Here is a 72,089-nt window from a genome sequence, read left to right as displayed (position 1 = left end):
GTGCCAAGTTTGGATTAAATTGACCCAGTGATTCTGGAGAAGAAGATGAAAATGTTACTGTCAGACAAACAGATGGACAGACTAATGCCAAGAAAAAAGTGATCTGAAAAGCTCACTTGAACGTTCAGCCCAGGTGAGCTAAACATAATAATGAACCCACCATGATTTGAACAAACTTGGTTATAGTTTTCACACAAGTTTAAGATTTTCTGGCCAAATGGATTTTGAGAGGATTTGACATACTTTTAATCATCAATACCAAGCAAGATATAGCTACACAAAGAGCTGAGGTCGAGTCAAATCACTAAGCTTATGCAATATTGCTTAAAATTATTTTTGTTGAAATTATTTTCCTTAAATTTTAGACTCACTTTTGTTCCTTGAACCAGAATTCCAAAATTTCCCCTCTCTCCAAACAATGAGTAAGGTAGAGCACAAAGAATCTGTCCAACATGCTGACCTTGTAAATCTGATCCAACATGAAGTGGATTAGAAATTTTTCTTTCACATTTTCTTAGGCTGCGTACAGTTTGGTTTGAAGTTTCTTCATCTGACCAATATTTCTTAACCTGTAAAAAAAAATTATGTTCCAATATTATTATATCATAATATTATATACTTTTGTGAAATCCAGTAATCTGATTAGTCACTAAGATATCATTATTTTTTCATAATGACCGCTGAAAGCATATATTGACTCGCACGAGCTGTCTCGTTTTCACTTTCGCTTCGGTCAAATATGGCGTCGAATACAAAAGCTCGCAGGTTTGTGAGTTTTAGTGAGGAAGATTTAAAAGAAATAGTAAACAACTCTGAGGCCGGCTATAATGGAAGACTTCATCGTTGCTTGAAACGAGCTAGGCTTAGTTGATTTACTACTACTTTGACAAGCTTTCTTGCAAAAAATTAGAATACCTTACCACACATTTCTGCAAAATACTAGAGTATGCAATCTCCTACATAATCTTTTTGAAAAAACACTTGTCAATGAATTGGTGATATAAAAATAAAAAAATATACAGCACAGGAAAATTCACTATATTGGAGCTTCACCGGGGTGTGAACTCACGACCTATGAAACCTGCCCTCCTAGCCACCGCTCTAACCACTTGGCCATCTAGGCATATATCTAAATGTCAATCAAATTAAAAATGATTTTAAATAATAATAATTTTTCTGAAACTCTTTATAAAGAGGAGATACAAAAAAGATGCTCGAGGAACATGTCGTCTGACCTTAATTTTATTACTGTTATTGTTACACATAGTTATAAGTTGTTTTTATGTTGAAAAAATTGACACTTTTTATTGCCTTATTAATAAGATCAATGTAGATAAAATAATACATATATGTGATATCTATTCTTCATTTATTTGTTATTCAGGTTGTGAGAGATTTACAATTATTGTTCATTATTATGATTTATGTTGTACATTATATTATGAGGACTGATGCACAATGAAAAGAAACTCCTGTTGTTAGTTTTGGAAGTAATATTCAATAAATTCTGAAACATTTTCATTAAAATTATTTATGCTTTACAACAACAGTATATCACTATTTCTGTAAAGATTAGGAAGATATACATTGTACTAATTAATTTTGAAAATTATATAATTTGATAAATATGGACTCAATGCATGGTCAATATGCATTTATAATGACCCATGTTGACATATATTGACCTCGTATATATGGAGGATATCAACTTCGGGCTAGCGCCCTCGGTCGATATCCTCCATGTATCTTCGGTCAATACTGTCATCCTGGGTCATTATAAATGCATATTAACCTACATTGAGTCCATATTTGTATATTACATTACATTATATTATATTATTATATTAAGATTGCCATCGACGTTTTCCAGTTTTTTCCACCCTTATTTTGTCAAAAATATATTCTGGAAAGGAATCTAAATACTCCAGGGCTGTGTTATATACAATAACTAGTGACAAGAATGACAAAGTTGTAAATATTTTCAGTCTCATAAAATGATCTTTGATAAGCAAAACTTAAAATAAAACCACTCATTTACCTTTATCAAGGTCTTCCGTTTGAAGACCTTATTGTTTTCATTCAGGTTTTTTTTCCCTATTCTTTTTTTTTTTCTTCTAAATTTTGTATATGCCATTTCTCAAACATAGGTAATCACAGATTACAAATCTGTGCAACTTGAATCAATATAGTAATATAAAATATGATATTGCATCCTATGATACTATACAATATTGTGTTATATGATATATCATGTGATACAATATAATACTGTAAAATACAGTGAACAATATAATAAGGTTACATATGAAATTGTATTAAGATATGATATTGTATCATTAAATATAATGATATTGTATGTTTTAAATATTTTTGTATTTCATCACATAAACAATATGATAATATAATTATATATAGTATCATATGACATAATCACAATATTGAAAGATATGATATTATATTCTAAGATATGATACCATGATATAAAGTATGATACTGTATCATATGATAATGTTTTGTATGATATTGTATCATATATGATATATTATATGATATTGAATAATGATACAATATAATGTGATACAACAATGTATCTTGTTATATAATACAAGATCATATGATGCAATATCATATCATATGAAACAATCAGTTGTTATAATTATATATGTGATACAATTATGCAATTCATAATGCAATATCATTAACCATATTGAACAAGATATCTGTGAGCCAATGCTCACTAGTGATACCCCCGCTCTGATGTGAATATGCAAAATAAGCAAAGTCGACATTTAACTGAAAGCTGGCATCCGATTGGTACAGAAATATATCCAACAATATGGCATGCCTAAACAAATAGTGTGTTAAAATTTCAAGCCTCTGCGATAAACAGCTGCTGAGAAATCTTAGAGGAAAATTTGTTTGAAAATTTTGGCTAAAATAAACAAAGTACTCTTTTAACAGGAAGATGACGTCCAATTGGTACAAAAATATATCCCACAATATGGCATGCCTTAACAAACACTGTGTAAAAATTTCAAGCATCTCCGATAAATAGCTGCTGAGAAATCTTTGACGAAAATTTGTTTGAAAATTTTGGCAAAAAATAAACAAAGTCATTATTTAACAGGATGTTGACGTCCGATAGATACAAAAATATATCCCACGATATGGCATGCCAAAACAAATAGTGTGTTAAAATTTCAAGCATCTGCGAAAAATAGCTGCTGAGAAATCTTTGACAAAAATTTGTTTGAAAATTTTGGCTAAAAATAAACAAAGTCGTCATTTAACAGGAAGTTGACACCCGATTGGTACAGAAATATATCCCACGATATAACATGCCTATACAAATATTGTGTAAAAATTTCAAGCATCTGCGATAAATAGTTGCTGAGAAATCTTTGACGAAAATTTGTTTGAAAATTTTGGTTAAAAAATAAGCAAAGTCGTCATTTAAGAGGAAGTTGACGTCCGGTTGATACAAAAATATATCCCACAATATGGCATGCCTAAACAAATAGTGTGTTAAAATTTCAAACATCTGCGAGAAATAGCTGCTGAGAATTCTTTGACGGAAATTTGTTTGAAAATTTTGGCAAAAAATAAACTAAGTCGTCATTTAACAGGAAGTTGACGTTTGATTGGTACAAAAATACATCCCACGATATAGCATGCCTATACAAATACTGTGTAAAAATTTCAAGCATCTGCGATAAACAGTTGCTGAGAAATCTTTGACGAAAATTTGTTTGAAAATTTTGGTTAAAAAATAAGCAAAGTCGTCATTTAACAGGAAGTTGACGTCCGATTGGTACAAAAATATATCCCACGATATGGCATGCCTTAACAAACACTGTGTTAAAATTTCAAGCATCTGCGATAAATAGTTGCTGAGATAAATGCGACAGAAATTTTTGTTACGGACGGACAGACAGACGGACAGACAGACAGACAGACGGACGGACGGACGGACGGACGGACAGACAGACACACAAGGGTAAAACAGTATACCCCCTCTCCTTCGTAGCGGGGGTATAATCATATGATACAATGAAATATATAGTATAATATTGTATTATATGATACAATATCTTTTAACAATACCATTTGATAAAATACTATTTCATATAATACAATATCGTTTTATAATATACATTATCATATATAACAAAATCAGGATACAATATCATAATATACAAAAAGTTTGATACAATATCACATTGTATCATGTTATTTTTTTACAATGTAATATTATATGAAATATTATTGCATCATACAATACAATAGTGTATCATATCATACAATACTGTTTAATAAAAACATGATTGTTATATCATTTAACAACAAACACATCTATCAAGCAAGTTTGAGTAAGGTAGGAGTTTTTTTTTTTTTTTTTAGCTTTCTTGATAATGGAGATTAGGCTCTGGGTCTGAACCTAACTCTGTGATTCATATTCTGTGATGCTTATTATATACCCCATTGGAATTTTGACACTTTTTATGAGTTTCTGATTAATAAGCATTCATTAATTTGGTAGTTATTGTCAGAAGTTCTTTTGTAAAACAGAGTCCATGCTATTTTCATGAACACTTTTCCAATTTTCATGGAATATCCGTAGAATTTCATAGAAGTTTTTCAGCCGGGATAAGCAAGATGATTTCAGATTACCTCCCAAACACTGAAGGAGACACACTATTTGGTATACATGCAGACATGATTGTGTCTTCATACACAGTTAAAAATATATGACTATCTTGGTAGTTGGTAGACTACTTCTACCACAGAATACTTACTTCTACTACAGCACATAAGTTGTCCTCTTCTGTAGTTGGATGGCAGATCACAGCATCTGGTACAGCAACAAATCTACCATCATCCCCAATATCCAAAGAGTATTTTTCAACATTAGATCCAGATCTAAAATAGTTATGTAAATTGCTTACATTATGAAAATAAATAACATAGCTGAATTTGTTAATTAACACATAATCTACTGTTATATTTAGTAGTATTTTATCACTATATAACTCTATATAGATGAATAGTCTTTAATTAAAATATTAGTCCATCCAAAAAAATATTGACCAGTCAATATGTTTTCAATATTTACAGACTGGGAATAACATTGGTTGATTTGTAGAGCGGGCCCTAATAAACTTTCACGACTCAAAAACATGTATCACGGCAGATAAAGAGATGACAGGGTTTTTTTTAAAGGTAATCCCAGTGTTTTAGAAATTTGTGTCAAACCAAACTTTTTTAAAAAATTGAACAGTTAAAACAACTTATAAATAATCTTACTACAGAAGCCACATATTTATATCTTTGCATGTTTGCTTTCCTACAGTGACCTTCAGCTCACAATGTCCAACAATTCAAGAGCGAGATTTCAACACAATGAAGCAGAATCTTAATTATTAAATTATGCACCAAAATATATTGAATTAGGTTATAATTTAAGATAATCTTATGACATTCGTTATATAAAAAGTCTTACTGATTTTCTACAGTAAATATAAGAAATATATTACATTCATTCTTCACACTACCTTCCAAAAAATTCATATACCAGAGGCATAAACATAAACAGATTGGCAGCTGATCGAAATCTCGCTTAATCCAGTGGTCCCTATTGGGTATATCCCTCTAACTATTTTTAGAATCGGTAGGACAACAAAGTAGTGCCTTTAAGCAAAATAGTCCCTGTACTTGCAGAGTGACTGTATATACATTTATTGGGACATTTTAAATCAGAATGCTTGACACATATCAGAAAAGAGGATTTGCAATTTTAAAAACAAGTGTCAAAATTGAATTATCATTTGAAGAAAAGAAATGAAATTGTTTGATGTACACCCTTTCCAAAACCGAGAAATTCCCTACTTTTACTTTCATTTTCAGAGTTTTTCAATACAGACGCATTTTGCCGGAAAACGAATCTGACTTCAAACCACGAAATTTTAACAGGAAAGAGACAATTTGATGAGCTTTCATTCAAGAGGTCCCTCGTTGCTGAACGAAAATTAGGGCCGAAGCTATGAACCATAACGTTAACATTACCGCCTATGGAAAACGCATTAGTGGACTATACCCATATTGAGCTCCATGCTGGTAAGGCATATTTCTTGTTTATTTGCAATTATTATGATAAACGTGCATTTTTCTTTTGTACATCTTCTCATTTATGTGAATAAACTAGATTTCCCACAAGTTCAACAAGTTTAATCATTTTAATAGCACATTTTCTAAGAAAATATCCATCACAACAACAACCCCCCCCCCCCCCCAGGATTTTCAAAAAATTTCAATTTAAATTAAAGAAATTGTGATTATAACTTGAATGTAATTTATTTAGATTTTTTACATAAAAAAATGAAAATGTATGTGTGTTTCTAATTATGTATGAGTTTAGAAGACATTTTTATAAATTTTGAGACCAAATATCACTTCGGGTTTTTAGTGCGATCATTTCAAGCGAGCAAAAGTGAAAGTTGAAAAGCAGAAAGTTTCCGGTGAGGAAAAATACTTCATTCTAGCAGTGTCCAGCTATCTAAGATTAGTTTGCATTGTAAGGGAATTGTATTAGTGTCCGGTAGGTTCCAATTCTATATTTATGATGATAAATTTGCATTAAATTTGAGTAAATTAATTTGTCATGCATGTGACATGACTATGTACCGAAGATGTAGGTATGCACTCTTTAACATATAGAAGCCTACCATGTTGGGTAGCACTTAAATCATTTTAAGTAAATATTTACTAGTATTTATTTATTCATACTATTGAAAAAATAGATCAATATGTTGGGGTGGTGGTTGATATTGAATGTTATGGGGGGGGGGGGTGTTGTTGGTCTTCAGGCTGTATAGATGTGTTGTGCATGAAGATGTAGTTATTGTTGCCTATCTGTTCTCTCTTTCGGTATCTTTCCCCCTCTCTCTAATTCTCTCTATGTCTCTCTGTGTATGTGTGTGTGTGTCTCTCTCTCTCTCTCCTCTCTCTCTCTCTCCTCTCTCTCTCTCTCTCTCTCAAATTATGGCTGCTTTAGACATGGAATTGCAAATGTTGGGGATAGTGTTTTGATAACATGTAAATTGAAATGGAACTTCTTCAAAGAATAAAACACAACAATGAGCCACTCTTGATGTAAGTAAAATTTATTTTTGTAACTACACTCGTCCAAGTTTAAAAGAAGGAACCTGTAAAAAACTATATACCCTGGCCAGTATTATATTACATGCAGATAATTTAGAATAATTTAGATACTGGGAAACTTTACATTGATTATACATATTTCACAGACTTAGTGGGTATTACTTGTTCTTCTGGATTTTGAACTTTAAATGTAGACTCTCTTCCACAGGATATGTCTTTTGATAATTTTTGTTAAATTTGTTACCATGGTAATGATATACAAGAGTATAAGAAAAAATCCTTATTAGCAAGTTCCTTTTCCCTATGACATATATTTATTGAGTTAAGTCATGGTGCATTTGTTCAGAAATTAGGCTTAAATAAAAGTTCAGCAAATATTACACTTATACGAGTAAAAACAACTCATCACTATGACGTCATTATGACGTCATAGGTGAGGTAATCTCAAGCTAGCATCAAAATGGAGCAAAAACTGAATTGAGGGCCTCGCATTATAGAGTCATATAATTTTATTATTTATAAACCAATACCTACATGTAATACCTTGATGGATAGGGAAATTCCTATACTTTTCTATTTTACCTTTTTCGTGGTGTTTGAAAACATTTATTTTTTGTAACTAAAGAATAACTCATGATTTTTACGACAAATTTTTTATAAAATCAGACATAATTGAGTTTTTTCATAAGAATATGAACAAAATAAATTTGGTAAAATATTGAATGTTTATGTTTTACATATTGTATTTTAATCCTTGAGATTAAAGTTTCCTCAATTTATGCAATTTGAAGAGCATCGAGTGCCAATGAGCTATATGTTGTTAAGGTAATTTATGACTGGACTGTTTCATCAAATTTCATGCATTTGTATCAATGCTGCAAAATCCATAATTATGTATTGAATTTTTCCAAATTTGGAATCATGGTTCTGTATAGTGTCTAGAGTGAATATATAAGCTAAGAATTGTAAATAACCACAATGACTGTTTTATATTGGGTATATCCCTCTAACTATTTTTAGAATCGGTAGGACAACAAAGTAGTGCCTTTAAGCAAAATAGTCCCTGTACTTGCAGAGTGTATATACATTTATTGGGACATTTTAAATCAGAATGCTTGACACATGTCAGAAAAGAGGATTTGCAACTTTAAAAACAAGTGTCAAAATTGAATTATCATTTGAAGAAAAGAAATGAAATTGTTTGATGTACACCCTTTCCAAAACCGAGAAATTCCCTACTTTTACTTTCATTTTCAGAGTTTTTCAATACAGACGCATTTTGCCGGAAAACGAATCTGACTTCAAACCACGAAATTTTAACAGGAAAGAGACAATTTGATGAGCTTTCATTCAAGAGGTCCCTCGTTGCTGAAAGAAAATTAGGGCCGGAGCTATGAACCATAACGTTAACATTACCGCCTATGGAAAAAGCATTAGTGGACTATACCCTATTGTAAAGTGTTCACAGTTTAAATCAGTATATCTTTCTAATAAACAATTACATCAAAATATAAACAGCTATAACCTATTACCAAAACATTCAAAATATTATATTTTCATAAGTTTATCATATATAGATGCAGTTGGCTATCCGTCGTCCGAGGTTTCGCCGATGTTTTATAGCTGGCCAATATATTTTCTATATATTAATCTATAATATTAATTAATTTTTCAATTTTTTTGTTTCAAATGTCTAAAACCTTTACACACTTTTCATTAAAACAATATACTTTTGGTTTAAAATCATTATCTCAGTTCACTAAAATGTAGTTCTCAAAGTAAGGTTGGTCCCTTAGCATTTTTCAACAACAAAACACGCTAATTGCGGAGTTGCCAATCTCTGTTATTCATGTCTCTGATAACACATATCATTTTTATGAAACATTTATTAAGAGTTATAAATTTAGTTAGCAACAAAATATAGTTTATCTTAATTGACCAGCTAGATTTCGTTTGATAGTCTCTTGAACATCTATATCCCCATTACTGTTTGACTAGTTTTTCAAGGGTTTTTTTTTTTTGTGGCAAACATTGGAAAAACTGAAAATCTACCAAATAGACATAATCTAACAGCCACTAAAAGAATATACTCATTCAAACTGTGTAATAAATATCAAAATTTTGGTCCTAGCAGGCAAAACCATCGAAACAAGTTCAATAGTACCCCCCCCCCCTTTTGGCAAGTAACTTTCCACCAAATATTTTTAATTAACATATTTATGGCTTTCCTCTGCTTTTGACAAATATGGGAAATATATTTGTACTGAAGTCACTGATATCAAATACAAGTCATCTTAAATGACCATTCGATGTGTTCAAATATCATGCTGTGTAAAAAAAGAACCGGACACGAAAGCCACAGGGACTACCTTAATGGAAGCCCGGGTGAAATTAAAGAATTTATTGACAAAAGGGAACTGTGACTAAGTCATAAATATCTGAAATTAACTCATGAATTATCTAACACCAGTGTCAATTTATATTAGACACGACCATATACAAAGGAATAAAATTCTCTGATAGCTGGCGATTAGACATTCATTTATATATATATTACAATTAATAACAATAAATGATTCAAATTATAAATGTTTATACTCCACATTCACCCCCCCCCCCACCAATCTAACCTGGTTCTTAAGATTCAGTCTTCTTAATACATTCTTACATGTGTGCAGTAGCAAATTTTAAATCATTTCTTGATTGCTTTTTCTCTCCTGATGCACATTAACATTCTAAAATTGCTTAATTCAATTTTTAAGATTTATAAACAAAATGTTATATGCATGTGTATTCCCCTATTTGGGGCAATTGTAAAGTCTCCTAAACAAAGCAGTGACATCATTAGGCTAGGAATTACCCACATGGATCAAACACTACTGTAACATATGAATAAGATAAAATACTTTATTGGGAGTTGATTTTAATCAACTCTCCTATGCACTTACTCGGGCAAAGCGAGTTAAAGACAACACCTGGGGGTCATTAATGTACTTTACACCATTTGATCAGATGCATCATAATGACATTAGAAGATATTTTGTATTTTCCTGTTTCGTGGGGTCAGAGCAGCTGCTCCCATAAGGTCATGACCTACATTGTATTTGATGCATTATAATACATTAAGAAAGAAATACTCCTTCCTTCCCATTATAACTCATATAAAAATGATAATTATGTGTCTAGTACACTTACTTACATGTAATACACAAATTTAATAAGAAATTGTTTATACAGGGTCAAGACGGGGTCAACTCAAATAAGTCTGACAAATGAAAAAAATAACTTTTGCAATTAAAATGACAGAAACTTTACAAATGCGATAGGATAGGTAACGATGATAAGCTTATTTATAAATATTAAAAGATGATGATACAGTATGCTGTCAAAGGGAGATCACATTTAGAAAGTGAAAGTAGAACTTATGTATGCTGGCATCTCATTATATTGTGCTACTGCTACTACATGTATTATGCTTACCTATATTGGTCAGCATCATAATGATAATCCAATAAAACACAATAATGAATTCCTTTAGCTGATCTTAACTAAACCTTTTCTGCATATGGAAAACACAGACATGTATCATTGTATGTATACACGCGAACCCATCTAATCGAAGAGCTGGGTAAAACTAGTACCCGCTAATGATACCTGCAGACCTGTGTTGTGTACGTAACTTCAGACAAAGATCAGTTATTTTTATTTGTAACATGCATGTATTTTTATGACCTATTCTTCAAATCCACTTGCACCATTTTATTAGGTAAATAACAGCTTTAAGGTGGTGCAGGACACCTGCATATTGTGATGTATATTTCCTATTGAGATAAACAATAAAGTATATTAAATATTAATTACCGTAAATATTTACCCCCCATATAATGTTACCTAACATTGAAGCACAGTGGGTTAGAGCGTTTACATGTCTGTAAGAGCATTGGGGTCCAAGGTGTATTTTTGGTAATTTTACAATTGATATAAATGAATTTTCAAGGGGGGGGGGGGGGGGGGGGTTTAGACCCCTCACTCCCACCCCTTCTCTAAATCTGTGCACACGATGATGTACATATGTATGCACACAGAAGCAAATCTAACACCTGCAACCGCCACGGGAAGGGGGCATAATTTAATTTTTAATTTTGTATGTAATAATTATGTAGACCATTATACTTTCTATGACATGAAATGTTAAGATTATTGATTCACTGAAAATTCACTGCAAACAGTTCAACCCCAAATTGCACATAAAGTGCTGCTCATGTGTATTATAATATGGGAAGGGATCTCATCCTTCAGTTATGAAAATTATAATTTTTAAATGTATTATCGGACTTTGCATGTGGCCTTCATTTTTAATTAAACTGGTACAAAACAGTATTATTTAGGGGCAAACACTTGGTGCAGGTATTACTGTCTAATGACAGCATCTAGTTTTTAAATGTGAGCATAGAAATTGGAGTTCAGACATAATTGTCCATATTTCTTTTATAAATTCTGAAAATTCATTCAAAATGAGTTTCCAAAGGACAATTCAAAATGGTATATATTTTCAATACGCTTTGTATACATTGAAACTTGTAGTAGTCCACAATGCCTTGCAACTCATTCACCTGATTGGTTTGTCGATAAAAGTAAACAGTATGCAAATTTATGCCGACGTCACAAAATATAGTGGTCTCGACCTGTTCAAGGAACAATCTGCATAAAATAGTATAGTCTCTTTCACTATTGATGTTATTACTAGGTCAGGCATGGATCGAAAATTAATTCCTAAGGGGGATCTCTACTACGCATTTTAATTGTTGCAACAGCAGAAAAAACTATTTTTTGTATTGTCACATTTATTTCTAGAACACATTTTATCCACCCATTAATGAACTTAAAGTTTAAAATCAATATACGTCTAGAATTTATATTTGACAACAAGTACCTAAATTTTTTAAAATAGACTATAAACACGATCGAGGCACGATTTTTACTGTGAAACTGAAAGGGTCAAATAAAACCACGTGGTCTAAAATCTAAATGACAATAACATTCGCAGGGGTGTGTAGTGTTAAACTTTTTTAATTATTAATGCATTATACTTTAAAACTAGTCAGACCAATACCATGACTGTTCTAAGGGATAAAAATATATGTAAATCAATCTAAGAAAAAGAAAGATTGAGAATAAAATATTGAATAAGACTTATGTGAATGCAAAAGCAAATCATTTCTTGTTCAATAATCTTGTTTCATTACAGATCTTGACTTGTGTATCTGTGACTTGCCTATCCCGTTAGTATATACGTCCCTGTGCAAACGTACCTTCTGCAAAATTTCTTGTTTTGAGATCTTTCTGCAAAATTATCAATCCATTCACGACTTGTCAACATGTTTTCCATTTTTCCAAGCTCATCCAATTTGACATTTTTGAGATTTCATCACAATGCAAAGTGAAAACATTCTGCATTACATGCCTAAAACACTCAATCACCATTTGTTCATTAATAGATCCATGATTTCCGCACATTTCGTTGGGTCAGCTATAAAATGTAGACAACCTTGAAGAAATACATTGTGCATATCAGGGAAATCTTGGGCAACTTGAATTCTTAAACACGGTAGAACTTCTTCGGTCCATTTAGACGTGTACTTTGGGATATTTTTAAGAAACACTGGACTTTCTGAATCTGTCCGCGACAAAGAACTTTCCGATTGGTCGTAATGAACCCGTTTACATTGTCTATCGGAATCTGGACTATCTGTCTCTGAAGTTATGTCTGTTTCAGTGTCCGAATGGTTTCTTTTTTTCTGAGGAGATACGCAAGAGGATGTATCTGGGCTACAATCCTCGGGTGTCATCTCAGAGTCCGCCATGTTTCACCATAAGTGGCAGGGGCAGTTTCGCATGAGAGGTGGAAAAAGGGGAGACTCTGTTAATTCAGGGATATCAATTGTAAGAGTATTAATTGCATTCATTTCGTGTGATTAAAGGAGCTTTTTACGGCCATTTCATCCACATATATGACACTTTAGCATGTGTTTACTGTATCAGGTACATATAATAAAAATGCGAAACTGTGGCCATAATTTTTACTTTCGATTTTGTGCTCCAAAAGTAGGATGTGACGTCACTCAAAAAAGACCCCCCCCTCCCAAAGGGTGTCACAAAAACTAGAGCGACCGGCGTCAAGGGCGAACGCGTTTTAGAGCGAACGAACAGTCAATCGGGTGTTACAACGGCGAAAGAAAAACGGATAATCAGATATACTTTTTATATGTTTCACGGTGCTACCGTTCTGGCGAGCGCAGCAACAATTACACATAGGGCCTACCTTGCACCTTGTTTACCTTGTAAACCTAGTCTTCGAACGTCAAAGAATTTTTGAGAGAGAGTATTGCTCTACAATAAGTATGCCAAATGTACTAATTTTAATGGTTATGATACATACAACGCAACCCCCCCCCCCATTCCCAGAGAGAGAGAGAGAGAGTGCCCGGTCCCTGTTTGTAGGTGGTTTGACTATATGCAATATATACATAAATTTTTTAACTGCTACTTTTTCCATTTTATTCCTTTTTATTTATACTCTGTGCCGAGTTTTTTCTTCCACCACTTTTTGCTTGATATTTCAATAATAGTAAATACCTTTGTGCTCAAACTAAGTTCATCCACTAGTATAAAAAATGTCCAGATTATCTGTTTTGAACCGCCCCCTCTACCACTTCAGGTTCCAATACACATCCCGAAATTGAAAGTCTACAGAGAATTTGCATTGCAACAGCCATTAATAAGCCCGAATGATAACGTTAAAAAATTGCGCGATGTATTCTAAGTGTATTCCGAATGGAGAAAAGATGTAAACATTCCCCATTATAAATCACCGTACGGAATCTGTTTTCGTTCCTGTGAATTTTTCTGAGTAGAAAGGAATAATTGTTCAATGAAGATATCTACACGCATTACAGATGTTTGATCCACCTCTAAATTTATCGACGGAAACATAGCGCGAGAGCACTGTGACGTCATCCATGACTTTGTTCGTTTTTGTTTACGTATCTCAACTCAATACGAAGGTATGGAAGCATATAGGCTAACAAATCTTTTGAGTCTCACCAAAGCATATGCGGTACTCAAAACGTTTCTTCAAACTTTAAGACACCGTAAATTACGAGTTAAAAGTCGGCCATTTTTGGCATAGCACCACGGGTGAAAAAATTAGAGAGCATTATGGGACGTAGACAAAAAATTTTGTTTGATGAACTGTAGGGTTAGCTCGTTCTTTTTCCCGCGCACACTGGTTCTTAGAACTCGGTTCGCTCGCCGGCTGTGCTCGCTATTAACTTTATGAGATGAGTACTGTCAACATGCTAGAAACAATTTTTTTAAAGTAACTTTTCAATATTTTTAAAAAGAATAACATGAGTCAGGCACGTAGCATTCGGGGGTGGGGGTGGGGGTGGGGCAGTGGGGGCCTGCCCCCTACCCCCCCCCCCCCCCACTTTTTTGCGCAGCAAAGATTTTTCTTAAATTTACATACAAAGGAAGCAAAAAGCATGCGTCGATCCAGACATTTTTTTACAAGGGGTTCCGACGGTTATTTTTTTAGTTTGCCAGGATGGGGGATCTAATTAGGCATACATGTATTTTGGTTTTGTATTTTTTAAATTCCTATCTGTGAAAGAAGGACATTGTACCTCAATGCACTCAATTTTCGAATCAAAAACATTCAAAAATTCTCCATTTAGATGGTTGTCGTTTACCAGGCGTAAATTCATTTCGTAATCCGTTTCATATAAACCTTACTCACTCGACTGATGAATAAACTATAAAACTGAACAATGTTGTCACATGATAATTCTAATCAATGTATTGACAGGCATAAGTGCTAAGGCCCATCCATTATTTTCATCTTCATTAAAAAAGAACAAATGGCTACAAACAAAGATGCTGAGATCTTCCGCTGCAATATTTTTTTAAGAACAACAATAATGCTTTTATATCCTCATAATAATAATGTGTCAGAACTATGGCAACTTTTTAAAAGACTTCATTTTTATTAAAAAAAACTATCCAAATTGGTGTACAAAATATAAACTAATTTTAAATTACCATTTTAAAAGTTTTAAAAATCATCACTATAAAAGCAAATAACATCGGTTGAAATTAATGCACAGGATGGGGAAATTCTGGCGAAGTTACAGAAAGCGAATGAAGTCGCCCTTAGTTGGTCCATTATTTATGCTCAGTAATAAACAAAAATGAAGAAAAAAAGCTGTTTAAGTTGCATTTTATATACCTGGTCCACCTTTTGTGGCCCCACCCTACCCCTGAAGGTCATGATTTTCATAACTTTCAATCTACACTACCAGAGGATGCTCTCACATAAGTTTCAGCTTTCCTTGCCAAATAGTTCTTGATAAGAAGATTTTTAAAGATTTACTCTATACATGGTATATTCCTTTTATTATTATACTTCCATGTTAAATACTGAAATCTGATTGGTGAAGACACAGTTGATAATCTGTTCTATTACCCTCAGCGTTAGCAACACACTTAGCAACGGGTCATGATTTTCACAACTTTGAATCTACATGCACTACCTGACGATGCTTCAATAAAAGTTTCAGCTTTTCTTGCCAAAAGATTCTTTAGAAGAAGATTTTTAAAGATTTACTGAATATACTCCTATGTAAAAATTCGACCCCCAATTGTTGCCCCACTGTACACACACACAGCCCTGTAGTATGAACCTTTTACCACGGATGTAATTAACTGCATGGACTATATCACCAGTGCACCATGTGCCTGCGCATCCATGTGCGTCACTTTTCCTGCGTCGACTATGGGTCGTCTGTAATTGTTTTGCACCCACAGATAATTCAGCCATAAAATCATCAACCACACCTACTCTGCTTGTCACCTAAAATAGCACTCTAGGGAGTGCCGTTACTCACAAAAATAAATAAAAACTAACACTTTAATTCAACATACCGAGTATATACTAAATTGTGACAGTTATGAATGTTTGTATGTTGACATTTTCGGGAGCATGTCAGGAAATTTCCCTTCACAATAATTATTCATATTGTGTCATACAATAATCTTGGAAGTAATTGTTTTTACACATCCTCAACTTGATTTAATTAAAAAAATAAAAAATAAAATAAAAATGGATGTCTTCCACACAGGAACCAGTGGAGAGGGGCATATCTCCATTTAAATATACTAGACTTTGACCCGTGCGTGCACGGGTTGACATTGCATATCGAACATTTAGAAATAGGTACATCGATACACCTTATTATTGACATTTACATAACAAAGCTATAAGCCTACAATAATGCTATTAATTTCACTACACTTTCCTTAGTTTGAATAACCTAACTGTGTCTCGGGAAAAGCCCCTCCCTTACTTATACCCGTAAAGTAGCAGAAAATTGCAGAATCGCTCTGGAACGATTTTGGAGAAAGTTAAAATGATGTTGCCTTGAAAATAACAGTCAAATACATCACAACAAACCTTTTTGAGACTGCAAATACCTTTCAACTAAAAATTTTAATCCATAGAATGGAAGAACTCAACACCTTTTCACCAACGTACACGTAATCGTATATTCTTTGTAAAACTGGGTCTGTAGGACATTATTCATTTTTACGATAAAACATATTCTATCTTCACTCTCCTAACAAATATAATGTAACATTTTTGCATGTAATCAAATATTTTTTGTTATCACGAAGATGAAAGTAAGTGCTTAGTTGAAATGTATATTTGTTATTTTATACTTTCTCTCATAAGAAATCATTAATTTATATGAACAAAATATATAGCAAAAGTCCAATGAAAATTTACCCGTATTTGTATTATCATTTCTGAGTTTATTCAGGCAGATGTGATATTGTGGAAACAAATATAAACTAAAGATCCCGTTAGTGTGAATGTATTGCGCAAGTGCAAGATTGTAAAATCCAAAAAATCCAGGTGATTTCCGGGATTTTTTGAGCAATTTTCGTTGATTATTAATTAGCGAAGCTTAACTGAGAAAAAATAAAAACAAATTGGTAATCTTCAAGTACCAAAGATGTTTAAAATATATAAAACAAAAGACAGTATTCTTCCGATTTCTAGGTATTAAAGACTAAAAATTCGAGTCTATTATTTTAATATAGTAGTATAGATGTTGATTGAATCAATGAATCTACATCTCTTCTTTGTCTATGTTTTTTCTGGTAAAGGTTTATAAAAAGTCTTGCTCTCAAACTGACTCACACTGACTTTTCACAGTATACCTCTTGGACAGTCCTAGTGAGACCTGTACTAACGGAGTCGTACCCATGAAACAGACTAATAATCCATTGGTCTGGTGGTAAAATGATACTTGGATTGTAAATGTAAAAGATAATCTGTTACGGTAGGATTTTGATATATCGGTAATTAAAATTATCAAGAAATTAGGAGATAAATAATTAATGCATAATGAGTATTTTTGTCTTTTCCACAAGTTTGTACTCGGTTAAGCACCTGTCACGATTTTGAGCTACATATGTACAATAGTGTACGCATTCAATAATCGCACTTTTACGGGGTTTATCATAGAGATATTTGTAGACACTCTTCCTTTGTATTCCTTCGATCATCTCAACAAATCGCCAAACGCGGCAATTGTTTTAAGCATGTTCAAAACAATCGTGCCCACAGCACGATTTTTAAGTATTTGTAGCCTTTCGCACGACACTCGCACTTCACACGTGCACATAGTCACAATAAATCTTTTACATTCGTAGGAAACTCGCAAAACTTCGAACTACTTAGGATGCTACGAATATCCTTCGATATACCCTGAGTATTCTATGAGTTCATGCCATTGTTTCTCAAGTCTTCCCCGAGTGTCTTCTGAGTGAATGGGAATGTAGGTCGATTTGATGCAAATACAATACGAAAACTGGCAATTAGGGGCGAGTGCAATACGAGAACCTTGCAAGTGAACTATGAGTTAGTACAAAAATAGGAGACTAGTTAGTGTTTTGCAATAGTATTCTTTTTGATTACTAAGTACATTATTTAGTAATTATGTACGTTTATCACTGAACCTTTTTTCTAAATTTTAATTACATATACTTGTAATTTCTTCATTCCTAAAAATGAATTTTGTTCTTTATTGATAATCCTATTCAGGGAATAAATCAAACATTACTGCTGCCACTTCCATGATTATTTAAAAAATTCATGACGACTTAAAACTATATCACAATATTCTTGTTCATTTATAAATATGACAGTAACAAATATCCGTCAGCATATAATGAAAACAATTTGTTTATTTCATGGTGTTTACCCATTTCTTAATTTGTAGGTAAACACCATATGAACACACAGAGCAGCGGCTGTGTCAACATCTATCTTTCCAACCAAATATAAATACACTAACACTCACGTTTTGCAAAATAATTTATAAATATCAGATAAATAATGTGGCAGCCGCCTGATAATAAATGGTGGCCGCCACATAACTATCTGGCAGCCGCCAGAAAAAAACATTTTTCCTAGGTGGCACCAGCAGGCTTCCGTAATCTTCACTTAAACTATACTTCTATTTACACTAAATCATACCAAGGTTGTTACATGCAAGTAACAATCATTTTTTCCTACTCTCCAATTAATTGAGAGAGAATTTTACTTGGGTCCAAGCATTACTTGAAATACTAGTACAAAATCTGACTCTTGGCCATGAGTCCCCCAGCAGCAGTAATAATGCATCTGACACCTAATTGGGGGCATAATTATTTATTATATACTTTTTCAAATATTATTATAAATACAGATTGAGCAGATCCATTAAGTTAAATGTTCATTGAATTTAGAAATATGTTACCAATTTGTTAAGGCAATGCCATTGTTCATGAATTTACATATCCATAAAACTATGGGTTTTGCGAAATCCACAAAATTTTTGATGCTCTTGAAAATGGATAAAACCACAGTATGATAAAAAACAATTATATTTAAGTAAACAAGTAACTATCAGTTTCAAGTTTGAATTCTAAATTTATAAGTATTTTTCCTCTAGTATTTTATTTAAAAAAAAAAAATAAATAAATATATAAACTAATAAATTTTCTGGATTGTTAAATCTTCATACGATGCTTGGCATCTATTGACAATTGACACTAAACCTCCAATTTAAGATTATGACATATATATGTGCACATGTATTCATCAAGTGAACAAAGATGCTCTGTTTAAAATTAAATTTAAAATAGGTGTCAGATCAAAATTACATCAACTGTATTATCTGCTCAATGGCAGGGGTATCGTCCAGCGCCACTGGACTCATTGTAGCTCATTTCAGAGTGATCATGTGCATTAAATGGGACTTGATACTTATCATAGCACATGGAAACACAAGGTATGAGACTATATGGGTGAAATTTGTGACAGATATATCTGGTATTTTTGAAGATATCAAAAGATTACATTATTTGAATGTGGATATACAATTAATAGCAAAAAAAATAATGCATTGCATTTTTTCTTATCGTTTCTGTGCAGTTCAAACACCATGGCTTCAAACAAAAATATAAAATTCAAACTTTCTGATAAAAATAGCTATTATTAGTTCTTACTTCTAGTTTTAATTAAAATGCTTTTTCAAGTTTTTTGTACATCCTGGCAAATAAGGAAATAAAAATATTTTGAGACCTTGTGTTTAGTACCAGTATCTAAATAAATAGTCCAATTCACACCCGTAAAAAAGGTACATATTCTATATCAAAAAGCATTAGTAATGACTTGATTGTTAATATATAATAACAATAAGATACTCACAGTCTTTTAATCCTTTAACTGAAAAATCTTTAACTTCAAATTCTTCAGTTGTTTGCATACTCACAGTCTTCTTGGACTTGCCCAATGTAATAATACTCCAGCAATTGTCAGTTAATGCATTGACAAGAAAAAAACACTTCAAATCATTCTGTAGAGACAGTTGAAGATGTATATATATATATGGTATTATACATAAATTTGATGCTTAAAAAAAGATGATTATTTTTAAAGATGCAACAAGGCAAATTTAATAGCAAAGTTCAAAAGACTTAAAACTTCTTAGGCCATCAAACTTCAGGTGAGCTAATAAATTAGGACCAACCTAGGGGACGACAATGGCAAAATACTCGCTTTTGGACCGGTAACTTCACAATCGTGTAAATTGAACCCAAAGGCAATTAAATGATAATTATCAATTTCAAAAGGCTTTTTTACAGCCTCAGTTAACCCCTGTTGTGATTAACAACTTGTGGCTGCATTATCTTTAGGGGGGGTTATAAATACGGGTGATACAACCACATACCATGTATTGAAATTTACAGCCGATATAAGTCATTTCTTTTAGTGTTTAAATTATAATTAGTTGGTTACTTGTATTTAGTTCATAACACTACCAAATTAATGCTGAAATAACCATAAACACTTGTTTACAGTTATTTTAAAAAATAAAAGATCCTCTGCATAACGGTTGTAATGTGGGTCAAAGGGTTTGACCAGAGATATAAATAAATATGTCTCTGGTTCGACTAATACCTCCAAAATACTTCATAGTTTATTTGTCATTATGCTAACACAATTGCAAAACATTCCATATATGAAATGTATTAACTAATGTATCAAATTAATTAAATTCAACTAATTGGGTAATCTGAAAAAAAAATTTAAGTTGTTTTAGTTTTTATTGACTTGTTTCTAATCCAATCTTAATTATTAAAGACTTAATCTTAAGTTTGTATATCATCATCAGCATTGTGCTATTGTCAAGAAATAGAAGTTTCCCTGATTTCTCATGCTTCTTCCTTTTTTTCTGAAAGCAATATATTTCAGCAACCACTACTTTTCTTTATACTTTCCTCATTATCTCCATTTGTTTTAGGGCCACACCTTTTATATAAGTATGAAGGAAAGTCCTTGGGCCAAGAATGCTTTGGCTCAGAAGAGCTGAAAATAAATAATCAAAGATGAAAAATAGATATTCAATAAAAATATGGATTAAAAAAAAAATAAAAGTCACCAAAGTTCAAAATATTACAATCAAAATGTGTAGACCTTTTGATCTAAGTAAGAAAGAATACAAAAATACATTTGGTAGTGGTTGGTTAAACAAAATAAAGAATATCTTATAGAGCCAAGGTTGATGGCAAAAAGACTGTTGTGCTTGAAAACCTTTTTTTTTTGCATATGCTGAAACCAAGTGTCCAGAGTACATACGAGGGCTGTTCCAAAATAATGGAGACAGGACACACAATTTAAAATCTGTTCACTGTAATTTCATTAGACTTCTATGTTTTCTTCAATGACTCTTTGGCAAACAATACTGAAAAATTCAAATCTGTACTTTATTTATCTCTTGAGAAAATGAAGTTTTGTCAGGCGGCACAATGTGCGACGTCGAAAATTTCCAATTTACGTTGACTTGTTGCTAAACCCTCCACATCGTTTACAATAACATTTAGTTTTATTTCCGAAAATGTCTCAGAAAAAAATATTATTTTTGAACATGTACCCCGAGTGCACATTCAACATTTTTTAAAAATATTTTCTAAGCACAAACGATCTGTCGGCTCCAAACTTGTCCTGTATTACTTGTTGTCTAACGTCCGTCTTACCGAAATGTGTCGTTCAGCATTTTGACGTCCATTGATATCGTTCGGGTTTTTCTTTTTTCCACTTATTGTCATTATACTTGTTCAAATATTTTCAATGTTTATAACTACTTATTCACAAAACGCATTTCTAATTGATTTTGTTAATTTCATTTACTTCCAAAGCCGCTTAGGATTTATTTCATGATCTTTACAAAATTGTATCAGTTACTGCTGTGCCGCCTTAAACGCTGACATCGTCATTTTATTACGAGCTAACTTTTCAACTTGTCACAAAACGCGCTATAAAATATTTAAAAGTTTTTTTATTGCCAAAACTAAGTAATTAATAGAATTGTTATCAAATATCAATGTATGTTTTATTTGAATTTATTCATTCGAAAAGTACTTTTTCTCGAAATTTTCATTTCATTATCTTCATTTTAACTTTTTGTTTTTGACATTGCGCCGCATGTCGAATTTCTGATCTAACATGTTTTCATTTCACTAATTTAATCTCAAACAATATTACATTTTTAAACATTATTTGAATGCAAATGTTTTGAACCCTTTGAGGCACAAATTTCATCTTCCTTTGTCTTCGATTAACTGAATAACGCCACATGTCTACGCTATTTTGGGACAACCCTCGTATAAAAGATTTTAAAAATTTGATTATAATTTACATGTGTCTAGAATAAAATGTGTTTCTTGGACTGGACTGGGGCTTTACACATTTATTAGACTTAAATTCAAGATAATTAGGGGTAGGGAGGTTATGTGGTTTCAACCATATTAAGACCACATTGATTTTTGTGAGGAGAAAAGCTCCATATCAAGTTATCAAGAACATTCAAATTCTTAAGCTAAAATTCATCGATAGTGTAATTTGTTTTATTTCTTCCCTCTTTTTCCGTGTCTTAATTTTTCCATATCTTTTTCCTTCTCTTTCTTCCTTCTTCTTTTTCCTCATCATCAGATAAGAGACGCTGCCATTTTTGTTTCATTTCTTCCCTCTTTTGCCTTCTCAGATTAATGATCTTAGTTCTGATTTTATGAACTCTTTCCCTCTTTTGATAATCTTTCAGAACCTCTGGATATTTTCTAAGAAAATCTTGTATTTTCTTTCCAACTGCAATAATAAACAAGATGTAATTATAATTGGGGCGATTATGAAGGCTCCTGAACAAAGTGGGGCCATCATTGGGGGTACCCTAGGGATATGGCCTAAATGTGTCAAACTCAATATATAAATCAAAGGCCTGAAGGGCCACAATGGCGTCGAGTTGAAGTTAATTTGAAAGTACAAACCTAAAAAACTTTTTTAAAAAGTCAAAATAATTTATGGTATTCCATCATTGATCACACATACACTTGATTAAAAAAATCCTTAAACAAATTATGGTTCTGTAACTCTTAAGAAATGTATGTACAATAACATGAGACCAACTTTTCTTATTGTTTTGCTGGAGATTTAATTTTTTTTTTAAATTGAGTCGGGCGGTCAATTAACACAAATAAAATTTAATATAGATTTTATGCAGTCAACTAAAATAATAAAAATATCAAAATGAACTGCGATTTCTTTTATTATCAAAAACCATTTTAATTTGGTTTTTGACCATTCATTTAAAAATTGGTATCAATTATACTTCCTTTTTAAAAACAAATATATTAGACAAAATACATCTGTCGACTACTTTCAGATAAATAAAAATTATTTTATCACAAAATTAATCAAATTTCAATTCATTACAAATTGACTCACCTTATTCCTAAAAAGTTTTGAATGTTACTTAAAAGTTTTAATAGAAATATCCTTGGAGTTAAAACATTGCAGATATTTTTTTTTCTCTATTCAAATACAATTAATAAGTATTAAAAGTATGATTGTATTTAATTCTATATATTGTACATTGCTGATAAAAACTCTGTCTCTTATTATCAATTGATTTAAAAATCACATGGGTCCAAATGACCGGACCGAAAAGATCAGGGTTAGATATAAGAAGGCACCCATTCATATCGTTTACAGTTAAAAGTGAAAGTAGGCTAGTTGGTTTAAAGATACTTTTTGTTGTAGATATAGTTCTGTGCAGGAAATTTTTTGTTACTAAAAGATCAAGCATTTGTACATAGTCAACATTCGATATGGATTCAAAATAATCTGTTTTGCAGGCAGGTATATTTTATAAACAAATTGAGTACGTAGGCCTAACCAGTGTAGACGGGACTCCCAAAACGGAGTTAACTCCCAAAACGGAGTCTTTGGCTCCATCATGCATTGCGGTAAAATGGCGTTTCTAATGTAAACAACGTGCGAGTTATGCCCCTTAGTTCTAAATAAATCTCTAAAATTGGCCAAAAACACGACAAAAATTAATTCTAAAATTTCAAAAACATTTCTGAACGTTTATGTGTCATATTAATGTCATATGTTCATAATCGTTTACTTGTATTATGTAAGATTAATTTTTAAAATGAAAAATTCACCCAAAACTTCGATCACGCACAAGTATAACTGTTTTGAAATAAATTTAACGCTTGGATGTGTTTATTTATCATTGTTTGTTAAAAGTATAGTCTCATTTTAATATTTTTCATGTTAAATTATCCAATTATCTTGAATAATTATGTATTTATCATGGTTTCCTAACATCGCAAATGCCGCGAACGATTACAATTGTTTTGATGATAATAATCAGTTCAATTTAAAGAGTTATTGAATCTAGAGTGACAATTTGTTTCATTTTCTGGGCTTTCAAACAACCAATCCTATTCTTTAAATACCAAAAAGACGTTTTTAATCATCGCTAGAGCAACCAGTTTTTGTTAGTAATTGAAGCTTTTTTCGTTTACGCACTTATCAATTTGTATGTTTGGTGATTTTAAATTGTAACACAATACGAAAGAAGTAAAATTTAATGCAATTTACCTTTTATTAACGATTAAATTCCATCAAAAACACAAAAATTTCACTTTTTAAGCATCGTCCAAACGTCCAACTTCGAAGAGAAATAACTTTCTTAAGTGCAAATAAACCCCTATTTCGTGCAAATACGATCGATAGTAAATTATATCCTGGGTCTTTTAAAACATGTTAGAAGTCTGCCAACACATGCAGCACTTTGCAAGACGATTTCTTGTTGACCCCATGTTTTCAGCGAAAAATCGCCATATTTTGTACCAGTGCGCATGCGTAGACTCCCAAAACGGAGTCCAAAATGCTTGCAGAAATTCACTTCCGTTGACTCCGTTTTGGGAGTCCGTCTAGACTGCTAACCATCGCAAGTGTGTGAAGTATTCATCCGCTGAAACCAAGACATATTGTTTACAATTAAAAGTATGAACATTGTCAAAGACATCAACTATTTTTTTTATCTGCCAACTTCTTATATTGACGTACAGTTCTGTTCTAAATGGAAGCAAGTCTTCTTTTATTCCTCAAATACAAAAGAAAACGTTGCACTCATTTTCACTGATTATTGGTAGCATGCCTTGTTCAGCTCATTACACTTCCGGTGGACGTGGACGCTTTCGAGCTTTGCTCGACGCCATAAAAAAGCTATAGTACTTGATTATTTCCAGTTCTAGACGTTTAAATGTGCCCCAGGGGTCATATCCTATATATCATTTTCTGTTTCAAGGGGACCAAGACAACCCCAAGACTCATGACCTACATACAGCTTGATGCACCTTGACACAAGGAACAAGAATATACCTGCAGGGGAAAAGGGTAGGGATCTCAACTGTTCTTAAGATTATGGGCACTTCCTGTTTCAGGGGGGGGGGGGGGGGGTCAAGACTACCCCTGGGGCTCATGACATACATACCATTTCATTTGCCTAAACACAAGGACCAAGAATATATATGGTTTAGGGGTGGGGAATTGGGGATGAAAAATGTGGTTGGTCAACCCCAAATGAAAATCAAAGTACTGAAGGTAGTGACTGGAGTTGTTTTTATTCATATTAGAGATTTCATAAAGAACAAGACTTGACAGAATGAGGAATCTATTTTGAATTTCTTTCATAGTACACAAAACAATTACAGAAAACATAGAAAAATCAATGAAGGTTTCTGTTTCTCTAGCAAACCATTTTTGGTTTTAGAAATGGATATTAAACTGCTGTGCAGATAACATGACTGAGATATCTTCACTGGAAGTAGATTTTTTTTGTTTATTTTACATTTAATATACACATAACATATGTAAGTTTACCTACTAATAAACTCATTTCATTTAAAACTTAAAAAAAAATATTAATGTTTACATACTTATGGTGAATACTGGAAAGTATGAAAACTCAGGAAAAATAACTTAATCACATCTACATACATAGGTTTATTATCCCACAAAGTTTGGATGTTCAAGTTTTACCGTTTTTGAGACCTGGAGGGAACAAAGTTTTTTGACTCGAGACCAGACAAAGACGAATGGAAGCGATTTCTTAAAAAATGAAACAATGCCCAGAGGTATTTTTAAAGTCTATCACTTCTATAAATTTCAAGAAAACAAGCGAAAAAAAAATACACTCGTTGCGAGCAAGAAGAGGTCTTCCGTTTGAATACACATTAAATATTAAGCTATCAGGACAGTTTCTTTCATTTCTCAACACTTTCTCAAATTCCAGTAAGCGTTTCTAAGGATTTCAACAGACATATCTTAAGATTAGAAAAGGGCTCTGTTACTGTGAGTTTTGATAAAATTCAAACAAAACTTTTTAAAATTCATCATTTCAGGAATAACATTTTGAATCGAAACACAATTAAGGAAGAAAAAAGAGTCGGCACTTGGGGATTGAACCCGGGTCGCCTGGACAAAAGTCTACCACTTTAACTTGGATCAATTTTAGAACAAAAATATATAATTTTATACTACATTCAGTAAAGCGTTTGTATCGTAACGTGGCAAAAAAATATTTAAAAACAAGAAAAGTTGAAAAATAAATGGTTTCTACTTTCTTCCGGTGACGACCAGAAGTGACAGCAGACGTTCGGATGTGCAAAGTGCACTGCAGCTGAAGAATAACAATCATCACTGAAATTTTGAGAAACAGAGACAGAAGCTAGGCTAAGCGAAGTAAGATTACTGAATTCAAAATCCAATAATATTCTCCAAAATTTACTGACATTTTCTGACATATAGCATTGAATCATGATTTTTTTGAAGAATACTGCAGTCTCATAACTGCAGCGGTGTGTGCATACAAATTGAGTAACGCTCGTTAATTTTTTAAGAACACCGATTATGCTTTTATCTTCATAATAATAATGTGTCAGGCTAAAACTATGGAAACTGTTTAAAAGACGTCGTTTTTTTTCTTTCTTTTGTTCAAAAAACTATCAAAACTTTGTGTAGATTTTTTGCAATTCATCATTGAAGAAGGGGCACCAGAAAGTAGTTACAGCACATCATCCTTTTAGCAAGACATTTCTATTGATCAACCAAAGTTTTAGCGTCAATCATAGAATTATAACCAAGATACATAGCTTGGTTTGAGTCATGTTTTTGTTCACATCAGTTAATTACATTCAACTTAAGATTTTTAAATTTCGTATTTCCTATTCAACATAGCTGCATTTAAATATAAACGAACTTAAGCATTACCTAAGCTTTGTGTACAAACATACACTAAGCATAGTGCACAAAGCTCTGTATCTTGCTTATAACTCGAAGCTTGACTCTCAGGTTAGTAAACAGAAATTTGGAAACAATTAAAACAAGAGAAAAATGCACTAAACAAAGAAAAAACTCAATTTATATAGTTATATAGAGAAAGAAAATTGGGACTGTGAGTTCACTTCGAGAGATCAAGAACTTCAAGAGATCGAAGTTCGAGCCATTGAGTGTCACCTGTATATACTTATATATTTCTAGCAGCGAGAATAATCTCCATTTAGACTGAAATTGCTGAGCATCTTAATCAAATATGTTGCATTCATCAACCATTACGTAGAGATCGTACCGAAATACATGTACCAAGAGAATGAATAGTATTTTATAATATGTTGAACATTAGTGCATCAGATTTTGCGCAGGTACATGTAAACAATCAGCTGTCTGATTTACCGGTCTACATGTAAAAATTTTAATGAGATTGGCAGATTAATAACTGCCATTTTTTTGTTTTACCCCGGCCCGGTTTTGCCTACCCATTTTACCAAGACTCATGGATACCAAACCTGAAGCTATAAACTGTTTGAAACACGCCTTTGCTTTATTATTATTTTCGCTATAACTCAGATTTGAAACAGAATAAGCCCATAATTTTTGCAATTTATATTTTCCTTTCTATAAGGATTATTTATGCTAAATTACATTCAATTTGACTCAGTAGTTCTTGAGAAGAAGATTTTTTAAAATGCACCCTTTTTCTACAGTTTCGAGGTTTTCTCCGTTTTGAATAAAGATCGGTCTTTTATTTCTACAATTTAAATTTGCCTTCCCATAAAGATGCCTTGTGCCAAATTTGGTTGAAATTGGCCAAGCAGTTTTAGAGAAGAAGTTCCAAATGTAAAGTTTACAGACGGATAAACAGACGGACGACGGACAAAATGTGATCAGTATAGCTTACTTGAGCATTCAGCTCAAGTGAGCTAAAAAATTAAAAAGTTGAAAAATTAATTTTTTAAAAATTAACTTCCAGTGACAACTGGAATTGACAGTAGACGGAAGTCTTGACCGAGGTTTTAACCCACCAGAATTGGGTGAGAGACTCCGGCAAAATGGCCTGAAAATCTAAAATCTCCCGCATCCGACCAATCTCCCCCATTAGAGACTAAATTCTCCTACAACCACATTGGTCTTCCCAATACCCCTTTCCCTCCTAACTTCTAAATTTTTACATGCAAATTTCAACAACAACTGAGGTTTTTTTTGTGATGTTGGCCTTAAAAAGCTGCTATATAGCTTGGATATATCAAAATCCATCAAAGTACTGTCTACCTTTATCATAGTATGTCATGTTTTTATCTAGTTCACTTTTTATGAATACTTCCAGTTTTGACTAAAATCAGTAGCGTGTTTTGTAATGCATCTGCCTTAAATTTAAAAAAAAATGAAAGCTTTAAATGTTCAGATTTTACTCTAAAACACCAAATAAAACAATAAACAGTCAGTGGTGTCACTGAAGAAGCGCACAGGTAAAGTACCCAAGCCACATGCAGTGAGCTGTGATTAAGGTGGAATAACACACCTGGAAAAAGTCAATCAAATTAACATTAAATTATCTAATTATGAAAGTTTTAATCATAAATAAACTGTACATATGTCAAATAAGCAAAAGATTTCAAGTTTGGGGATAAAAAATGAATATCTAAAAAATTCAATACAGAGGGTTCCGCTTAATCTGATAGTCAATTTGTCAGAGAAAAATTATCAGATTAACCGATTATTATATTAACCAATTTAGCGTTTTTGTGCTCTTTAATTTTGGTAAAGAATAAAATACAACTTGTTTCAATACATAATTTATCAACAAAAAGATATAATCTGTTTGTCAATAGTTTGAAATGAAATAATTTACCTTGCATTAGCAATGAAATAGCCGTTTAGCCGTTATTTTGTTTGTAAATGCTCAAAAGAAAATGTTTCCCTTCATCACTGTTCATTACGATGGTTTCAATGTGGCGGCCATTTTGACAGGAAGTAATAAGAGGAAATGGCTATTTGTCTGAACATTCCCTCTTTTCACCTGGACAATTTATTTTAATTTTTTTTCTGGTATATAGAATGCACTTAAATAATTAATTATGCATGATAACAAATTATTTGAATTTTATTCATTAAGTTTTCTACCCCGATGTAAAATTGAGAGTAATCAGAATTTCCTCGATGTCACATGTTCCTAAGCACTTTTGATTCAGAAATTACATGTTTAAATAATTCTTAATGGTGCAAGCCTAGCATGAAATTAACACAGGCAATTGGTACATGAAAAAACAATAAAATGTGTACACAGGTAAGGTCAGTCCTGTGTGCGGTCATCCGGAACAACTATCGATGTCGGTAGCTTTCATCTTACGAAGAAGTGAGCCACCCGTGTGTGTTGAAGTGAAACTAATGCCCTGTAAAGAGTTACTGTGTACACAAAAGGGGTGTCAACTAATTAAACAAAGGAATATAGAGGTGTTAGAGGGTGGGCTTAGATGTCCGGATCTTTCATCTATCGACCAGCTGACCATCTGTGTGCGTTGAGCTGTGACTAATCCCCTGAAGCACCGTTATTTGCAAGTTTTAGGCACGTGCCAAGCTGTTTACACAGTGAGAGGTTATACACGAAGTGGACATGGTGGAAGAGGTGTAAAAACGTTAACCGATATTTGATCGGCCGACAGAAATCATATCACATTAACCGAAAATGACATTTTTTTCAATCAGATTATCAGTAGAAATTACAAAGGCTTATATAGCAAATGGATCGGTGTTTTGATTTTATATCAGATTAACCGAATTATTACATTAACCGCGATCAGATTAAGTGGAACCCTCTGTAGTAAGTAACAACAAAAGCCCCTTCTAGATTCGAACTCAGAATGTACGGATCACAAGCCTGACACACAAATGCTTTTATAAGGCGAATGAATAATAAGTTTTTAAGCATATGATTACCAATATTGAAGATGAAAGAAGCCACTTCTAGTGATTTCATTAGTTACCAGACATGTCAATATTATCTTGAAGTTTGTGAAGAAAAAGAAGCTATATATGCAATTTTAATGATGACTGAATATTTCTTTTAACTTGGCCATATCAGTAAACTTGACTTGCAGTTTATTGCACTGCATGATTTGTGATAAGCATGTTAACATCATTTAAAGAATATACAATTTCCTACTAGTTCTTATTTATCTCATATGTTAAAGTTTGCCATCTTAGCCTATTTTTACTGAACAAAGGAAATTATTGTTAATTTTTAAAGTCTCTACACTCACAGATTTTTTCTCAAAAAAAAATTAGCTTAAACCACTTGATTGAAAATGCATGTAAACCTTTTTATTGCATGCATTGATATAACTCAATTTCAAAAGTCTTTTATACTTTAGTTGATATTGTTAATTACTAATCAGAAACCTTTATTACATGTGTACATATAAAATATGTAAGAAAAAGGTCGTGCACAATTCTACTGCTTTTAGAATCCAACTCACCTCTCAAGGTTCCTTCGTTTCCAGTACCAGGTGAATCCTCTATTTCCATTTGGAAGAAGGAGTAAACCGCTTTATCTTCTTCCGAGGACCATACATGTCTGAGACGTTTGACTTTCTTGATTGAACCTTCAATAAGAATAGTTCCTATAGTTTTTAAACAATCTATTTTTCCATCAGAAAATTGTATATTTTTTAAAATGCAATCACAAGATGTTGATTAATAAATAAATATAGTTTATTTGTGTAGTTTCTCAATACATACCCTTAAGTGCGTTTCTTTCTTCTTTAGTAATTTCTTCACCTTCAAATATATTTTCATCTTCACTATCTTGAGGTGAAGAACTAGGTTCCAAATATTCTGAACCATTCAGACTTTCTTCATGAAAATCTGAACTATGCTCTTCATATGTTTTTTTCCTAGGTGGTGCTAAAAACTACACATTAGAATTTAAATTCAATTAATTGAATGTAAGGAAGAACAAATGGAACAATTGCTACATAGTATCACACATTCACTTTGCAGATAAATCTTCTCTAAACTGATTAAAGTATATTTGCATATAACAATTTTCTTTTGCTCTGAGTATTTACAAACAGATACACTATGACTACAGGAAGATCAGCAATAATTACGATTTAATTAAAAATCATTTACTTAACGTCCTGTTATGCTGTAACGTTTCTTCACAATGTTTATTTTACAATGTTCAATTAATTGGATTAAATATCAGTTAAATAATTACTGCTGTTGCTTACATTATTACTTTTAAACAAATTTAATATACAATGTACACATCATGCATACTGTGGTTTCATTAATATTTTTCGTGGTTAAAGTGAAAAACACATTTTCAAGGATACGTAAATTCGTGGTTAATGAATCCTATCAATACAAAATGTTAGTAGAAATTTCACTTCAATGAACATTTATTTTCATGGATAAACTTAACAACGAAATCCACGAAAATTGGTATTCAACAAATATTAATGAAACCACAGTATCTAGCTTTTAAAATATTTCGTCTTTTTGGGGATGCGCATAATGCACAGTTACAACAGGATTTTTCTCAGCATGATATAGATCCACACAGGGTATGCTACACATGAGACTTTACGGTAGTCTGAAATCTTTGATTCAAACTGGCATTGTCATGACTTTTTTTTTTTTTTAAAAACAGGCTTATTTTCGAGCCATTTTCAGTGCAAGAAAGAGGTAGCTTATTTTCAAAACTGGCATTTTATTAAATCAGTCTTATTTTTAGAGGTTTTAGGGTATATAAGCGAATGTGACCTTGAACTTTCCCCAATGTCCCTAGGTCAAAGACATGACTATTTCTTACAGGTAAGTTTGAACTCTGAAGTAGAAACTGGCAGACATACAGACGGACAGACAGAGGAATACAGGCTGAAGACAAACAGATGGACAGAGACAAGATGATTCCTATATACTCCCCAAAACTTATTTGTGTGTATGTGTGTGTGTGTGTGGGGGGGGGGAGGGGGTAATTTTTTGTTTTGTCCGTTAAACAGCAAAAAAAGTTCCAACACTCACTTCTTCTGGTATTTCGTCTCTCACTTCTTCTGGTGTTTCAACTCTCATTTCTTCTGGTGTTTCAGTACTCACTCCTTGACCAGAAGCATATTCTGCTTTTCGCTTCAATCCTGCAATATAATGAAAACCATATGTTTTGGGTGTAAGGGTGACCAATACTGATAACCAGTCAGAAAATATATCAATAAAATTATTTTTAAAAAAACTTCATAGGGGCTAAAACATACATAGAATATTTTAACAAGAATTTCTTTTAAATGTCAGACTATGGATTGTTCGCATCTCGAAATATATAGTAAATTTCACTTAAAAGCTATCAGTATAAGGCCCCAGTATATTGACTCTTTGTTTTGTGTCCAGGGGCTGGTAGGATTTTGGAAAAATCCAGCAGGATTTGAATTTTCTACTTACAGACATGCAGTTAAATGCTCTAACCCATTGCGCTTCACTGTAAGGTAACATTATTTTGGGGGAAAATATTATATTCATACTTTATTGTTTATTTCAATAGGGAGTACATCACAATATGCAAGGTTACTGTACCACCTTAAGACTGAAATGCGTGCTTTACATACCGTAATGTCGCGTGTATAACACACACTTTTTTCAGCCAAAATTTGATCAAAAGTGGGGGGTGTGTGTTATACGTAGTACAAAAATTTTACCCCATTTTTTCAAGCCATGATTCTTGATACCACGGGAGTAGTGACTGTCGATATAGCGTGTTATGCAAGCTGTATGAGTGTATACTAAATTTACTGCATCATAAATACATTATTCTTAGGTTTTTTTCCCATGTATTGAAATATTTATCCTCTCTTAACACTATTTCTTGCATCAAACAAGTTTAAATATCGCCAGTGTATTCGCCATTACGTAAGCAGCCACCTGTTGACTCGGCATGTGATCAATGTTTGTTTGACAATTTCCGGTGTCAGAAGCATGCACCTGTCTCGTGTCGGACTTCACAGGGTGTTTCCAAGTGCATGTAGATAAGCTATTATTCTGATTTTATTAAACTTAATTACTTTGTGTCCAGTTATATAGTTAAACATTATTGCTTAATATACACTCTGCTAAAATTACATCAATCATTTGTACGACTTGATAATGACGATATAGGACATACATACGTTTCTTCACAATATTTATTTAAACAACAATCAAAAGGTTTTACTATAATTAATCAAATAAATCATTTCTTTTGATGTTGTTTTGGTTTATATCTGCAAACAATATTACTTTTGAGCACTAAGCTCGGTTGCCGTTCTTTTCTATGTATGATGATCTTCAACTTCTCCGATGTTGTATAAGAAACTCTTTACGAAGTGTCAAATGATATTTGATACTGCCCATGTAAATCATGCCGTCCTTTTTAAGTAAAATTGTAAGAACTTTGACTCTAATATCGCTTGGGCCATGTTCCGATCATGAAATTACAGTAATTAATCTTGGGTTATAAAATTATCATTAAACATCGATAGTTATTTGGGAAAAAAGCAGCCGTCAATTTTCATCCTTTGTGCTATCTTCTGATCACAAAATTAAAGAAATTGCGTATGGATTATAAAAACCATCATGAAACATTGATAGTTTGGGGGGGAATGGCGGCCGTTGATTTTCCCTATTTTAAACATAACGCGGTAAATATGAATTTTCCATTATATACCATTTCCTGAAACGATGTTTTAGTGATAGAACGAGGTAAGATCAATTATTTACACTGTCATTCACGTTATCAAGGCCATCAAAACTCCAAGCGTATATCCCATACAATCACGCGAGAACTGTCATGGCTGCTGAAAAAGACGACTGGTAATCATGCTTATGTGTTTTATCTGGTTTTGTCTAAAGGAAGTCAAATATAAAATCGAAATTGTTAGACCGAAGTCAGTCGCATTAAAAAATTAATTTTGCACCATTACAGAGATCCTGTGGAATTGTAGCCCTCTCCAGTAAACATCAAATATAAAAAATTGGAGAGGGCTACATTATTGCAGCTATGCGATACTCGGACTACTTTAAGCAATTGCTTTTGATCAAAAACAAGCAACCTGGACCAAAAACAGTAGAAATCCCATTCATAATGCACCATCAGAAAAAAAATCATTAATATGTAACACTAAATTGTATAACTTAAATGCTATGGTTGTATGACAATGTAAAAAATAGAGCAATTATTCGTTTAAATATTGAAACTTCTTCATTACTTTAATAACATTTTTTTTTCAGTTTGAAGATATATCATAATGACATACCTTCTAGCATTTTCAAAGTATTTTTGACTGCAAGCCAAGCACTTGAAGTAAAGTACTGCTTTGCCTTTTTTTGGAGATTTTTGTCAAGAAGTAGTGCCTTCTTTGATGTCAATTTTTTTACATCAACCGTGACTTCCTTTTCTTCTACTTTCTTGCTAAGATCAAGTAACTGAAAAGTTGAAACTTCCTCTGCCATCAGACCAAGAAATTCTGCAAAAAATAAAAAATGAGGCTCAGGGGCCACATCACTTACCTGAGCGACAATAGTCTTAATTAATCAAATCAACATTACGGTATCAAAATTAAAATATCTTGACATTTAAGTACAGTACAACTTGCTCAATTTTTTTTAAAAAAATCTACTGATTTTTATCCACATATTTTTACGGTTAATTCCAAGCCCCTTTTGTTGTTTAAGTATTTGTAATAAGATTTTTCTCTATTATTACATCCCCCCTTTGTTGCCCCACTTTTCTCTAGGAAATGATTTGATAAAACTATAATCTGCACAACCTGTGCTTTGACTGCTTTTTTGACTGAATACTTTTCAAGAAGATTTTTAAAGATTTTTTACTATATCGTCCTATGTAAAAATTTGACCCCCCCCCCCCCCCCCCCCCCCAAGGTGGCCCAATCATATCCTGGAGATCATGATTTGAACAAATTTGAATCTACAGTATCTTAGGATGCTTCCTCACAAGTTTTTCTGACCAAATATTGAAGAAGATTTTTAAAGATTTTCCCTATACATTCACATTTAACCTACCCCTGGGACCATGCTTAAACAAACTAAAATCAGCACTATCTGAAGATGCTTCAACTCAAATTTGAGCTTTTCTGGCAAAATAGTTTTTAGGCAGAAGATAAGAAGTAACGATTATTGCTATATATTTCTATGTAAAACTTGAAAACCCTATTGTTGCCCAACCCTACCCCGGGGACCATGATTTGAATGAACTTGAATCTACACTACCTGAGGATGCCTCCACACACATTTAAGTTTTTCTGGCCTAATAGTTTATAAGAAGATTTTTAAAGATTTTATATTCCCATGTAAAATATATCCCCCCATTGTTGTCCCACCCTACCCCCGGGGACAATGATTTAAACAAATTTGAACCTTCATTAACTGAGGATGCTTTCATTCAATACAGTTTTCTGGATTATAGTTTTTCAGAAGATTGTTTAAAAATACCAAAAAAAATTAATAATTCTAAATGATCTCCCCTTTAAAAAGGGTGTGGCCCTTCATCTGAACAAAGGTGAATCCCCTTCACCCAGTGATGCTTTGTGCCAAGTTTGGTTTAAATCGTCCAAGTGGTTCTGGAGAAGAAGATTAAAATGAGAAAAATTTAAAACAACGACAATACCAACAACAATGACAGACAATTGACAAATTTTTATCAGAAAAGCTCACTTTAGCATTAAGCTCTGGTGAGCTAAAAAAAAATAAATACCCCCCCCCCCCCCCCCCAAAAAAAGAACATTTAAATTGTATTTGACGATGCACTTGGTTGTTCAAAAGATTACTTAAATATATATTGGGCAGCTAATTTTTTTTATATTTTACACACAAAATAACTGAAAAGATTCTTTTAAAAATATTCACAAAAAAGCAGATCATTTCTCACAAAATTCTGTGTTAAAGAATAGTTTTTGTTTCATTGTTCCTAATTTTGTTTTAAAAAAAGAACAAAACTCAGCAAACCTTCTATTGCATCAATTTCTTCATCATTGACACCAGAGTCAATATCTCTATTTGGCAAATCAGCTTCGTCTTAAAACAAAATTGAAATGGCAAATAATTTTGGGCAAACATGCTTTTACATTAAAAATCTTTCCTGCAAGAAACAGTTACTGTAAACCAACTTTAATTCACGTGAAAGAAAGTTTCAGAACTGCGAGAGCCTCGCCGTTGCAAATGCTTCTCGCTGCTAACAGTACTTGTGGTATGGTTTTAATAACAACCCGGGTCTGGATATATTTTGGTTGCAAAAATTAGTCACATACCAATTTATCTCCAGTACGTCACGAAATAAAGTAATCGCTAATAAAATTTGGTTTACAATAGCTAGTGTATTGCCCCTGCAAATTTGGCTACATTAAAATTTAGTGTGTTTAGTACTTCAAGTACATGTTCTGCAACTGTTGCAAAAAATCATTTTTTTTTTTACCTTGAACTTGCTTTTTTAATGTAGAGGAAACTTGTGTACATCACACCGATAATCTAAATAAATACCTTTAGAGAATGAATAAATCAATTACCTTCATTCATGGCATCCATTTGACCAAGAACTCTTCCAACATGTGTAATTTCTCTCACTGCAGGGGGGCATTGATAGATATTTTCATTAATTGTCTCAGAATGTCCCATGTGCTTATAAAATAAGTCACGGTCACGTGCTGCAACATCCAAAAGAGCATATTCTGTAGCAACATAATGCCTCATACTGGTAGCATTCATTCTTTTTTCCAGTCCTGCTTCCTGGCACATTCTATTTACACAATCCCAGCCAACTACATGGCCCATGGAATTTTTAGTATTTGGAAAAACAAAATTGTTGTTAGGGTTAATTCCTACTGCTCTCCTAACTTCAACATCAACTAAAACATTCAGTGCTTTTAAGCAGTCGGTTGGGATTATGACTGGGACAAGTTTTGCAATTTTGGAAGCATGGAGATAAGCTATTTTAGTATCACATAATAATTTTTTTTCAATGTCATCCTTAACAAAATCTATCCTGCTCTTATCTACCCATTTGTCACTTAAGGCATCTTCTAATTCAGAAATAACCATCCTACTTGGTTCTCCCCCTCTTCTTGCATTGAATAGAGTTAGTCTTGATACAAGAGCATCTCTTAACTGACAGAAGTCTGCATTTTCTAGCAAGCAATACCCATCTCCTGTCAGATCCTGGATAGTTTTCTTTGTGTGGTCTCGAAGTTTCACAATGTCAGATTTACTGGGAAGCTTGACGGGTGCCCTTAGTTCGGTAAGTCTTTTGGTAATTATAGATTCTTCTGCATTCTTGAAGAAGGATGACCATGATTTGCTGAGGACTACCATATAGTTTCCAAGATCAGCTGCTTTTTGATTTTCCTTTCTTTTCAGATAGTATACATGCATAGCATCACACACATCTTTCACCAGGTACTTCAATGTTAGCTTTAGACCATTCTTAATTTTGTTGCTTTCTTTGTCTCTTGTCATGTTTCCAATAGCTTGCTTCAATTCCTCATAGTAATCTATATTAAACATCTCACTGCAACTTTCTACAACTTTCTGTTTTCTATCTGCCATAACACTTTTAAATTCTAAAAACAAATGAGCCAATCGTCTCAGCTTTGAATTTAATGACAGCCTTTTTTCAAACTTTTTACAGCTTCCCTGCATGTTTTCATAAAGAAAGTAACCGTAGTGTTTGATCCAATTATCATTTCGTATCAAATCTCCATAGTCAGAATCCCTGAAACTTTCCAAAACCTCTTCCTTAAAATCTGTGGTGAACTCCGAATCATCCACTAAGCTTCTTGTAGACAATGATACAGGTGTATTGGTAGATCCTTCAGCTCCAAGACATTTCCTTATATGTTTATAAATCTGTGATGTACTGAAAAACCCTTTGCATGTTGAACAAACCTTCAAACTCTTCTTTCCTTGGTTTCTTTCTCGGATAAGGTTGGTCATGTCCACATCACGAGACTTAAGCAACTGGTTGTTTGCCATAAAAATGCCCTCTTTTTTCATTGTGTCAAAGGCTCTGTCCCTGAGATCTTTGGGAAGCGTTAGGGCATGCTTCACTTTTTCTTCTGTTTTGTGTTTTGACTTGATATGTTCTGTTAGTCTGCCTTTCACTTGACCACAAAATGGACATGGTCTTTTTGGTCTTGATTTCCCTTTGTTTTTCTCTAAAATAGATGGTCAAACTTAGTTATCAATACAGCTAAATAAGCAAGGGAATTATAATTGATAAAACAAGAGGCCCATGGGCCACATCGCTCACCTGAGCAAAAATGTGCATGATAAAATCAGCTCCATGGAGTCATAATAAAAATATCTGGACAATGTGGTATAATACATGTACATGTAGATCCTGTATAAAAAAAATCTGTTTCCCCCTGGATTTTCTTATGTTGATAATCAAGTTCCTTTTCTAACTGGATTATTTTATAGTCACATATCACATTCAGCATTGCAGTTCTCAAAAAAAACCTATAAACAATTGTTTAAATACAGGTTATAAACCTACATCAAACTCTGAACCCCTTGTGAGGCAGAAAAATCATCATGGGGCCAAAGTTCAACCAATCTTAGACAAGTGAAAAGCTGTGAATGTGACAGCAGACCAGGTTTTCTTTCAGTAAACTGTAACCATAATCCATGTCAACCCTGAATTGATAAACACTACCTACTGTATCCAGTGAAAGGGAGAACCCTATATGCAATATTTTGTCAAAAAATGAATAACCTCAAAAGCTGGTATTTTTTTCATAAAATATCAGAAATCAAAATCCTTGCAATATGCACACCTCTGATATATGTACAATTGATCTACAAACGACTTCCTATCTTGAAAACTGTAAGAGGAGTTACCCATACAATGAATGAGGGTACCCTTAATTTTGGCAGCCGCCCATTAACACACCCACCATTTTTACCATTTTAATATCCGGATTTCTCCGTCGGAAAACCCAGTTAAAAATCAGTGATGTGTAAAAATGCTTGCATTTAAGTAAAAGCATATAATAACAATTCATCTTTTGTGAATAATAAAAATGTCTTCCTTTGTACAACTGGATTCCAAATGTGGCCCCACCTTACTCCTTAAGAATTTTATTTGAACAAATTTCTATCTACACTATCTGAAGTTGCTTTCACTAAAGTTACAGCTTTTCTAGACAAATGTTTTTTAGAAAAAGATTCAAAAATATTTTTATATACCGGTATATTCCTATGTAAAAATTTGTCCCCCTCCCCTTGTGACCCCATCCTACCCCCGGGAATCATGATTCAAATAAACTTGAATTTTCACTACCTGAGAATGCTTCTACACAAATTTCAGCTTTCCTGGCCAAATGGGTTTTAAGAAGGAAGATTTTTAAAGATATACTCTATATATTCCTATGTAAAAATTTGTCCCCCCCCCCATTGTGGCCCCACCCTACCACAGGGGGTCATGATTTTCACCACTTTGAATCTACCCTACCTAAGGATGCTTCCAAATAAGTTTCAACTTTCATGACCAAATGGTTCTTGAAGGGAAGATTTTTAAAGATTTACTGTATATACTCCTATGCAAAAAAAGTTGACCTCCCTCTGTGGCCCTACTATTTCATTTAGGATCATGATTTTCACAACTTTGATTCTACACTACCTGAGAATGCTTCCATATAAGTTTCAGCTTATCTGGCCTAACGGTTTCTAAGAAGAAGATTTTTTAAGATTTACTCTATATACAGCTTACTCCACTTATATTGAAATCGCTTATTTTGAAATTCCGCTTATTATGAAATAGAAATAAATCCCCTGTTTTTGCCTCTCATTTTCTTTGCATTGATTTAACGGATATAATGAAATCGGCTTTTTTGAAATATCGCTTATATTGAAGCCACTGATCGGTCCCCAAAGGTGATAATTAGTTGTTTTTATAACGGTAATATATATTGAAGTACTCCCTGGCGGCTGTCGTTACAGTTGGTGACAGTAATTATAAAAGACTGACCGGTTGATATACAAAGGTGTGAATTGATAGGTTCTCATCATGTGTGTTTTTATACTTCTTTTAAATAGTAAAATTTATTCACTGTTGATTTGTTTGTTCTTACGTATACGGATGTATTGACGTAATATGGAAACCCCACAGGAAAAAAAAACTGATCTTCGGGCACAAAATACGAACTAGTTATGGCTATCGATAAAAGGACAAAGCCTAAATTGGAAATAGCTTAGAATTTTGATATTATCGTGAGTACACTTACGATGATATACAAGCAGCGTTCAGCAGTATTTGAAGCGTTTGAGACTGGTGATTTTTCTCTTAAACGTAAAAGAATGCGATCGGAGGTTATGATGAGGTTTAAGAAAGTAACAAAATGAAACTTACAAAACTTACGGATATAATTTTAATCAAACTTTCAAGGACTAATATTCCATGTAATCTGTTCACTGTAATAAATAAATGATAACCAAATAATTTGTTCAGGTTTGGTTTTCTATGCTTACATCGGGACTGAACTTTTAAAAATGGCGGCTTCACGTCAGTCAATTTCGCTTCCCTATATTGAAATACGGATGTATTGAAATAATTTGCAAGGTCCCCTGAATTTCAATTTATCCGGAGTAGGCTGTATTCCTATGTAAAAAGTTGATCACCCTCCCCTCCCCCCCCCCCCCCCATTGTGGACCCACCCTACCCATGGGGGTCATGATTTTCACAACTTGGCATCTACATCCTCTGAAGATGCTTCCACATAAGTTTCAGCTTTCCTGGCCAAATGGTTTTGGAGAAGAAGATCTTTAAAGATTTACTCTATATATTCTTAATATGCAAAAAATTCAACCCTCTATTGTGCCCCGGGGGTCATGATTTTTACCACTTTGAATCTACACTACCTTAGGATGCTTCCACATAAGTTTCAGCTTTCCTGGCCAAATAGTTCTTGAGCGGAAGATTTTTTAAAGATTTACTGTATATACTCCTATGTAAACATTCGAACCACCTTTGAGGCCCCACCTAACCCCCATGGGTCATGATTTTCACATCTTTAAATCTACACAATCTAAGGACTGGCCAACACAATTTTCAGCTTTTTTTGGTCTTATGTTTCTTGTGAAGAAGTGTTTTTGAAAATTTCTTGAAAATTTTCAATAATTCCTAATTACAGACCCTGAAACATGCTACTACACCGCTAAAACGAACCGTACCGTTCCATGCAAGAAACGAACCGTACCGTTCACAAAACGAAACGTACCGTTCACAAAGCGAACCGTACCGTTCACAAAACGAAACCTACCGTTCACAAAGCGAACCGTACTGTTCACAAAACAAACCGTTCTGTTCACAAAGCGAACTGTACCGTTCACAAAACGAACCGCTCCGTGCAAAAAGCGTGCAAGATAATTTATGCAAGACCAGCCTCCAGACGGACAAAAAAGCATACCGTACCGTGCAATAAGCGTGCAACTTCCATATACGGCTTATTGACCTAATGTCTTGCAATGAAAACGGACGGAGATTATCGCTGACCAGATAAGTTGAATATTTTGCTAGATTTTTTAGACAGGATAAGATAACACATGCTAAGACTTATGTCATTCTTATTAAAACAGTTTAAAAAATATTTCCTTTCTTAGACCGTAATCATTTCTTTGGTTTTCGACAAAACTTGCATGGCCAATTTCTTAGACACTGTAGACTATTGATGTTCACACAATTTGTGGTAATACTATCTTGATTGTTTTTATGAAATGTTTGAAACATTGGGTACATACTTGACTTTACTGCTTTACTGCTTTATGTGATTCTCAGGAGAGAGAGAGAAAGAGAGAGAGAAAGAGAGAGAGAAAGAGAGAGATAGCGATCGTTACCTGAGGCGTTAAAAAAATAGCGTATGTTTAGAAATAAATACATTATGGTTAAACAAGGGTTGAAATATATATATATAGATATATATAACTTTATTATACTTTCATGTTAAATACTGAAATCTGATTGATTTAGACCCAGTTGATAATCCGTTCTATTACCCTCAGCGTTAGCAACACACTTGGCAAAGGGCAACATTACGAATTGTTACATGCGCCTAAATGATGCGCGTACGGTTCGCAGTAGAATTCAAATCATTCCTATAGAAAAGCAGTTAAGTTTTCTTTAAATTGACATTCAGTATAATAAAATAAATAGTGCCTGTTTGGGAGGATAACAGTTGAAATTGACACCCCTCGAAAACCATTCTCAACCTCGGGGTGGCAATTTCAACTGTTACCCTCCCAAACAGGCACTATTTATATAATTATATCCTTTTCAAATTAAAAAATCAAAGGCCTGAAGGGCCACAATGGCGTCGAGTTAAAGTTAATTTGAAGAGTAAAAACCTAAATAATTTTTTAAACAAGTGAAAAGCTGTCAATGAGACAGCTAACTGGGTTTTCTTTTTATATGTGAACTGTATCCATAATCCATGTCAACCCATATCCAGTGAAATAAAGTACCTCATATGCAATATTTTGCTAAAAAAAGACTAAGTTCAAAAGCTGGTATTTTTTTCATAAATGATCAGAAATAAAAATCCTAAAAATATTCACACCTCCGATACATGTACAATTAATCTGCAAAAGAACAACTTTTTATCTATAAAACTGTAGGAATAGTTATCCGTACAATGAGGTAACCCTATATGCAATATTTTGCTAAAAATTGACTAACTTCAAAAGCTGGTATTTTTTTCACAAATTATCAGTAATCAAAATCCTAGCAATATGCACACCTCTGATATATGTATAATTGATCTGCAAAAGAACAACTTCTTATCTTGAAAACTGTAAGAGGAGTTATCCGTACAATGAGGGTACGCTATATCATATGCAATATTTTGCCAAAAAATGACTTAATTTTTTTAATTTTTTTCATAAATTATCAGTAACCAAAATACAAGCAATTTTTTTTCATAAATTATCAGTAACCAAACTCCTAGCAATAAGCACACCTCTGATATATGTATAACTGATCTGCAAAAGAAAAATTTCCTATCTTGAGAACTGTAGGAGGAGTTATCCGTACAGTAAGGGGGTCCCTTTATACAATATTTTGCCAAAAATGACTAAGTTCAAAAGCTGGTATTTTTTTCATAAATTATCGAAAATCAAAATCCTAACAATATGCATACCTCTGATATATGTGTAATTGATCTGCAAAAGAACAACTTCCTGTTTTGAAAACTGTAGGAGGACTTATCCGTACAATGAGGGTACCCTATATGCAACATTTTGCCAAAAAATGACTAACTTCAAAAGCTGGTATTTTTTTCATAAATTATCGAAAATCAAAATCCTAGCAATATGCATACCTCTGATATATGTATAACTGATCTGCAAAAGAACAACTTCCTATTTTGAAAACTGTAGGAGTACTTATCCGTACAATGAGGGTACCCTATATGCAATATTTTGCCAAAAAATGACCAAGTTCAAAAGCTGGTATTATTTTCATAAATTATCGAAAATCAAAATCCTAGCAATATGCATACCTCTGATATATGTTTAATTGATCTGCAAAAGAACAACTTCCTATTTTGAAAACTGTAGGAGGACTTATCCATACAATGAGGGTACCCTATATGCAATATTTTGCCAAAAAATGACCAAGTTCAAAAGTTTTGTTTTCCATAAATTATCCAAAAAAAAATTTTTCAAAAAAAATAGAAAATGTTATTTATCACATAACTAATAAAATTACAATTCATTGCAAATTTGCTCACCTAATTCTTAAAAAGTTTTGAATTTCAATTGAAAATTTAAGTTTATAGAAATATCTTTAGTTAGGAGTTAAAAAATTTTTAGATTTTTTTTCTCTATTTATATGGAAATAAATATTTAAATTATTATTGTGTTTAATTCTATATATTGTATACTGCTGATAACCACTCTGTCTCTTATTATCAATTTCATCTAAAATTCACAAGGATCCAAATGACACGGGCCGAAAAGATCGGGGGTAGATAAAAGAAAGCACCCATTCACGTTGTTTACAAAGTGAAAGTAGTTCACTAGTTGGTTTATGTAGATGTACTTATCGCTCGATTAGGAAGTTTTGTTTCTACAAGATCAAACATTTGTGCATTGTCAATTTTCGATATGGATACAAAATCATCTATTTTGCAGGCTAGTACATTTCATAACCAAATTGAGTATGTAAGCCCAGCTATCGCATGTGTCTCGGTGCTAGTGTATTCATCCGCTGAAACCGAGACATATTGTTTTCAATAAAATGTGAACATTTTTAAAGACGGCAACCATTTCGAATCTGCAAACTTGTTTTGTTGACGTACAGTTCTGCTCGAAATTGAAGTATGTCATCTATTTTTCTTGAAACACATACGAAAACTTTGCACTCATTTGAGTTGTTTGGCTCCTAAAAATGTAACTTCCGGACGTACGATCCCTAGATGGCTTTCGAGCTTCGCTCGACGCCATAAAAATAAGAATGATGTTGTAACTGACAATCCGATTAAAATGTCGGGAGCTTGCCTTAATGTCTTATTTACTGTAATCGGAAAAACCCTTTTGATAGAACACCTTTTGATTTGTTAATTAATTTACAGTTAAACTTTAAACCAAAGAAAACATTTTAGATCATGTTTTTAAATATAATGGGTGTGCTGTAGTTTAATGACAACCACATAATACCGGTGACTTGAGTGATTTGTACTTCGGCCATTTATGTAGCAATAAATAAACAAAAAATCACTCATGGCATATGATAAATTATAAATCAATACATGTACAAAATCATAGTAAATTAAATGCAAGCATTGAACGAAAAAAAGTATACGCATTCCATAAAATAACTTTCAACTTTGTTTTCTACTTAGCTGGTAATGGCGTCGTGATTTCACATGAACAAAAATCACTCGTGCGATACAGATGTACAGAAGCTGATCAGAAACACAGCAGTGTCTTTCATCTTTGGTTCTATACATAACAATTATTATTGTCTGAAACCTATAGCTCAAACTCAGCATTCAAGCCTGTCAGGTGCATCAGTATCATAAGACGCACCATCCATGGAAGTCTGGTGTAGTTAGGACAAGTAATAACTAAGATATAATCATCAGAGGGCACCTGTTTCAAAACTTTAACCAGCTCTAAAAACCCTAACCTCCTCCAGCATCCGAAACCTATGGCTCAGATTCAGCATTCAAGCCTGCCTGGTGCATCAGTATCATAAGACGCTCTGGTGAATTTAGGACAAGTAGTAACTAAGATATAATCATCAGAGGGCACCTGCAACAAAAACTTTAACCAGCTCTAAAAACATTAACCTCCTTCAGCATCTGTAACCTATAGCTCAGATTCAGCATCCAAGCCTGCCTGGTGCATCAGTATCATAAGACACACCATCAATGCAAGTTTGGAGAAGTACGGACCAGCAGTAACTTAGATATTGCTATCAAAGGGCATTTGCAACAGAAACTTTAACCTGCTCCAAAAACCTTAACCTCCTCCAGCATCTGAAACCTACAGCTCAGATTCAGCACTCAAGTCTGTCTGGTGCATCAGTATCATAAGACACACCATCCATGCAAGTTTGGAGAAGTACAGACCTGCAGTAACTTTGATATTGCCATCAAAGGGCACATGCAACAAAAACTTTAACCTGCTCCAAAAACCTTAACCTCCTCCAGCATCCGAAACCTATAGCTCAGATTCAGCACTCAAGTCTGTCTGGTGCATTAGTATCATAAGACACACCATCCATGCAAGTTTGGTGAAGTACGGACCTGCAGTAACTTAGATATTGCTATCAAAGGGCACCTGCAACAAAAACTTTAACCTGGTCCAACAACCTTAACCTCCTCCAGCATCTGAAATCTAGGACTCAGATTCAGCATCCAAGTCTTTCAAGTCCATATTAAGTAGGTCCAGATGCATCATCCATGCAAGTTTGGTGAAGATAGGACAAGTAATAGCTTAGATACAGGACCTGCAACAAAAACTTTAACCAGGTCCGGACGCCGACGGTACAGCATAAGCTCCCCCTGACTTCGTCTCGGTGAGTTAAAAAAACAAAAGAACTGATTGTAGATATGTACACAAACAACTACACGTAAGACTATCGGCGCGTGGATCCATAGGACAATTCAGCGACTCTATACATGAGGGATTTTCACACATATTAACTTGCGATAAAAATATCATTTACCGGGTACATTAATGTACCAAAAAACTGATTAATTATATTGTAAATAGTTGAATGAGATAATAACATTTTGCAAGTTCATATAAGCACAAACACAGCTATTTTGATCTAATATGTGTGATGTGAAAAAACGTCAAAATTTTAACCATCGAGATCAATGTGAATACATCGTCTACTGTACAAACTTTTAGTCATTGTGTTGAAATCGTTGTGAAAACCATGAGTCTAAAATAATTGAATTTCATACAAATAAAAATCTAATAATTCCAAATGGTTTGCACAAAATTACATACACTCTATGAGAGAGAGAGAGAGACTCTGATCGCAAGTACATGAGTTATGTTTAATAAGTGTTCCTATTTGAAATTATTCAACAATAATTTACTTCCGACTTCACGATTATATAACTCATGTACTTGCAATCAGAGTCTTTTTCCCTCAAATTATTTTTGTTATTATCTATCATAATAATTACATTTATCTAAAATTAAATACTAATAATCACAGACTAATCAAAATTAAAATTACCCCCGCTTCCCAGTTGTCTCTGAGTACACGTTTCACGCAACGTATCAAAAACGGGGGAACGGATGGAAGTTCTGATTTTAAATAGATTGAAATACATTTGTAATATATCATATAAATAAAGAAAAATTCTTGTCATGATTACCACTTTGCTGAAGTATATCGGACAAAAACGCAAATATATTAAGAAAAACCAAAGCGTTCAGGCCACGCTTACCTCATAAATAAAGCGCGCAAACAGTTCACAAAGCGTGCAGCTATTTTTAGCAAAGCGTACTGTGCAAGAAGCGTAACAAACCGAACCGTGCAACTGGTGTAGTAGCAAGTTTCAGGGTCTGTATCTTCCCTTGTAAAAAGGCGTGGTCCTTAATATTCACAACTTTGAATTCCTTTAGCTTAAGGATGCTTTGTGCTAGGTTTGGTTGAAATTGGCCCAGTGGTTCTCGAGACGATGTTAAAAATGTGAAAAGTTTACACACAGACAGATGGACGATAGACAAAATGTTATTAGAATAGCTTACTTGAGCTTTCAGCTCAGGTGAGCTAAAAATGTTGGTCTTGATGTTTCATCAATAAGATACTTTATGTTTATTAAATGGCATTCATGTTTCGGCCTTTGTTGATTTAAAATCTTAATACTGTTTTAAAATCTTGATCATTCCAGGGGCCCATGACCTACATACCATTTGATGCTTCTTAACACAAAGAACGTATATAGTTTGGGGTGGGGTACTAAATGGATTTTGAGATATTATGGCACTTCCTGTTTCAGGAGGGACAGAACCACCCCCCTATGGTCATAACCTATATACCATATGATGTCCCATTACACAAGGAACAAAAATATATATGGTTTAGGGGTGAGGATGTCAACAGTTTTTGACATATTAAATAATTTCCCAAACCTGGGGGTTGGGGATGACCCCAGGGACTTTATCTAATGTACCATTACATATTGCCCATAACACTCAATATATGCATCTGAAGATGCCATGTCAATATCTTTAATGATTTTTGAGTTATAACTATTTAAAATATGACGTTCAAATTTTTCCATAGGATTCAATGTTAGACCCCACTCCCATTTGACCCCCCCAAAAATATGGTTGACCGACCCAAATAAAAAAATTTAAAACAGGGCGCACAACTATGCAGGTCTATCATATCCTAGATTCTATACAATTATGTTCAGAGCGAGAAAGAAGAAGAAAATGAAGAAGAATCCGTACAAAAAAATACATGTAAGTCTCCAAACTTTAATTGGGAGACGTAATTACACATGCTTTTCTTACTCGACAGTTCTTTCATAAGAAATAGACACTTACTTGTGTTTGTCAATAAATCCTGAAAATTTTCCTGCATGGGTAACTCACGGGCATTTCCATGTTCAGGTTTTGATGGACTTGGTTCAAATTCAAATGCATCTGAATTCAACAAGTTGACAAAAACAGGAAATAAGTCTATCTGCTCTGCTCTTTCTCCAACATTACTCTTAAGATATCTTATCATATCTAACAGAGTGTCAAAATAAAACAGACCAGCAAAGCCATTGGGATCAATGAAACCAAAAGGGTTTCTAGAATGAGGATCAAATATACAATATTGTTGATTTTCCCTCTTGATGATTGCTGTGCATGATCCAAACATTCTAAGAATGAAACTTCGATTTGGCATTCTTTCCAGAGCTGTTCTAACAGTGCTATCAATTTCTGTAGAGAGAGCAAAGGTTGCTTCTTGCAAAACTCCAACACTAGCCTCTATTTTACATCCATCAATTTGACAACTTATTTTTTCAGGGATTTCATCAATGTCTATCCTTGATTCTTTTCTGCCAAATGGCCAGTTTTTCTTCTTGAGAACACTAAGGTGAAGTTTATCACCTTCAAGAAGAACTTCATCAATAAATCCAGAGTTCCAGTTGTCAACTGATTTCACATGAGAAGCAACTATAGCCATTAGACTATTGCTTGTACATTGAGAGCCAGCAGCTGCATGTCTAAAGTACTGGTCAGAAGATTGATGGAAATGACCCATTATGGCCAATGCACAAAGGTTCTCTACATCCAGTTCATTCTACAAAAATTATATATGTGGTATAATTAAAACAGTACAGTTAAAAAATTCTGATGCTTACAACATTTTTAGTTGCCCTAATATTAAAATTCATAATCCCCTTGTGCTGTTCAATGGGAAGGGGATATAGCATGATTAGCATTGCTACTGTGTATGTTAGTGTTTTAGTGTGTATGATATTTTAAGTGTTTATGTTCAATATATCATGTCTCAAGGGAATGCTTTTGTTATAAAAGCAACAGTTATAAGAACTATAGTACCGGTAACTGTAGATTCCTAATTAAACACCAGGAATTAATATCCGCGTAAAATCGCCTTTACAATATAAGCCTTTACAAGTCAAAGTTCATGGAATTTTCCTGAATCATTGACATTTAAATGCATTACACAGACATTTAAAATGAGTAACGTTCCTCTTATCTCCCAAATGTTCATGCAATAAATTATAATTTTACTAAAAAAAATAATTACAGCAATTTGAATCTCTTTTCTTTTGTTTGAACAGTTCCACAATATATGCTATCATGGTAGCAAGGGACAGTTTCAGATAAAGTAACCGTCAATATTTTTGTATAAAAAAAACTGTCCCGTGCCACCTTTAAAACTACATGGTATTTTCAGATTTCTCATTTCAGTGTAATTTTGAGTGGATTTTGTACCATAAGTAATTAATATATTTTGTGAAAATGGATGATTTTTTGGCTATAGATGTCATTACATGATTTATTAGCAAAAATATTCAAGGGGAGTAACTCCCTCTTAAATGTGTAGAATGACCACCACTAGAGTAAATTGGCTTAGAGAGTAGGTATTTCCTATCCTGATGACAATAAATAAGCTTAAGTTGATTACTGAGATAAGAATAAATACTTTAAAACAGTTTTGATCAATTGAATCATTAAAGGACTATGAGCGGTTTGGTTAAATATCTGCCCCCGATTTTAACCAATTTTTAAATAGTATCGTATAAAAATAAAATCTTCACAAATCATTGTATAGAGGATGCCTATAACTTTAATCTTGATTTTAGTCATCATTGCTCATTTGCTGTTTACCTACGACGTCACATAAATGACCTAATTCCCGCAAATTTGCAAAAAAATGAAAATATTCTCATTTTTGCTCTATATTTTCCTATCGGAAGTATAGAGCGCAGGTCTGCTCAAGTGCGATTTTAACATATATTTTTCGTCAGATAGATATACACATTATACTAAAAAATTGTACTTCAGCAAGCCTGCGCTCGATGTTTCCGAGTCGAAAAACCATCGGAAAACACCCTTTTTTTGCTACAAAACATCAATTTATCAAAATAATGCAATCTTCATGACGTCATTTCTACATTATGACGTCACTGTGGTGATAACCTTTTACACCTTTATTTCCAATATGGTTTTAAATATCTTTCACCTAATTTTTAAAGCTCTTTCTAAAACTTCGATTTTGGGGGCAAAAAATGCATAAAACCGCACATAGTCCTTTATGAATTTGCAGCCATTTTGCTGTCTGATTTTATGAAATAACATTAAGCCACCTGACTTATATGACCCAAGTTTTTAAAACAGCATATTTTTATTTCAAATGAACTTTACATGTAGACAAATGCAGTTATCAAAGTATACAATATGTCAAAAAATCAAGTTTTTGCTCCTTCCTATCCAAAAATGATATTTTAGATGTATTTACAGAATTGAAAAAGCCACCCCCTCTTTCCAATTGACTCCATTACCATTACATGTAGGATATGTAAATGTACATTTGACCTTGAAATAACATCTGCTATGATAATTCTTCTTGAAAGGATAATAAAAAAACAATATATTTTTACCATTTGATTGTATATATGCATCAAAAATGTAGAAAAACATGTAAAATTTGAACATTTTTCATGGAATTCTCATCCGTCCCCAGGTACACGGGTGTGGTTGAATTTCATTTTAATAAAAGGCAGACATCACACTTGTAGATCTTACAAATTTAGCAAAGTGAAAAGGAGGCTAGAAACCAGAATATATAAGATATCCACTAAATATGATAATAGGCTTACTTTTTCATGAAAACAAGAAATCACATGTATGGCGGCATGTCTTTTTGTGAATAAAAATGCTACAAATCATCCATTTACCAAAAAAGATCAATTTCAAATATCAGTGATGGTTGTTTTCAAGTATATGCGAGAAATGACTCAAGGAAATTGCCACAAGTTTTATAAAATTAGGTTAAAGTGTTCAAACTAATGCTTCTTGTGAAAATCAAAAGATAGGGAGAGGGTATACATGTAATGGTATTTCTAAGTGATGTGATGCTTTTATCATGATAATGTCAAGTAGATGTATGTAGTTTTGAATAAGGTTTCTTTTTTAAGGAGGTTGAACAACAATTGACCTCTAAAAGATTAGGTAAAGATGCTTTATTTATGGAGAGCCCTATGAATCTGTGTTGAATAGAGGAAAGTGGAAATGGTGGGTTCACTTAAATTTCTTAAACCTCAATGGAATCGGCAATATGTGGTGTACTTTTTCTCAGAATAACATAAGCTGTTTAATTTTGAGACATGATGACTTTTCCGAGAATGTTAGTGTAAGTTAAAGGTAGCAAGGGACAGTTTCGGATAAAGTAACCGTCAATATTTTTGTAAAATTGAGAGTTGCTGTACTTGAAGGCTTATAAGTGTTGCTTGAATTCATGAAATGATTTTTAATGATTATTATTAGCTAGAGGGGTGTCTTTTGTTGAAATTGATATCCAATATGTAGGCCCCATATGTTAGGTACATGAGAATCAGAAGTAAAATGCGAACCTGCGGCTATGACTCTTGTAGTGACTTTACACAGTGAAATTGCAAGTTACAGACAGGAGACAAAATAACATGAAAAGTAGGTGGATGGGACATTGTAAACTATACACCGGTAAGTTTCTGACAAGTGATGGTGCAACATGCATGCGGTACGGAAGGTCAACCCTTTGCAGGGAATTAGCTGGGGGAGGTCTAAAAAGTTGAAAAATCATGAAAAATTTGCAAAATATGAAAGGGTCAAAATCTCATAAAAACCAGTATGTAGAGAATTTTACAGGTTTTGACTAGTAATTTTCTTCAGAAAGAGTGAATTAAAGGTATTTGTGCTGAATGGGAACTGAGGACATTCTAGTTACAGAGTTCCGTAGACACACATCCCCTGGCTACAGTGAATTGTATCAAAAAAACTGTCCCCTGCCACCTATTGTGACATCATTAAATTGCTCTCAGGAGTTTTCATTTAGCAAGTGCTAACTCCTGCAAAAAAGAGCACGAGGCTGCCGAAGGGGAAGAACATGACATGGAAATAAGAAGTTTTACTGACCGTGCATGTGACTGTCTAGAACCAATCAGATGAGGTGTTACATAGAATTATTATAATGAGGTATAATAATCTGACTGCATCATCACACTGTAATAGTTTTATCAATCTAATTAAGCTTCACTTTTTTTAAGAGAGGGGGAGGGGGGGGGGGGGGACTGAAGTTTGTGTCTGCAGCTATAACAATGTCAGTTCACATCTAGGTTGTTTAAAATTATGTTTACTTTGTTAATTTCAGGTAGTTGCTACTTACTGTCTCTATTATTGGTTCCTCAAAACAATTATCAGAAGAACAAACTTGTGCAGTCCTTTCCTCATTGACTGAAAAGAGAAAAGAAATGGGGAACTTTATAAGTGCTATATATCACTTAACTGTAATTTAAAACCCCATATGCAGATAATTAGGTCTCAAAAAGGTACCAGGTATATATCTGCATTAGAAGGGAAGTTGACATCTCACACCTGACATATTTTACACCTGACACATAATACACCTGCCATATCTCACACCTGACACATCTCGTACTTGACATATCTCACAATTTACACATCTCAAACCAAACACAACTGAAACCAAAAACATCTGGCACCTGACAATAGAAAAATAAAAGTTAACTAGAGCAAAGCAACGTTAATGCCGAAAGCACTGTAAATTCCTAATTAATTGTGTGAAATTCATATCCGCGTAAAATAGCAAGAAGCATCCTTCCCGGATTTTAAAATCTCGCCATTATTCTCTGAGAGTTGAAAACTGCAAGAAATAAGGGGGAAAATTTCCATGTTTACGATTTTATATTCCCACGATTTGATACAAACCAGTGAGATGGCGGAATTGAAGTTCCTGTAAAAAGCAGATTTCTAAAATAAATAACAAGTGTATTTGAAACAAAAAGATAAAAAAAGTCAAATGCTTCTTATTACGACTTAACAAAATCCAAATGATTCTAAGTATTAATTAAGTCAATTTACTAAAATCTTCACAATTTCAATAACCTCTTACCAAACAAAAATCCAAATTTGTTCAAGAACGACTTAACAATTATCGAATTATTTCTTGTATGATTTAAATTAACTTTGAACTTTAAATTATTTTCTTAGCAAAATACACATAATAAAAATTTTTCGGTAAAATTAATGTTTTAACCCCAGTATCTCTGTAATGCTTTAACCCCAGTATCTCTGTAATGCATAGTCTGATTTTATAACGAATTTCAGTTTTAAATTCAGCTTAATAAGCTCTTTCTTGCTTCTATGATTAATAACAAATTATCACTCAGTAAAACCTCTTAGCCCTAACTTGAAAGGGTCAGCCCCTTTTTCTTGATATCAAATAAAAGGTCTAGAAAATACAAACATATTTTGTTCAACAAGTCTTGAAGAATTGTTGATCGTTCTACAGATATCTAGGGGCGTACCCTTAAACTCCTTACCGAGGCCACCAGTAAAAATCTTTTAGGTAGCATTTTGTTAAGAACAGTATTCTGAGCAACTTTTCCTCTGCCAGCTTTTAAAAATATTTCTCCTTTTTTAGATATTATTGATAAAAGTTTTAGACCTCTGGCCCCTTGAAACCCCTAATAACGAACATAATGATTTAAGTATTGTACTGTATGGATACACAGCCTTTCAATGAACACGTTTGCCTCTATCATTAATAACAAATTATTGCTCTGTAAAGAGTTATTATAAAAAGACTCAACACATTAAAAGTTAGTGCAGAAAATGTGGGAAATTTCATGAAAAAATTAGGTGTCAACTTTTAAGCGCAGGCGAGCTTCTGCACCTTGTGCATCTATCAAAATATCAAATAAATAGGATATCTACAGACATTTATCTACTACCACTGAAAGTTTCAATTTTCTATCACAATTAGTTTTGGAGAAGATATATGGATAAAATTATCAAAATCTTGAACTGGAAGTGACGTCATCAGCTTAACTTTTTCTACTATCAAGTATCAAGAAGACTCTAAGAAGAAACAATAGAATAACAAGAGGGTCTTCTTTTAGAAACAAAAGACCCTAATACATTTAGGCCTATCACTATGTTTTGTTGTTAAGTTTAATACCATCATGATAATTGTAATAATAGCATTTACCTGTATGACATGACAAGTTATGCCTTTGTAAAGATGATTCATGGCGAAAAAGAATTTCACATACATGACAGGTATATCCTGTAAAAGAGTAATAGAAAAAATCAAGTAATATTATATATTTTGATAAATGCAAAAAAGGAAATAAATTTCAATAAAATTTTGGTCTTCTGCTTGCATTTAATTTGCTAATTAGCAATTAGAAAATTCTACTGTATTTTCAGTAAAATCAAAGTTCATTAAGGTATTTCCTGGTAATTTAAAGCCGTTTTCTGAATTTAAATAAAAATGAACTGTAAACCAGATCTTTCCTCATGACTTTGTTTCGCAATCAGCAGGCTAAAATTGATTCATACTGACTAATTTTTATGACTAAACCTATATTATTAATGATAAACAAAAGACAAAAGACGATCAAATACTAGTTTGTTACAAAAAAGGTTTGCAACGACTATATATAGGCACATAATATTCTCAGGATATTTTCTTGCAAGTTCGTCTACAGAAATTATTTCAAGTTATCATCTTTCTTAAAGTTCAAAGTTACCTGTAAATTTTTGCACTGGTTTAGAGACTACTGTAACAGCATTTTTCAAATCCACTTCAACTGATGACTCCACTAAAGGAAAAGTAATTAAATATAGATACAACAATCATCTAAACGGATACAACAATCAGACACCTAAACATATGGTGTCAGCTCTGTTCAAAAGGCATATCATTTAATATGCTGTATGTGGAATCATTTCAATTTGTGGGCCCCAATTTTTTCGAGGATAACCTAAATCTTACTTGTTTGTTGGGATGTAATTGTTGTGTTCAACTCTTTGTTGTGGATAAACAATAAGATATATTAATATATGAAAACACATTTGTTAGGATGTAAATTCATGGGTTAAGGTCACCGACAAAATCCACTAAATGCCCCCCCCCCTTGAAAAATGATGATTCCACAGTATACAAAGTCATTTAATTTATGATGGTCACCAGGGTTGTTTGCCAGGGGTCTAGACTTGAACAAACTTGAATCTACACTACCTAAAGATACTTCCACATAAGTTTCAGCTTTCCTTGCCAAATAATTCTTTAGAAGAAGATTTTTTTTTAAACTGCAAAAAATTCCAATATTATCCTAAATCTTGCAAGTAGGTACACACTTCCACAGATACTGTACTGCATTGAGCAACAAAACAACTGAATCTAACTAATGATCTGATGCAATCATGAGTTACAGTTTTAACTAGAGGTACTATGAGCGAGCTCACAATTGATACCCCCCGCCAAGAAAAAAATCATAACGCGTGTATTTTTGCTATTATAGAAAATATTGGAGGAATCTATTTCATCGTCCATTTTCTATAATTAACAATTGCTCTATTTTTTTAAACTGTTAATGCTAATATGAGTACACAAACCAATTTCTATCCTTTAATTCCATTTTATTTTAAGTTAACTGTTATTGCATGAGGACATTTGCATCCTTACATTAACAAACATGACTTGAAATAAACGAAATCCACATGTCAAGCAGCCATTTAACATTTAAACATTTTGAATTTTTGGTATACACAGAGCCCGATTTTTTCCGAAAAAATATTTTCCACACAAATTCATGGGGGCAAGCCATTATCAGAGAGACGGGGATGAGAATCTAAAAATAATTTTATGTGGCCTGAGACAAGAAAGCTTTGTGTCAAATTCTATCTTCTAATATTTCCATAAATACAAGACATAACACAGACAGGAATTAAGCATTTTTGAAACAATGACCTTGAACTTCCTCAAATGACCTTGGGTCAAGGTCATGACACACCCTCAGGTAATAAGCAATTTTTATGTGAATTAAGAACTTCAATATTTGTCCATTAGAAATATATGGACCAGACACAAATTTTGCACTTTTTCTGCCAGTGACCTTAACCTTGCCCAAATGAGTTTGGGTCAAGGTCATGACACAACCTTAGGTCATAAGCAATCTTTGTGTGAAGTAAGAACTTCCAATGTTTCTCCATAAGAAAGATATGGACCAGACACAATTGCACAAATAGACGGACAGATGGACGGATTGATGGACAAGGTGATTCCTATAACTTCGTTTGTGAGGGGTATAAAAACATGCATTACTATGCGCCATTTTGTGCCTACCAACTTACGTTAAGTCACAAACTTGTGCAAGCGGATTTAACATCTTATTTTAATCTGATTGGTCAAATCAGGTCATTGAATCCAAAAATGGAAGGTCTCAATGTTTGTTAAGAATTTCTAAAGCCTCTCTCATAGACACAAAATTTGTGTCTTGCCACGATGAATAATGATTTATTGATGATTAATTCAGAGAACTTTCAGAGCATGGCAAGACCGCTTTCAGAAGAGACGACAGCAGACAAGTGTTTTTCAAAAAATGATATTCAAATGCGTGTACATATTTATTAATTAAGTAATGGTATTACAATTACTGCATTTATAATTTTCTAGCCGTGTACCATTTTTAAAAACTGTTTTACATCATAAATGCAGACATGATTCCAAAGAAAAACAAAAAAAGCTGAAGGGGGGTCTGGGGGTCCTCCCCCAGCGGGGTTTCAAGGGGCAGCCCCACTGATCAGGGGGTCCAAAGGCCCCCGTCCAAAAATGGCTATTTTTTCATTTAAAACCCCTGGAGAACTGAATTTTAGAAGCACATATTTGAATTTTAAATGGTTAAAATCAACATGAAAATGTCTACTTATAGTTCTTCTTTGTAGAACTAAATTACAACAAAAAACACTGAAGTTCTTGTCAATGGCCTGAACATCTGCTTGGCCTCTTTCTACACATGTCCAGACATTTTTAGGCTTTATTTCGAACATAACATAAACAGACTCGTGATTGGATAAAGTCAACTGGGAGACAATTATTCAACCAATGAACAACCAGAACACATACAAATATAGGAAGTTTTAAGAAGATAGTAAAACTCAAATCAATTACGGAAAAAATCCGGATTACTATTAAAAAGCGGAATCAAAAAATTGGAGCGGAAATTATAAATCCCGATAGCGGATTTCCGCTATAAAGCGGAAAAAAATCATGTCTGTAAATGATGTGCACAGACAATATCGCAGCATCAAATGACACAAAATCAACTTGTGGTGGCTTTTATTATGAAAGCTAAAAATAAGGCAGTTTACAATTATTAAACTTTATTTTCTATTTATAGAAATTAGTTGTTTTGTTCTTGCTCATTTTTTGGTTTAACACAGTATCTATTGATAAACTTATCATCTATACAGTCTGCAAAAATACAATTTGATTTTTATTTGTTAAAGTCTTTAACATTAGTTATCATACCCTGGTACATATTGCTCCTTTACTGCAATGAGTAGTTTTTCCCTACAAGGATCAAACAACTTTGTTATTAAGGTTTCCTGTCTTTAATGACGGTATTTTCAAATCGGCGTATTTTATCTTTTTAGAACTGGGCAGGTCTTCCCAGATGCGCCAATCAGAAGCTTTGTTGTATTATGCAAACGTGATACAAACTGATCTGAAAGCATCGTTGCTCAATGCAATACAGTATCAGTCGAAGTGTGTACCTACATGCAAGATTTGCCATAATACTTCCCAGTTATCTCCCCTTGAAATAAAGTATTTCATTTCATTTTAACAGACTTGAATTCTCTTCACCCAAGGATGCTTAGTTGAAATTGACCTGTGGTTCTGAAGAAGAAGATGAAAATGTGAAAAGTTTACAACAATGACCATGCCAATGACGACTAAGACAGACAAATTTTGATCAGAAAAGCTTACTTGAGCCTCTGGCTCAGATAAGCAAGTAAATATTGGTGGATGAATTGTTCAGACAATTCAATTTTTTAACTTGATATATTGTACTTGTGCATCTTATAATTGTTCAGGATTCTTTAATAATCATTTTAAATTACTCACGCTTCTTTATATTATTATAAATGTAGTCACTAGCTGGTGACAGCTTGTACACAAAGGTTCTATAATATCTACTGAACTCTGTTATTGTTCTTTTGTTATACTTTCATGTTAAATACTGAAATCTGATTGGTTAAGACGCAGTTAATAATATTTACTATTACCCTCAGCGTTAGCAACGCACTTGGCAACGGGTAACATTAAAAAATGTTACATGCGCGAAAATTATGCGCGTACGGTTCGCTGTAGAATTCACGTTATTCCTATATAAAAGCAGTAAAATTTTCTTAAAAATTTTAAAAAAGACATTCAGTATAACAAAATAAATAGTGCCTGTTTGGGAGGGTAACAGCTGTTACCCTCCCAAACAGGCACTATTTATATAATGTAACCCGTTAACATACCCAAACTAGTCAGAAATTTGAGTATATGCTTTTTTAATTACTTAATAATCGTGTTTGCTCTGCTCCTGATTTGTAATTGTATTTTGGATTTTTGAACACTGTTCATTATCAAAAATCTTTCTTTGATTCTGGTCCAATACTGTTTTCTAAGTGATAAAAGATTCAGACAATTTTTTTCTCATGATTTCAAGAGGTGTGATCATGTAATTTGTCATGTGACAGAATCTCAACCCTGAAAAGAAACCAAACATATCACATTCATAATTTTAAAATGTGTTGAAATTTTCAAGCATCTGCAATTAATAACTGCTGAAAATTTGTTACAAACAGACAGACATACAAGAGTAAAACTGTAAACTCTACTCTAGATCTGCTATCAGTTTGAAGCAGATCTTTCTCTCTAATCACTTCTTTTTATTCATTGTCTGTCTGTCTGTCTGTCTGTCTCTCTCTCTCTCTCTCTCACCTGCAGAGACAGCAATAGTTTCCTTCAAAATGTCTATGCTCTCAGTATTGATCACATTTTCCTCTGAAAAAGAAATTATACATATTTTTGAATATAATTGTGTTCTGTTTGATACTGTAGAAGCAGAAATATTCGTTGAGGATTTAATTTCGTTATTTTCGTTGGCAGTATAAATCAACGAAATTAAATCCATGACGAATTTTTAACCAAAGTATTAATGAATACAAAGAGATAGAAATATAACGAAATTAAATGCCAACGGAATTTTATTTGGTTAAAAAAACACGAAATTTTGACCCAACGAAAATATGTGTTTCTACAGTAGATTCCACATGCCAAATACAGATTTTGTCATTCATTTTTGGGAGTTGATTTTAATCAACTCTCCTATGCAGTTACTCTGGCAAACTGAAAGTGAAACAGTGTTTGGACCTAAGCACAAATCATCACCGCTGACAAGACGTAGCTCTTGAAAATAATAGATAAATTCGGTGTACTGCACATGTATGCTGTACCATTGTTTTTCAAAAGAAACGCATGTATAAATACCTTGAAAATAGTCAGATTTTATCTAGTACGAACTTTGTTTTTTGTAGTTGCATGTATACCTACGCCAGAGTTCAAGATAGTCTCGTTCAACCAGACGCTCGGCTGTTTCCGTAAATCAAGCTGATAGTCGCTCTTGGTAGTCGAAGATTAACGGAGACAGCCGAGCGTCTGGTTCAATTAGAGTTCAATATTGCTTGGATCCAGTCGTGTACAATTTTTTGAAACATTTCGATTACTGATACACAGTTTGATGGAATTAATTCTATCTTTAAATATTACACAACATGATTCATATGGGTTTTTTTTCTCGAAATTCTTGTCGGAAAAGTTCAAGAATTCATAATTATTATAAAAATGTGCGTAATTCAAATACAGATTAGAAACTACTTGCCAGGCAAAATAACATATTGTTGATTTTAAAATTGATAATAATCAATAAAATCAACTCCCGACAGTACTTCAGTACTTTGATCAGTTTTTCTCAACAGGTAATACACCTATAACTGACCATACAGGTACTGTGAACCAACTTAGTACATACATGTACATGCCAGCATCACAAGTGCCTCATCATCACAAACATCTATTGACCCAAACTAGTAACTTATTGTCCTTTGTAATATTATTGTTAATGTAAGAGAAGTTTTGAATGCAATGGTTTTTTTTTTTGCTAACTAACATCACTTTTTGTTGTCTGCCATTACACTCACTACTTTTATTTGAATTTTGAAACTTAATTGCAGATCAACAGGACACCCCACTTAATATCCTATTAAATGACTAACATACTGACAGTTAATGTTAATAACACATTTGAATCAGTATTTTGTAAAGAAATTACATTTTCAGCCCAAATTGACCCCAATAATGAAATTAATTTTTCTGAAACCTTAATGCACCCATATACCCCCGATATGATTTGCCCATTGTGGAAACTGTAAACCAAGTTTTGACATACATGTTAACTCTACCGATTTACGCGGAAGTCTACCGCTTTTTAGCTCTATCTCCCGCCTACCGCTTTTAGTTTAAAATCTACCACTTCTCTTCAAAATACGTTCCTTGTTTTGATAGATAGCCATTTTGGAAGCCATTGTGGTCCAAAATTCTCGTCGGGTTTGAAATTAGCGTGTGACTTTGAATCGGAGGCACACAAAGGCTTTATTTAGACGCTTGGATGACAAGTTTTCAAGCATGTATTTTACATTGAACAATGAAAGAAGCCACTTCCCGTGATTACATTAGTTACAAGACATGTCGATATTATCCTCGCAATGGAAAAAGAAGCTTTGCAATTCCACACTTGGCTTTAACTAGGATTGAATATATCTTTTAACTTGGCCATAACAGTAAACTTGACTTGCAATTTATTGATTGCTGCATTTGTAATAAATAAGCATGTAAACATCGTTTTGATATTGAAAAAGAACATAATTATGAATTCCTACTAGTTCTTACTTCTCTTATATGATCAATTTTGGCAACTTAACGTATTTTTCTGAACAAAGGTAATTGTTAAGGGCTCTGCACTCAAATATTTCCCTTAAAAATAGCTTACTGGTAATCATTATAATGGTAAATGCATACAAACATTTTTATTTCTAGTGTTAATATTACTAAATTTCAAAAGTCTTTTATATTTTAGTTGATATCGTTAATTACTAATCAGAAACCCTTACTACATATGTAGTACATAAAAATCTGTGCTTTGAAATATACGCGAAAAAGGCCGCGGGCGATATTGCTACCGCTTTTCGGTTTAAAATCTACCTATTTTTCATCACTGTAGGTTAACATGTATGGTTTTGATGAAAAAATGTCATATTTTTTCTTATCATATGACCACTAAGATTGACATTTTGAATTTTTATTTTCATTTAAAATCAAATGGACAGATAGATCAAGGTTACAACTTACAATATACCTGACCTCTCTTAAGAAAGTGAAGACATAAAATCGTTATAATCAAACAGCAATGTTTGCTTCACTTAATTTCTGTTTTTTGCTTAAAACTTGGTGACTGTATGCCAAGTTTACTCAATACAAAGCTCATAAGGAATATACAAGAGTTGATCCAAAAGTAATGTCACACAATGCACTGCGCTTCACATGGGTGCTTTATTAAAGGGGCATGGTCATGATTTTGGTCAAATTTTATTTCTCTGTTTTTATTATTTGCAATGCTTTAGGAATGCATTTCTTATGATCAAATGAAATTTGGGTGCTAGTCGTTGAGTTTTAAGCAAGATACAGGGCTCACAATTCTTTGTCATGTAAACAAGGCTCGTGCCCTGTTTTTGTTTACATAGGTTCAATATACCAGTAAAAAATCTTTTTAAAGCTGGTTTGTCTATCTTATTATTCATTTAAGGTATCCCACTCCTCAATGTTGTTGTATCAAGATTTTCTTGAGAAGTATATCATTGAAATCTGTAGACAAAACATACTTAAAAAATACAAAGATGATGGGGGGTCAGTATCCATCCCTCTGAGTTATGGCCTATTTAATTTGAACTTTTCGCACCTAAAATGCAATTTCATCCTGATTATGATTTGTTGTCAGTATTTTTGATTAAGCAAACTTATTTCTTCAAATATTGTTTTTAATTATGCACAATGGTCACACTAAATAGAGGGATTACGCAAAAAATTTGTACGAAGCTGCATAAATTTTTGTGTGACCTTTTTGCACTTAAAATAGACAATTTCTATAATAGTTTCAATTTGATTTGAAATGAAAACTTTTTGAATATCAAGAATTTTATAAGATTAATCCAGTTTGCCTAGATATATATTCAGTATCATTTTGACATAATATAACATGGGGGTCAGTGATGTCAAATTTTAGATATAGGGCTTCAAAGGTAAAATTCGCGCAAAATTTGGCTTAAAAAATTCAGACATGTTCTATATATTTGCATGATTTTATGCTAAACGGCTATCACATTCTCAAGATTTGATTTTGTACATGTCACACAGAACCTATAAAATATGTTACAAACCAATCAAATGTTAAAAATGTGAATAATGAATAAAGTATAATAAAAAGAAAAGTATATTGAAAATTCATAAAATTGCTTGTTTCTGTCATTTTCGTCTAAAAAACCTTCCGCACGAAAAAATAGTTCCCCAAAAAACTTGTTTGTTTCTTCAATTCAAATGGATTTTCTTTATGAATGTTGTGTAATTATGAAATAATAATCTATCTGTGATGATTAAATAAATAAAATCATATTCATTTCAAATATAATGATCATCTGCGCAATGAAATCAAAACATGAGGAGTGAGATACCTTAAAGCATAAATAAACAGGTCCTAACGATTAACACATTTATTTTAGGTCTAAAACTGGAATTTTTACTTCGAATTTACTCAAATAGGATTTAGACAAGGGATACTTAGATGGACCGTTTGAAAAGCCACCCTATGACGTATATCGTAGAAGCCCGATTGGTGTGGTGGAAGGAAAATATTCGAAGAAATATAGATTGATAGTCAATCTATCATCACCTCATGAACACATTTCTGAAGTCAGTATCAACACATTTCTGAAGTCAGTATCAACACATTTCTGAAGTCAGTATCAACACATTTCTGAAGTCAGTATCAACAGTTTTATTGATAAGGAAGATTACTCACTCCAGTACGTTCGAATGCTATTAATATTCTGAAGTTATTAGGTGATAATTCACTTATGTGCAAGACAGACATTGTGGAAGCTTTCAAATTATTGGCTTTATCGGCATCTGTGGAACCTTACTATGGAATAAAGTGGAGAGATAAATATTATTTCTACAAAAGATTAGTCTTTGGATGCAGAAGTAGTCCAAAAATCTTTGACATGCTTTCTCAGGCTGTCTGCTGGATTTTGAACAATAATTACCATATTAAGCATATATTGCATCTGTTAGTTGATTTCTTAACTACTGACCCAACAGGCGATGAAGGATTCCGAAGCATGGCGATGCTGACAATGGTGTTCAATAAATTAGGAATTCCAATATCAGAGAAGAAAACAAAAGGTCCATGTGAGGAAATGGAGTACTTGGGAATAATATTGGACTCATCTAAGATGGAAGCACGCATACCGTTAGAGAAAGTAGAGCGCCTATTCTTCCTCATTGGGAATTTAAAGTCAAAACGTTCATGTACAAAACGAGAGCTTCTTAGTATCTTAGGCCATTTCAACTTTGCAGCACGCATAATACCAGCAGGAAGATTGTTTACTTCCTATTCACTAACATTGGCACATTCTGTAAAGAAATTACATCACCATGTGAATTTAACGAAAGAATGCAGAAATGATGGTTATGTGGGAGACATTCTTAAAGCAATGTAATGGAAAGTCTTTCTTTGGATGAAAATGTGACCAGCGCTTCTGATATTTGCTCATATACAGATGCTTCTTCTACCATGGGATTTGGAGGCTACTACGATGGTAAATGGTTTAAAGGAAAATGGCCGTCAAAAATTCAAAATTTAGGAGATGACCCCTTATCTATGGCTTTGTTGGAACTTTATCCTATCGTGGTTGCAGCTGTATTATGGGGCCACAAGTGGTCGGGGATGAGGATAAAATTCTGGTGTGATAATCTTGCCACTGTTCAAATCACTAAAAAACGTAGATCAAAATCACCAATGATTATGAAATTACTTACTTGGATATCAGCCATTGACAATTTCATTATTTTATGTGACCATGTTCCAGGAAAAATAAACATTATAGCTGACTCTTTATCTCGATTCCAGATGTCACTATTCCGCGAAGTTGTTCCGGCGGCAGCAGCAACTCCAACCCCATACAAGAGTTAATCCTGTATTAGAAAGAGAATCTAGGATGTTGTGCGAGTCATCCATTAGTGATAATACCAGGAGTACCTATAGAACTTGATTTACTTTATTTTGTCAATTTCTATCGTCCATTGGAAATTGAAGCAATTAAGGGATTATCATCCTCCAGAGATTTCTGAGGAGATCTTGATATACTTTGTTACCCACTGCTGCAATATGCTCAATTTGAGTCACAGTGCTATCAAATTGTATCTTGCAGCGGTGAGATTCCATTACATCATGGCTGGAGTGCCAAATCCTTTGTGCTAGTCAACAGATACTTGTGTGAGGTTACAAACAGTGATGAGAGGAATTCAGAAGCAAAAGTGCACAAGGGAGAAAAGAAGACCCATAACATACAGTGTGTTAGTTCAAATCCATAATGCATTAAAAAGAGGAATGTTCGGAGTATTTCTTGATACTATGTTGCAAGCGGCTTGTTCCACAGCATTCTTTGCCTATCTTCGATGTGGAGAATTTACCATAAACAACGCAAAACAAGACAATATACTGCGTACGGAAGACATGGTTATGGACACTGAAGAAACAGCTTTTACTCTCATTCTGAGAAGATCCAACTTCGAAGAGGAATACAAATCCGTTTAATTCAATCCGGTCAAACCGTGTGTCCAGTGCAGTGTATGAAAAAGTACTTGATGTTCCGACGAAGCTGGTTCAACCGTAATGTGTCCTCAGCATTATTCGTAGATGAGAGTGGAAATCCTTTATCAAGGCATTTATTCATATCAAAACTAAAACAGATTCTAAAATCGCTTGGTTTTGCTGATGAGAAATTCCAGGGACATTCATTTAGGATTGGAGCAGCTACATCCGCGGCCGCAGGCCAGGTATAAGAGGATCACCTGATCAAAACCTTGGGAAGATGGAGTTCCAATTGCTATACCAGATACATTCGATCCGATGACCAAACTTGATCGCGTGCTCAACAAGCTATGTGTTGTCTTTAAATTCTAAAACTATGTGAGTCTGGTGTATTGATTTTCAATTGATTACTTACTTTGCATATGTATTGGCAATATCTCACGATTGTTAAAATGGACTGACGTTTGTTAGTGTTATGTGTAGCTTAGATAATGACTTTGCATAGGGGTTATCCTTTAACTGCAGTTACTATGTACTTAATTGTTGCAGGATACAATGTTTAATTATTATGCTAAATTTGTACTGTTTGTTAATTGTAGGAATATTTCTGAAGGTGTTTCAGGAATATTTCTGAAGGTGTATTATCAGATCAAGAGTGGTGGTGATCAACCCAATTCCTTTTGGGGCTCTCAGCTATTACAATTAACATTTATAATAACTTCGTTTGGGCATTTCACAAATGGTCAATTGGCCATGTGTTATTATACCTCAAAAGAATTGTACAATGTTCACTCATTTTGTTATCAGTACAAACACATGCACACAGGCCATCGGCCTTCCACATCAGCTACGGCTACTACATATCAGGCCATCATCTTCTACATCATATCTCAAGCCATCAGCTACTACATATCTTTTCTAGATATTGCAGGCCTTATTGTCTCATTCAGATTGTAATATTTTGTTTGCGTGTGTATTTTTTATATTACTGTATGTTCTGTTGCTTAATAGCTGAGTAGTTCCTAGAAGGCAATTTGAATAAATTTGTAACATCTTTTTTTAGTTGGTTTTATATAAAATGTTATTTAATGTTATTAAATGTTGTTTATATAAAATCATGTAGAGCAGATCGTATTTCATCTGTCTTGGATCACGTGTTACGCTTAGCCAAAACCATTTTACAAGTACTGCTTATTGGTGATTTTGTTTAGCCAATTATTACTTTACTATTAACAAACTTATTCATTTATCTAGAAAGTTCAAAAACAATTTTTTTTCAAATGTTAAAAATACTTGCATAACTCTTTTGATCAAACAACTTCTCAATTACATTCTATTCATTGATTTATTACTTAATATGAACAAACTAAGGACGGTAACTCCATACTGAAGAAGCAAGGGAAGATAACCCATTAACTCCCCCTCTTTCCAAATGGTTTAACAATATCTTAACTTTGATAGACAGCTTCATTTTTTGTCTTCACTAAATATGTGAATTTACTAAATTCTTTTATCAAAATTTCTAAGCAGAATAAAATATTAAGACAAATATACCCCCCCCCCCCCCTCCATCAACCATATAAACCCTTGCCTAAGATGTAGGTGACATGAAATATTATTAAAGATGTCAGACAGCTTAATGTTTGTTTTTTTCTAAATATGCAGTCAATTTTTATTCTGTGTCAGTAGACTTTGTTTCAACATTATATACATTAACACTAAATGACCAGTTTGGCCACCCTGCATTAAGAAACCCTACCCTATACACTATATGAGTGTTTTGTCGCGCCCTAGAATCAAATACATGTACCTACATTAGGAGACACATGGTATTTTAAATTTTGATAGATGGCTAAATTTTCTGTCTTTATATGCAGTCAGTTTTCATTCAGCAAGACGATTTTTTAGAACATTAAATGCATTAACACTATATGATTATTTTGGCCCCGCTCTAGAGTCAGAACCCCTATCTGAGGGGACATTAAATTTATAACTTTGTTAGAAAGCTTCCTGGTTTACAAAATTAATAAATGAGTTTTTCATGTGTGTGGGAGTAGAAAGGATCATTTTTAAACATTATATGCATTAACACTATACATCCATTTTGGCCCTACCCTAGAGTCAAAACCCATACTCCAGGGGACGTGTAAAATTTACAATTTTAGTAAAGGACTTCCTGGTTAACATAATTATAAAGTCTGTTTACAGATGTGCAAGAGTAGAGAAGAAGATTTTTAAACATTATATGCATTAACATTATAATGCATAATATCCCCCCCCCCCCAACAGACCCAGGGGCCATGAATTTCCCAATTTAGGTACAGTGGCCTCCGGGTATAACGAGATGCTGGGGACATCATTTTATTTCTCGTTATAACCCATACTTGTTATATCCGAGGTTGGCATTACCCAAGGTGACACGTGATCGTTGTTCTTGGCATTTCAAATATATAATGTTTATAAACAAGGGATAATGAAATAAATACGTACATGTATAATTTATTCAAACTTTGTTGAAAAGTAACATACTTACAGCATATTCAGGTAAATGATCATGGAATAAATACGTGTTCAATCTAAACACGTGTTACTTTTACTTCACGAGAGACAAAAACTGTGTGATGGTCGGTTGCTTTTATTTATTATAATTAATTCTTTGGTAAGTTTCAATAATGTCAATCAGTTTTTGTAAAACACTTAATGTGGAATCTTCGATGTTTGTTTTCTGCATGAAGAAGGTTTGAAAATCGTTACCACGTTTAATGTATCTTTTGTAGAAAATTCACCGATAGCATCACCACCTTTTTCGGTTTCTGTCTCATCATCATCTTTAATTTCACCCCGAATTTTACTAAATTAGTATCTCTGTCAAAATTTCGTAACCAGTACTCAACATCAACATAATGTTGCTATTTTTTTAGTCACGTGCTTTTCTCAACAAGTCTGCCAACTCTTCCAAGCTTTTTAAATCTTTTTTTTTTTTAAATTGTACTAACTGTACTCGAAGTTAATCCATAGTCCTTTGCAATTTCACTTTTTATTTTTAATTAACATACTTGCCAACTGACCCGATTTCATCGGGTCACACCCGATTTTTCGACCCTTCACCCGATTTTTTTTTATGACCGGGCGGGTCATGCTTTTCACACGATTTTTGTCGAACAATCCGAAAATCTCCCGATTTCCGGATTTGGTTCGTAAATTACATTGCGCATTTGACTTCCAGTTATGAACCCAAGCTGATCTTGGATCTACGTAAACAATGCCGATGGCTATAACAGACATAGCAAGTGTTAATTATCATCGTGAGTTGTTTTGACTAACCGAAGGTTTAAATCATTAAGTGTGAAGGCTTCCAATAAGAAAAGGTCTTCGTCGGGGCCAGCCGAATCAAAACCAACAAAAAGAAAACGATATTTTTGTACCTATCAACATACCTGGGAAAATGAATTCCCATAGTAAAACAAAGTAATCGAGTACAAATGAGGCTTTTGTGTTCTATGTAACGCACATTTCAATATTGGATTTTGTGCCCAAAATGATCTGACTAAATATTCAAAGTCATGTATAAAATGCTTTTTAATACACAAAAGTCTTCTAAGTCACTTAAAACTTACATGCAATCATTTACAGAGTTCAAAAGCAAGGTTAATGTAGCAGAAACTCTTTTTGTATTTTTTTTTAGCTGGACACAACCTTCCATTTAAAATCAGCAACTGTTAGTTAAAATGCTTCTTTGCAATGAAATATTACACATAAGTTTTAACACATATTTCTATTATATATATACCTATGAAATGCATGGCAAGTATGTCGTGAATGTCGTTACGCGCTATGACCAGATTTTTTATTTTCCAAATCTGGTCATGACCAGATTTTCACATGTTGGAGGTTGGCAAGTATGAATTAATTGTAAACTGTTTCTAACAAAGTCCTATTGATTCTAGCGAAATTTCTTTCCTTTTTTTTGAACTTCAAAACCATGACAGTGAACACTGCTATAAAAACAACTCATCATTATTTTTGAATACTTTTAATCTTTTATCCTTTGTATACATACATGTACCTGTGAAAATTAAATGGCCATACCGTTAGTTATCTGGAACCAGCGTGTGCAATCAGGAGTGCCGTGAGTACCTCGTTATATCCGATAGTGCTAACAACTAACGGGCAAAATTTTTCACCTCCTAATAAATGGAGTCTCGTTATAAATGATTTCGTTGTATCTAGGATTTTTTAAAAGAAAATAATAAAGAAACAATTTGGGACCAGACAATCGTCACGTTATAAGCGGTACCTCGTAATATCCGATCTCGTTATACCCTGAGGCCACTGTATAGGTGTTCAAGAACATTATAACTACATTGCATTCAGGTTTTTTTCCACATGTGTGAGAGAACAGAAGAAGATTTTGTAAGATTTAATACAGTTTCACTATATGGCTATATTGGCCCCGCCCTAGGGCCTAAACCCCGGACCCAGGGGTCATGAATTTCACAATTTAGGTAGAGAACTTCATGGACATTATAGCCATGCATTTAGTTTTTCTCAAATATTAATGAGAGTAGAGAAGAAGGTTTTCTAAGAGTTAATACATTTTTATTATATGGCCATATTGGCCTCACCTTAGAGCCAGAACCCCTGACCCAGGGGCCATAAATTTCACAATTTTGGTACAGGGCTTCATGGACATCATTACAATGCAACCAGTTTTTTCCTCACATGTTTGGGAGTAGAGAAGAAGATTTTTGAAAATTTGGCTTTTTTTTGCATATTAGGCCCCACTTGTGGTGCCCCAGGGGTGGTAGAGCCAGGAATTTCACAATCTAGATTCCTCTTACCATAGAGATGCCTCACACCAAAAATGGTAACAATCAGCCTTGTAGTTTTTAAGAAGTTAACAAGAGGCCCAGGGGCCACATCGCTCACCTGAACAACATTTGCCTTAATTCTGATCAAATTAGCATTACAGTATCAAAATATCTTGACAACTTAGTACAGTAGATCTTGCTAAAAAAAAATTGAAAATCTGCCAATTTTTATCCACCTCTTTCTTTTGGTAAATACCAAGCCCCTTTTGTTGTTGTACCTGTAAGATGATTTTTCTCTTTTCCTATATACCCCCCCCCCCCATTTTGTTGCCCCACTTTTCTTTAGGGTATCATGGTTTCATCAAACTTATATCTGCATAACCTGTGCTTTCACACTAAGTACTGAGTTTTGGACCGAAAAACTTTCCCAGAATATTTTTAAAGATTTTCTCTATACATGTATATGTAAAAATTCAAACCACCATCACGGCCCCGCCCTACCACTAGGGACTGTGATTTTGAATTTACACTACCCGAGGATGCCTCTACACAAGTTAAAGCTTTTCTGGCCAAAAGGTCTTTAAAAAGAAGATTTTTAAAGATTTTCTCTATACATGTATATGTAAAAATTTATCCCCCAATTGTGGCCCCACCCTACCCCCAGGGATCATGATTTGAACAAACTTGAATCTACACTACCTGAGGATGCTTACATTTAAATTTGAACTTTCTGGCCTAAATAGTTTTTGATAAGGAGATTTTTAATATATATTCCTATGTAAAAATTGATCCCCCCATTGTGGCCCCGCCCTACCCCCAGGGATCATGATTTGAACAAACTTGAATCTACATTACCTGAGGATGCTTCCATTTTAATTTGATCTTTTCTGGCCTAATTGTTTTTAAGAAGAAGATTTTTAAAGATTTTCTCTATATATTCCTATGTAAAAATTCATCCCCCTATTGTGGCCCCACCCTACCCCCGGGGACCATGATTTGAACGAACTTAAATCTACACTATCTGAGGATGCTTCCACTCAAATTTGAGCTCTCCTGGCCTAATAGTTTTTGAGAAGAAGATTTTTAAAGATTTTCTCTATATATTCCTATGTAAAAATTCATCCCCCTACTGTGGCCCCACCCTACCCCGGGGGACCATGATTTGAACGAACTTGAATCTACACTACCTGTGGATGCTCCCATTTTAATTTGAGCTTTTGTGTCCCAATAGTTTTTGAAAAGAAGATTTTTAAAGATTTTCTCTATATATTCCTATGTAAAACTTTATCCCCCAATTGTGGCCCCACCCTACCCCCAGGGACCATGATTTGAACAAACTTGAATCTACACTACCTGTGGATGTTTCCATTTTAATTTGAGCTTTCCTGGCCCAATAGTTTTTGAGAAGAAGATTTTTAAAGATTTTCTCTATATATTCCTATGTAAAAATTCATCCCCCTATTGTGGCCCCACCCTACCCCCGGGGACCATGATTTGAACGAACTTGAATCTACACTACCTGTGGATGCTCCCATTTTAATTTGAGCTTTTGTGGCCCAATAGTTTTTGAAAAGAAGATTTTTAAAGATTTTCTCTATATATTCCTATGTAAAACTTTATCCCCCAACTGTGGCCCCACCCTACCCCCAGGGACCATGATTTGAACAAACTTGAATCTACACTACCTGTGGATGTTTCCATTTTAATTTGAGCTTTCCTGGCCCAATAGTTTTTGAGAAGAAGATTTTTAAAGATTTTCTCTATATATTCCTATGTAAAAATTCATCCCCCTATTGTGGCCCCACCCTA

General features: G+C 33.4%; 1 protein-coding gene, 1 long non-coding RNA gene and 2 pseudogenes across 2 annotated transcripts in view; 1 reads left to right on the top strand and 3 right to left on the bottom strand.

The window, feature by feature from the left end:
- LOC128171994 (uncharacterized) overlaps window positions 1-5,010 on the bottom strand; it is a 19,183-nt gene extending 14,173 nt beyond the window's left edge. The window contains exons 1-2 of the long non-coding RNA XR_008242180.1: window positions 4,797-5,010; window positions 372-569 (exon numbers count right to left, since the gene is read on the bottom strand). This is a non-coding gene — a long non-coding RNA (uncharacterized LOC128171994). The remainder of the gene's footprint in view (window positions 1-371; window positions 570-4,796) is intronic.
- A 6,903-nt stretch (window positions 5,011-11,913) lies between these two features.
- On the bottom strand, window positions 11,914-13,022 carry LOC128174421 (uncharacterized; annotated as a pseudogene).
- A 9,678-nt stretch (window positions 13,023-22,700) lies between these two features.
- On the bottom strand, window positions 22,701-61,129 carry LOC128174420 (uncharacterized). The gene is made up of 14 exons (XM_052839982.1): window positions 61,093-61,129; window positions 59,487-59,549; window positions 55,240-55,311; window positions 54,696-54,773; window positions 52,851-52,918; window positions 48,512-49,259; window positions 37,546-38,652; window positions 37,009-37,146; window positions 36,452-36,520; window positions 34,744-34,953; window positions 32,486-32,595; window positions 31,196-31,367; window positions 30,934-31,059; window positions 22,701-22,912 (listed from the first exon to the last, which is right to left on the bottom strand). The coding sequence occupies exons 1-14, from the start codon at window positions 61,127-61,129 to the stop codon at window positions 22,701-22,703; spliced, it is 3,210 nt and encodes a 1,069-aa protein (XP_052695942.1).
- A 3,744-nt stretch (window positions 61,130-64,873) lies between these two features.
- On the top strand, window positions 64,874-65,834 carry LOC128171986 (uncharacterized; annotated as a pseudogene).
- The last annotated feature ends 6,255 nt before the right edge of the window (window positions 65,835-72,089 follow it).

The sequence above is a fragment of the Crassostrea angulata genome, chromosome 2 (genome assembly GCF_025612915.1).
Source record: "Crassostrea angulata isolate pt1a10 chromosome 2, ASM2561291v2, whole genome shotgun sequence".
In the NCBI taxonomy this organism is placed as follows: Eukaryota; Metazoa; Mollusca; class Bivalvia; order Ostreida; family Ostreidae; genus Magallana; species Magallana angulata.
This window is presented reverse-complemented; position numbering and strand designations above follow the sequence as displayed.

Bases quoted from the DNA above. Each gene is read 5' to 3' on its own strand.
- LOC128174420 (XM_052839982.1), bottom strand. From the start codon at position 61,129: ATGGCTTCCAAAATGGCTATCTATCAAAACAAGGAAC. The intron at 54,774-55,239 runs GTAACTTTGAAC...ACTCTTTTACAG, and splicing joins ACCAGTGCAAAAATTTACAG to GATATACCTGTCATGTATGT. The intron at 38,653-48,511 runs GTAAGTGTCTAT...CATCTATTTTAG, and splicing joins GGATTTATTGACAAACACAA to AGAAAAACAAAGGGAAATCA.